Here is a 72,089-nt window from a genome sequence, read left to right as displayed (position 1 = left end):
CATCTAAAAAGCTACCTTTATAATCTGAAACTTGATACCCACATCGCTGGCGTTTTTTGTTTTAGCAATCACCACAGCAGAACTTCAATACCAAATATGCTAATCTTCCCTAAAAAGTAATTGTTTCTGACACTTAGGACACCGAACAGTCAAAGGTAACACAGAATGTTGACAGAAAAAATCATATGCATATTTTGCATGTTTGGGATATGCACCACCATGATATTTGCCTATTACCCAAAAATAATCGAGCTCACATGAGTCACACAACTAAACTTCACTATCCATACCTTTAAACTGATGAGGGAAAAGAAAATCCTTGGTCTGTTGGAACCGTATAGTTTTCTGATCGGTTAAAAATGAAAACATCATAAATTGACAGCCAGTTACATAAAGTGTGACAATTGACGTCATCATCTCTTTACCGAGGACCAACCAAACCATAGTATTTTGGAGAGAATCAGGTATGTTTGTAGATGGCAGTTGTAGAATGGCTAATTGTCGAAACAGTGTCCTGAAGCACCTGTCTTCGAATGGCAAAATGTCAAAAGTATTACGTAATTCCAAAAACGTTTGTTATTGGCTGAAATCAATAAGAGTTAAGCCACAAGAGATGAAACAGGTGATTTGAGTGGTTGTCGATAACAAATGAACAAACTCAGGATACTGTTGATTGGTGTAGAAGGCAAATATTAAGACGTCATAAAATTACTTTCAATAACAGAATTTGAAAGGTGGAGCCAACAACCAAAACAGATTGGTTCTATGCGTTCGCATGAATTTACCACCTACTAGAATGAGATTTACGAAGCTTCTACCTAGTAGAATGAGATTTACAGAGCTCCCCTTGTCCATGAAAAGAATAACATTGGACTTGAACTTTTTCAAGTGAACTCGCTAACGTTTTTCTTGATTTTTATAAGAAGTAGGCATTTGCGACCGATAATATTGTGCAGAAATACTACAAAACACTTCCTTAACATAGTGAACTAAGTTAAAATACGCTACATTATTAATGTCCATAAATGAAATAATACCAATATTAGTTGTAATCGGCTATAGAACTTTAAAACAATTTAGAGGCCTCTAGTTTAGATGATTCGTCAATTTCTTTTTCTATTACTGTATATGTGAAATTATATTTATATTTCGAAATATAAAACTAAATTGTTACTGCTGGGTCTAGAGGACCTACAGAAGTATTTTGACTAAATTTGAATTAAGGTACCTTACCTATAACCGAAAAAAAATGACAGGCCATCTCAACATTATTTTTTATGGGTTGATATATAATTCAATTTATAGCGGAACTGGAATTTGTTATAAGTGGCCGAGTGCTGGCCATTTTCGCATTTTTCTTTATGACTAATGGGACCTGGGGCCCAATAACTTCCACATCGATCAACTAAATTATGAGCACCAATTAGTTTTTCAAGTGCATTGTTTACTTTTGATAGAGTGATTGTTGTTTACAGCGTTGCTTATATTTGGTTTTGACAGCTTTTCCGTTATTTTATTTTTTTTTTTTTGTCTGACGTAATCATTAGTTGGCCTTTTTAACCAATTAAGATCGTCCAAATATTTATGCATAAGTTCCCGGATGTTGTTTTACAAAAGCAATTTTTTCCCATCTGGATTCAGTTAAACCATGATTACCGTCGAAAGACGTATTTGACGGAATTCAATATATTTCATTTATTTTGGTCATTGTTATAAGTGGGATTTACTCGGTCGAACGGTTCATCGAGCCCGGTTGTCAAACCTGCTTGTCAAATGGCTCGAAGATGGTGGAGTCAGTCACAAATGCATAAGATTTGTGGACAACGAAGCACCTCCCACAAAAGTCTAGCGAGAACAGACTTTCTTCGAACTGTTCGACAAGCGTGTTCGAAAACCAAATACCTCGTCCACACGTTGGAACATCACTGGACTTGTCTGTCACATCGCATTTGACGAACCGTTAGACAGTGTAAACCCGCCTTAAAACAGTCTCCGTTCAGTAAATTACTACTGTTGCTCATGTGAATGTACAAATTATCACCGTAGTAATAGTCCACATGATAGCTGTGCACAGCTCATCTATGTACGCTTGGCAGGATAGAGGAGCAGTGAGATAATGTTTATTTGCAAGTCTCCGTTCAGTATATTACTATTGTTGCTCATGTGAATGTATAAATTATCCCCGTAATAGTAGCCCACATAATAGCTGTGCACAGCTCATCCATGTACACAAGGCAGGATAGAGGAGCGGTGAGATAGTTTATTTGGGAGCAAAGTTAGCCATGGATGAGCTAAACCATCTGAGAGACGTATAAATCATAGGCAATTGTGATACATTAATAGTGACTCACAGACGCATGCACAGCATATCCATGCACCTCTTGCAAGAACAGAGAAGCAGTGAGATAATGTTTATTTGCGAGTGAAGTGAGCCACATCAGAGTAAAAACCATTAGTGGGACATGATGTGAATCTTAAATAATTATACTTTAATTTCACTCCACAAATACGAGCCGTATATTTTCCCTTCTGGTTTTGTTCATTATTCATTTCTGATCATTATTAATGTTGAAAATCACTCGTTCAAGGGGTTTCCCAACCCAAAACCCCAGTTTTCCCACCCAAAACAAGTTTCCCTCCTAAACTCTGGTTCCTTCCTAAACTCTGGTTCCTTCCTAAACCCTGGTTCCTTCCTAAACCCTGGTTCCTTCCTAAACCCTGGTTCCTTCCTAAACCCTGGTTCCTCCCTAAACCCTGGTTCCTCCCTAAAACCTGGCTCCTCCCTAAACCCCAGTTACTCACTAAACCCCAGTTACTCACTAAACCCCAGTTTGTTCCGTAACCGAAATACAAACCACGCTATTTAATTAGGGTTTGTTCCGTAACGGAAATAAAAACCACGCTATTTTATTAGGGTATTACTTTCAGCGTAGCTGAAATGACGAGCCATTAGATTTTTAACGAGGGTTTACTACCCCCTTGCTAGTTAGCAAGGGGGTAGGAGAGGGGTAGCTAGCTACCCCTCCCCCCTCACACACCGATGAGTAGCTCTTTGCTATTGGCTCGAGTGATGAACAGACGTGTCTGCTCCCACCCTCACTTACTGACAGCCTTAATCTTTTTTGCTTTTTCTTTACAGTGTGTGTTTGGAAGTTGGCCTCTACCATTATGCGGAAATGCCCCGGATTACCTGACCGCCCTTGTGGTACATATATGTCGGCGGTCGAAACGGACCCTCACTTCTTATGTCCGTTCTGCAGGGGCCAACGGTGTGATAGAGACAAAGTATGCAGTGTGTGTATGGATTGGTCTACCTCCCAGTGGGAGAGGTTTTCCCGGCGCCGGAAGAAGTACTGTAGTCCAAAAGGGATCTTTCTCCTTCAAGGGTTTCCTTGAAGAAAGAAAAGTCCAAGGACTCTTCTTCTGTAGTCCGAAGCTCCCGCTCGAGCGGACTCTTCCGAGAGTCCGTCGAGTGGTAGCATAGGCCGTTCTTTTGTTGACCGACCTCGGGCTTCGGGAGAGGGAGTTGCCTCCCATAGCGAGGCAGCTCCTCCTCCTCTCTCGGGGGAGGATTTTGATTCTCATTACGATGATGACCATGCTGTGTCTAATGATCTCTTTCAGCTTTGGGCTTCCTTGTTGCTTAAGGGCTTGCCCTCCAAGGAAGCCCTGTTTGACCTGATCCAGTTGGGGGCTGCTGTCAAGCAATCGCCGGTGATAGCAGAGGTAGACCCTCTGTCTATTGTTGACGTGGTTGTGGCAGAGGCTTCCGACGGGTCTGGTCAAACCTCTGCTGCTGCTGCTGTTGCGGACGTTGCTGAAGGCTCAGCCTTACCTTCCGAACATCCTTCGAGGGGGAAGTTGAGTCCCACGGTCTCTCCTGCGGGTGCGTCTCCTCCTCGGGGGAGCTCACTGATAGAGACTCCTCTTCGGAGGACCGACGATGTGGATGCCCTTTCTTGAGGCCGCCTTCACCTAAGGCTCGTCCTCCTCTTCGCCATAGGGGCCTTCCTTCTCCCTACAAGGGAGTTAAGAGGCGCCTCTTCGAGTCGTCTTCATCGCCGCCTTCCCCTGCAGAGGATTCTTCTCGTCGGGAGCAGACCGTAGCAGCCACGTCCTTGGATCTCTCCGCAGATCGCTCGCGATCTCCTACGCCTGCCAGACCTTCCAGTCCTTCCGGCCTACCTTCGCCCCTGGATGCAGATGCGCAGCAGGCGCCTTCTCGCCCCGTCACCCGACGGGCACCGGTCCCTTCGGGGCAAAGGGATGTCTCCCACGGTGTGGGTAATTCCCTTGCGCGTCAGGGCTCCCCTGCACGCTCAGCAGCGCAGTAGCGCACATGCGCTCTCCTGAGCTGCAGCCTTCAGACTCGCCTCGCCAGCACTCTCCTGCTAGCCGTCAGCGCCCTTCTGTTCCTGCTGCGCGCCATCGGTCTCCTGAGCGCACACGATCTCCTGTTCGCCAGCACGCACCTGCGCGCCTTGTTCCTGATGCGCGCCAACGCTCTCCCACGCGCCCTAGATCTTTGGATCTGGACGCAGGCAAGGACCTTACTCCTTCGCCTCGCGCTCCTGTGCGCCCATCTTCGCCTGCGCAACAGCGCGCACGCTCCCCGGTGCGCACTTCAAAAGTTCCTGCGCGCCCATGAGTTTTTCTCCTGAGCCCGTCCGCGAGCGTTTGCCCTTGCACATTTCCTCGCCTCCCGATCCTGCGCCATCGTTCTCCGGCGCGCCAGCGTTCGCCAACGCGCCATTGCCCGCCCACGCGCCATCGATCTCCTGCGCTTCATCGTTCTCCTGACCGACAGCAATCTCCTCTACCCTCGCGCGCTCATTCACCTGCGCGCCAACGTGCCCCCTCGCCAGCTCGCCCGCGCGCCCACTCGCCTGCGCGCGTTTATTTCCGTGCGCCCACTCGCCTGCGTGCGTTTATTTCCGCGTTACTGCGCGCCCGCACTGCAGCAGCCGCCCGCTCACGACCCTTTTGATTGCTCCATCGCGCAAGCGCCAGCGCGACCCCCGTTCTCGCCGGGTCCTGCAGCTCGTGCCAACGACAGGGACGCGTACTTCCAGATCGCCATCAGGATCGCCACTGCGCAAGCGTAGGGCTCTCACCCAGGACCAGGAAGAGTCTCCGGAGAGGTCCAGGCAACATTCTTCCCTTTCTTCTTTTCAGGTACGCCCTGTTGCGTCCACTCCGAAGGATCAGGAGATCCCCTTCCCTCTAACGGGGATTACTGACACTGCGTCCGTCACCCGTCAGTCTTGGTTTGGTCACCTGATGAAAGCGGTGGTGCAGGCTATGAAGCCAGCCCTCGCTGATCTGGGACTCTGACCAAAGACAGACTGGCCCCCGTTGAAGAGAAGGAGAGGAGTGGACTTCGTGGTGACTTCTCCCAGGGAGAAGTTGGTTCCTAAGAGGTCCGTCAGCAAGACTCCATCCCCTTCGTGGTCATTTTCTCCTTCTCCTATGGACGAAGTCTTTCCGTCCTCAGGAGAGTCCAGCGAGGTGAGGGCCTCTCCCACGGCACCAATGGGGGGAACCCCACCTCCAGGAAGAGAAACGTCTCGCTTGCAAGGTACCTTCCAGACCTCTTTGCTGGAGTCTTGTATCCCGCCCAGGAGGGGACCCAAGAACTCAAAGACGATTCCTAAGTCGTCTTCACGGATCCGTCCAGAGCCAACCAGACCCTGGGAGAACGTCCACGTGTCTCCCCAAGAAGAGCCTCTGGGGACGGGAGACTTAGCTGCCAGTCCACAGGGAGGAGAGCAGCATGAGTCTGAGCATGCCTTCTTGCAGGTCTTGAATCTGATGAGGCAACTCAACAGGTTCAAGGACCAGGAGATCGCCCCTCGCGAAGGCAAGGATACGGTCCTAGACCAAGTCTATGGTACCCAGAAACCCCCAAGGGCCAGGGCAGCTTTGCCTTGGTCCCAGGGGGTGAAGAGTGCCAGAGACAAGGTCGAATCTCAGCTCTCGGAACTCACCTCCTCCAGCCGTTCCTCTGCTGGGAACAAACTCCTCCCACCTCCTCGTTTACAGCAGAGGAGGTATTTTGAGATCATGGGGGAGTCCAGTGTAGCTCTTCCACTTCCACCACTCAGTGGAAGAGCTCACAAGGGGAACTCCTCTTGAGAAGATCTCCTCCCGGCAGGTGACATTCTCGCCTTCGGAGATCCTTAGCCAGGAGAAGGTCGCGAAATGTGCCATGCAGGCCACTTCGTGGCTGGACGTCAGGCTGGGCTCTCTGGGCATCCTATTGCGCTCAAGGACTTGTCTGAGGAGAGCAATAGGAAGGCCCTGGAAACCTTCCTCCTCTCGGGCACTCGCTCCATTGAGTTCCTGGCCCACTCGATCTTAAAGCGACGCGATGCGGTGACCGAGAAGTTCCATCCGAAGGTCCCCGCCGTGGATGTCTGCAGGCTCAAACTCCTCCATCCTTGGAGGAAGCTTGTTTGAGCCCAAGGATGTAGAACGCACAGCTGAGAGGTGGAGGAAGTAGAATCAGGATTCGCTCCTCCAAAGGGCCCTCACATCTTGGCCCTACAAGCCTCTAGCTCCACAACAGCATCAACAGCAGTCTCGCAGGACACCGAAGCAGGCTCCTGCAGCTAAGACGAAGGTGTCTAAGCCACAGCCCTTTCCTGTCAAGAACAAGAGGGGTGGTAAGTCCTCCAGGGGAGGCAGGAATCCTAGAGGGAGCGGCCGTGGCCGTAAACGCTAGGATTGGCAGTCCCCCTGCGTGTCCACCTGTGGGGGGATGCCTACAAAGTTGCGTGCTCAGGTGGCAGCAACATGGGGCCGATTCCTGGACGGTCTCTATGATCGGCCAAGGATATCGCGTCCCATTCACAACATCCCAACCTCCCCTGACAGAGAATCCAGTGTTGTTGAGCTCCTATGCCTTGGGATCGGCAAAGGGGCTAGCCCTTCGGGCAGAAGTCGAGACCATGCTCAAGAAGGATGCTCTCCAAGAGGTCGTCGACGGCTCCCCAGGCTTCTTCAGTCGACTCTTTCTTTTAAAGAAGGCGTCAGGAGGCTGGAGACCCGTCATCGATCTCTCTGCTCTTAACAAGTTTGTCAAACAAACTTCGTTCAGCATGGAGACAGCGGACACGGTCAGACTTGCAGTGAGACCACAAGACTTCATGTGCACACTGGATCTGAAGGACGCGTACTTCCAGATCCCAATCCATCCGTCTTCCAGGAAGTACTTGAGATTCAGCCTAGACAGCAAGACCTACCAGTTCAAGGTACTGTGCTTCGGTCTCTCCACAGCACCTCAGGTGTTCACCAGAGTGTTCACCCTGATTTCGTCGTGGGCGCACAGGAACGGCATCCGTCTCCTCCGATATCTGGACGACTGGCTGATCCTGGCAGACTCGGAGTCGACCCTTCTTCGACACCGTGACAGGCTTCTGGAACTTTGCCAAGATCTGGGGATCATGGTAAATCTCGAGGAGTCCTCTCTGCAGCCGTCCCAACGACTGTTATATCTACGCATGTTATTAGACACCAATCTCCACAAAGCCTTTCCATCAGACGACAGGATAGCAAGGCTGAGGAGGGTGGCAGAGCCCTTCCTCAGGCAGGAAGAGCTTCCAGCCCAATCATGGTTACGTCTTTTAGGTCACTTAGCCTCCCTGGCCCGTCTGGTCCCAAACGGCCGTCTCAGGATGAGATCCCTGCAATGGCGGCTCAAGTCCCAGTGGAATCAGGGCACCGATTCCCCGGACTCTCTGGTCCCTATAGGACCCACGGAAGAGGCGGACCTGTGGTGGTGGCTGATCGACGAAAACCTACGAAAGGGTGGGGGGCCCACATTCTGAACCAGAGGGTCTCAGGCCTTTGGTCAGAATCAGAAAAGTACCTACACATCAACCTGCTAGAGATGAAGGCTGTGTATCTGGCCCTTCAACAGTTCTAACGGACCCTGGCAGGCCGCTCCGTGGTGGTGATGAGCGACAACACCACGGTAGTGGCTTAAATCAACAAGCAGGGAGGTACCTTTTCACAACAGCTATCCCATCTGGCAGTAGAGATTCTGAGGTGGTCCGAAGTCCATTTGATAACACTATCAGCTCGCTTCATTCCAGGCAAGAGGAATGTGCTCGACGACAGTCTGAGCAGAGCTTCGCAGATAGTGAGTACCGAGTGGTCTTTGGATCCTCAGATAGTCAACAAAGTCCTGACTTTGTGGGGTTCCCCGGCAGGGGACCTGTTCGCAACGGCCTTGAATTTCAAGCTGCCTCTGTACTGCTCCCCACCTATATTTTCCACTCTGGTTAACCTGTCCACTCCCAAGTCCCAGACCCCAAGGCTCTCTGGCAAGATGCTTTCCAACAACGGGGGGACAACATCGACGTGTACGCCTTCCCACCATTTTGTCTGATGAGAAGGGTGCTCAACACGACCAGACTATCAGTCAACCTGTCTATGACCTTAATAGCTCCGCTATGGCATCACGCGGAATGGTTCCCGGACCTTCTGCAACTCCTAACGGAACCTCCGAGAGAACTTCCCCCACGACACAAGCTACTCAGACAACCACATCGCAACATCTTCCACAAAGCCGTAGCCTCGCTTCGGCTTCACGCCTGGAGAATATCCAGTGTCTCCTCACGGAGAGAAGCTTTTTGCAGTAGGTTGCGGAAAGTGTGTCTCGACACCTGCAGAAGTCCTCCGCGGGAGTCTACCAGGTGAAGTGGAGAGTCTTCTGTGGTTGGTGTCGTGGGAGGGGTATCTCTCCACTCGATGCCACTATTCCAGCAATAGCGGAGTTCCTTGTGTATTTGCGGGAGGAAATGCGCCTTTCGGTCTCGCCGGTAAAAGGCTATCGCTCAGCCTTAAGCCTGGCCTTTAGGCTGAAAGGAGTGGACATTTCTTCCTCGCTAGAACTCTTTACTCATACGTAGCTATGAGCTTACCTGCCCTCAGTCGGAAGTGAGACCACCTCCATGGAACGTGGTTCGGGTTCTAAGGGCTCTGAAGAGACCTCCCTTCGAACCATTATGCCAGGCCTCTGATCGCTACCTGACTTGGAAGACGACTTTCCTACTCGCGTTGGCCTCTGCCAAACGAGTTAGTGAACTTCATGGTCTCTCATACGACATCGCCCATTCAAGGGGATGGGGGGAGGTAATGTTCAGGTTCGTCCCTGAGTTTGTTGCCAAGACTCAGAACCCTGGATGCCGGACCCACGGTTCGACTCCTTCAGGGTCACGAGTCTCCGTTCCGTAACAAGTGACCCAGACCATCTGCTATTATGCCCAGTGAGGAGTCAGAGGCATTACTTGAAGAGAACAGCTGCAGTTCGTCCCCGCGTGCAGGCGTTCGTAAGCACGGGAAGGACTAAGAGGAGGGTCACCAAGAACACCATCTCGGCTTGGATTCGAAGGATTATCCATTACGCCTTGAATCCTGACACTCCTCCGTCATGTAGCCCTAGGGCAGACAATGTCAGGGTCATCGCTACGTCCCTGGCCTTTAAGAGAAACTTCTCTGTGACGCAGGTACTACAAGCTGGGGTCTGGAAGCGTCGAACAACCTTCACAGCCCACTACCTGCAGGACGTGACCCACAGGAGCCTCGATACTTTTTCTATCGGCCCCGTGGTGGCTGCACAACAGCTGGTCTAACCTCAGGCTCCTTATTGGACAGGTAGCAGAAGGTTGAGGGCATTGTTACCCGGTCTCAATCTGCGTGAATGAAAGAGTATGTCTGGCCCTTACTTCTTTCTTCATCCTCCCCTCTCTTGGGGAAAGCAGCATCCTGGTCTCTGCATAGCTGACCTCAACCTCTGCAGGTAAACCATGCTCCCTTGTGTTCCTAGCATTAAGTTAATACTGTCGCGTCCCCCTTACCCTGACGAGGTGGTATTGGGAACGTCCTAGCCTAGAATTCCATCTAAAGGACTCCAGGTCAACTTCCTAGGACGAGTCACACTCTATTCCTCCACACACAAGCTTATGTAGGCCGCACGTTCCTTGCAGAGCATGGAACTTGTGAGGTGCAGGGACACTTTTTTTCTCGAGTGCTACTCACTCGGATTCTGAGTCCCTGGGTAAAGCCAAAGCCAGTAAGGCTGGGGACTTTCCACCCTTCCTAAGGGGTAAGTCAACCTATGTAAATAGCGTGGTTTGTATTTCGGTTACGGAACAAATGACAAATTCTGAGATAATTTGTATTTTTCCTAACCATACAAACCTTAGCTATTTACACATATTTGCCCGCCAGCCATGTCCCCCAAGACAAGTCCTACCTCTAAGTGAAGTGAGACAATTCACTGGTGTGTGGGGGGGGGAGGGGTAGCAAGCTACCCCTTCCCCTACCCCCTTGCTAACTAGTGGGGGGGGTAGTTAACCCTCGTTAAAATCTAATGGCTTGTCATTTTCAGCTACGCCGAAAGTAAACCCTATGTAAATAGCTAAGGTTTGTATGGTTAGGAAAAATACAAATTATCTCTGAATTTGTCATATTAAATCAAATTATGGAGGTACTGTATATCTTAATTTAACCTATTGTACAACACATTCCTTTTTAAAACTCAATTCAAACAGTCATGAAACCTTTACTGTACCTTTATATTTCATTGTAATATAAAGAATTATTCAACTTGGCTTATCAAAACTTTATCTAAGGCACAACTAACAAAAATTCACAACAAAACACTTGGCAACTATGTAAAAGTTAGATATCTTGTCAGAACTGGATTTGCTTATAAGTAGTAGATTTCTTACCGTTTAGGCATATTTTATTCTAAACTTAGAGGCAAGAGAAAAATAACCTAAGTACAGTGATACCTCGGTACTCGACCATAATCCTTTCGGGATCAGTGTTCGACCTCCGATTTGTTTGAGTACCGAAACCTTTTTTCCATAAGAAATAATGGTATTTATTTTTATACGTTCCTACGCACTCCAAAATGCCCAAAATATTAATAAAACGTGTACCTAAACAACAATAATTATTTAAATGTGTATGAAATTGGTCGGAAAACTATATAAAACAATTTTAAACCATTTACTGTACATACCTTTGAGCAGCGGTTTGATGGCATACAGGAATGGAAGTGGAGAGGATGGAAGAGGGAGGTTACTGCTTGGAAGGAGAGTCCCCTTCCATGATGTGGCTGGGTAGTTCTCCTTCAGTGGTTTTTTCTCTCTGCAGTAAAAGGTTGGGCAAATCTCCTTCAGGGGTTTTTTCTCTTCTGTTTCTCTTCTTTGGAGGGGAATCAGGCTGGGATGTAGCAGCTCTCTTTTCTTTTATGAAAAACATGTCAATTGTCAGCTGCTTCTTTCTCTTCTGCACTATTCTTCTAAAGTGAGACATAACATTATCATTAATGTAGGTATTGGCCGGCATTTTCTTCCAAAATAACCCAGTCTCATCGCAGTTGAAGACTTGCTGCGGGATCAAATTTTGTTCCTTAATGTATCGGTCGAATTCAACAACGTATATTTCAGCTGCCGCCTGATCCGAACTGGCTGCCGCCCCATGCCTAGTCACACGGTGAATACCAGTTCTGTTCCGGAATTTCTCGAACCAGCCCCTGCTTGCTTTAAAAGTAAATTACGAATCACTTTCACTAGTACTGACACTTTTCTTCACCAATTCTTCATAAATATGAAGAGCTTTCTCGCAAATGAAAGCTTCACTTATACTTTCCCCGGCCAACTGCTTTTCTTTAATAAATATAAGGAGCAACTTTTCCATTTCCTCAATTACTTGTGGCCTTTGCTTACTAATTGCTGTCACTCCCTGTGCAACATTAGCTTTCTTTATCACTTCCTTATTTTTCAAAAAGGTCGAAATGGTCGACTTCGCCATGCCATACTTTAAGGCTAGATTAGACACTCGTACACCATTCTCGTATTTTGCAATAATTTCCTTCTTCAACTCGATCGTTGTTCTCACTGTTTTCCTCTTATCCTTCCCCTTATCACTAACTTTCTTGGGGCCCATTATTATCGGCAAAAAAAAGACAATAAAACGCACTAAATCACAATAAATTCTCAACACGAGTTGTCAGACTGACGCTCTCTCTTGAAATGATGCTACCCGACCAAGCGAGAGTAGCCGAGATGGCCGCTCATCTCACTCGGCCACGCGTTCGGCTGTTCGAGTTCCGATTTTTTGTTCGAACACCGCAGCAAAAATTACTCAAATTTTTTGGTCGGACTCCGATTTGTTGGAATTTAGAGTCGTTCGACTACCGAGGTATCACTGTATAAAGAGACAAATGTGTATGGAACTTGTTAATATATAGTACTCAATTTCTATAGAAACTGGAATTTGCTACAAGAAATGGCCGAGTATTAGCTATTTTACTTTGCTCACTTCAAGGGATGCTTTTTTGGTCCTATATAGCAGGGGAACCCTACTCTCTACAAGACCTCCACAGTCATTTTGTCATGTTCGTTCAAAAGTATTGACATTTTTCTCTGTATGACTAATGGGGGCAGGGGTCTGATAACTTAAATAATGCTCAATTAGAACGTGAACAACATTTTATTGCCAAAGTCCATTGTTTACTTTTAAGACACTGATTGGGGGTTACTGCATATATGTTGATTGCATTTAGTTTTAGCAGCTTTGGTTTTTGTTGACATAGTTATTAGCTGACTTTTAGAATGAATTTATACCTTCCAAATATTTATGCATAAGTTCCAGTTCTTGTTTTACAAGAGCCTTTTTTTTTCCAGCATGACTATCGTTGGAAGATTTCTCCCACTCTGGAATTTAATCTATTTCAAAATTGAATGTGACTCGATTGATTTTGGTCATTGATTGTTTAGATCAGTGGTTCCCAAACTATCTTACCTGACGCCCCCTTTTTGCTTCCAGTAGACCCCCACTCCTCTCTTTTTTTTATATGGAATTATTCTTGCATTTATTTCTTAGCATTGTACAGGAAAACAGATTTCTGTTTGTATTACATTTTAATAATGAAAGCCACTCAAACAAATAATAGTACATTCCAGTAACTAAAAACGAAACATTTGGTTCAAAGTGAGCAAAAAAAAAGTTTGAACATTAGCAAATTGGCAAAAATGAGTTGCAATTTTAAGAATAGATAATTTGAAAACATGGCATATAATATTTGGAAATACCTATGAGACTAAGGCACAATTTCTGGTCAAATTTAGTGAGATGGATGCTGCTGCTTCTTCCTCACAAGATCAGAAATTCTAGGATTGAAGGATCACAACGCAAGTTTTGTTTTCAGAACAACAAGAGCTGAAAATCCTGCTTCACAAAGATAAGAAGAAAAGGGAAGAATCACACTAAATGCTTCTTCACCTACTTTTGGGTACATGGGGAGATATTTCACCCAAAACTCTTCTGACTTCATTGTTTCAAAGTCCCTTTTCGTGCTCGAGTCACATTTCAAATCGATGGCATCCTCTTGCAGTGATTTCAGTAGCAACTCCACATCAGTATGAAATGGATTCTGCACCAATGTCCAAAGAGAATTCTCCATTGAGACATCTGGAAAATAGGGTATAAATTCCTCAGCAAGGGAATCCAGATGTGATAAAACTTCTTTTGTCTTGTCATACTGCTCAATTTTTCTCTTCTCAGACAAGAGCTCATTCAGATGTGAGAACGATGAAAAGTTCCCAACTTGTACTTTTCTTTTCCAAAGATGAATTTGTTCGGTGAAACCACTGATTACATCAGTGTGTGCAATGATGTTTTTTTTTTTTCCTTGTAACTTAAAATTGAGGTTGTTGATAGCCTCAAAGAAGCCCACAAGGTATGCTAGTGAGAGCTGAAAGTCTTCCTCTCTGAATGCTTCATACAGTTTGTCTTGTTTCTGCTTCTGCAAGAAAATTTCCACTTCAACAAGTAATTTCGAGCAGATGACTTCACGCCCCCCCTTGTATCGTCCTCACGCCCCCCCTAGTGGGGCGCGTCCCCCAGTTTGGGAACCACTGGTTTAGATTATTCGGTTCAGTTTTAGCTATTGTTGCTCATGTGATAGTAAAAATGTATGATATTTCTAGCAAAACTGGTATTCGCTATAAAACATGGATTGGTGCTAGCTACTTTGGCATTTTTCTCTATGATTAATGGGGGCTGGGACATATAATCGATAAAAATGTTAACACTATTTCTGAGTCCATCTATTATTTACCTTTGGGAAGCTTTGTGTTTTTGGAATGAGGTATTTATCAGCTGATTATTTTTTTTAATAATTAACAGCTTGCAAGTATTTATGTACAAGTTCTCTGTTGTACTTTCACAACAAGTAACGCAGAGATTATTTTGCCCGTGATAAAACGTTTTATCAATGTAGGGAGCGCAATCCACAGTGATTCCGTGGGAAAGCCATAAACATTTTGCCGCTGAGTGGTATGTGCAACTCAATGTTAATCATTCGGAACACTTAGTGGATCCACAGACAGGTGTACATACAGGCGAGATGTTATAAGTTACATTCTCCATGGTGAAATGCAAAAGGAATATTTGAATCAATATTTATCTGGTTATATCTTTATCCACCAAGTAAATTCATTATAATACATATTCTTAAACCTTTGGTTTCATTTTTTCATGAACTCTCATACTAATATGTGTTTATTTCCCTAGCACAAGAGGTTCGAACATTTACATCAATTCGTACTCCAAGCTGTCAGATTGTACCTACACCCATCTATGAGAGGGGACCCCCAGTGCTCTCACCATCTATAGAGGACCCTAATGCTTCGACCTGCAAAACGTAAGGTAAGGAATGTTGTAAATAAGACCTACTTATAATACTTTAATAGTGGCTCATGCGGATAGTGTTCGAAACACATCCATGTAACAGTTGCCAAGACAGAGGAGCAATGAGATTGCTAATTTATGAGCAAAGTAAGCCATGACAGAGCAGAGACCATTTGAGGGGTGTGATATATGTTATAGATAATCATGATGCAATAATAACCCACATGAATGGTGTGCACAGCACTTCCATATACCGCTTGCTAGAACAGAGAAGCAGTTAGATAATGTTTATCTGTGAGCTAAGCTAGTTACGGCTAAAACCATTTGAGGGATGTGATGTGAATCATAGGTAATTATAATAACTTAGTTTGTTCCGTAACTGGAATACAAACCACGCTATTTATTAGGGGTTATACTTTCGGCGGAGCTGAAATGACGAGCCATTAAAATTTAGCGAGGGTTAACTACCCACACCGCTAGTTAACGGGGGTAGGGGGTGTGGGTAGCTTGCTACCACTCCCGTTAAAACACCTGTGATTCAGTCTCTTTACTTTTGGCGCGGATCGAAAGCGGTTGTATCCTCTCTCCCTCCTCGCCTATTTTGGACTGCCATTAATTTTTGTTTGTTCCGTAACTGAAATACAAACCACGCTATTTAATATGGGTAATTACTTTCAGCGTAGCTGAAATGACGAGCCATTAGATTTTTAATAAGGGTTTACTACCAAACCGCTAGTTAGCGGGGGGTAGGGAGGGTTAGCTTGCTACCCCCCCCCCCCCCTCACACACACACACACCTGTGATTTAGCTCACTTTGCTATCGGCTCGGGTGACGGTCGGACGTGTCCGCTCTCACCCTCGCTTTTGTTGATCAGCCATTATTAATCTTTCTTTGCTTTTTCTTTTTACAGAGTGTATGTGAAGTTGGCCTCTCCTATGCGCAAGTGCCCAGGCTTACCTGACCGCCCTTGTGGCACATTTATGTCGGCGGTCGACACGGATCCCCACACCTTGTGTCCTTATTGTAGGGGCCAACGGTGTGATAAGAGTTAATGTATGTGGTGAGTGTAGGGAGTGGTCTACTTCCCAGTGGGAGAGGTTTTCTCGGCGCCAGAAGAAGTCTAAATGGGCTATTTCTCCTTCAGAGGTTTCTTTGAAGAGAGAAAATCCCAAGGACTCTTCTTCCGTGGCCCAAATCTCCTCCGAAGCTCCCACTCCACCGGTTTCTCCCGAGAAGCCGTCGAGTGGTAGCGTAGACCGTAGTTCTGCTGACCAATCCTGGGGTGCGGAAGAGGGAGTTGCCTCCCATAGCGAGGCAGCTCCTCCTCCTCCCCCAGAGGAGGATATTTCTATGCCTGTTACTAATAGTGATTTATTACAGCTTTGGGCTTCCTTGGGGCTTCAGGGTTCGCCCTCCAAGAAAGCCCTGTTTGACACGATCAAGTTGGGAACAGCTATCAAACAGTCGCCGACGGTAGCAGAGATCGATCCTCTGTCTATCGTTGACGTTGTTGTGGCAGAGGCTTCCGATGAGTTGTCTCAAACCTCTGCTCCTGATGTTGCTGTGGTAGCTGAAGGCTTAGTTCCTCCCTCCAGACATCCTTCGAGGGAGGAACTAAGTCCTACGGTCTCTCCTGCCGGTGATTCTACCCGTCGGGGGAGTTCACTCACAGAGACTCCTCTTCGGAGGACTGCTGATGGTCACCCTACGGCCCCCAGAGGGCATATAAGGCAAAGCTCGCCTTCCTCTTTCCCGTAGAGGTCTTCCTTCACCTCACAAGGGTGTTAGGAGGGGCTTCTTCGGCTCGTCATCCTCGCAGTCCTCCGCAGAAGAACCTCGCCGTCGTTCGCCGACACTGCCGGCTACCTCCTTGGACCTCTCCGGGGATCTTTCGCGATCTCCTTCGGTGGAAGGTTGTCCTTACACAGGACACACCGACCTTCCACCCTCCAGACCTGCCGTCACCATTCCTGGCTGCCAATGCGCTGTGGGCGCCTTCTCACCCTGTTATTAAACAGGCAACGGTCCCTTCGGGGCATAAAGGGCACGAGCACAAATTTGTGTCTCAGTCCCTTAAGCGCCAGGTAAACCCTGCGCGCCATCGACCTGCAGCAGATGTTCCTGTCTTAGCGCGCAAGCGCTCACCTGCGCGCGTGCGCGCACCTGCAGTTGCTCCTGTCATTGCGTGCCCACGACCACCTGTGCACCTGCAATAGCGCGCCAGCGCTCACCCACGTGTAAGCGCTCGCCTTTGGTCCCTGTTATGGCGTGCCAGCGCTCACCTACGCGTCAGCGCTCACCTGCGCGTCAGCGCACTTCAAGGGAGGTTCCTGAGATAGCACACAGGCGCTCATCGGACCTCCAGCACTCTCCAGTGCCTCAAAGCGTCACTGCGCACAAGCGCGCTTCTGCGGTTGCTCCTGACATAGCGCCCCAGCGCACAGCCCTGGAGTCTCCTGAGATAGCGCACAGGCGCTTACTGGGACTCCAGCACTCGCCAGACCGACAGCGCACTCCTGTGCGTCTGCATCCTGATGCGCGCCCACGATCTCCTGCGCTCCAAGCACGCCCACGATCTTCGGATCTGGGTGTAGTAACAACATCTGCTCGGCAGCGCTCACCTGTGCGCCATCGCGCGCCCACGAGGTTGCCCTGCTCGCCCACTGCTTCAGCCAGATATGCGCGCCCGCTCGCAAGAGATATTTCCCCTGCGCGCGCCCAACGTTATCGCCCTCACTGGCTTTTCGACAGGATCCTGTGCGCCCGCGAACAATTTCTCGCGCGCGTGAGCGCTTATCCAGCCTTCTACGCGCCACCTGTCATCGCCTGTCCATGCCGCCACGCGCCATCGCTCGCCCGCGCGCCCGTGTGAACATTCTCCCGCGCGTGACCCAGGGCAGGGCCCATCGCGTGATCTCCAGCACGATTCCCAGAGCGATCACAGGCGTGATCCCACGCGTAAGGCCGCAGGACATCGCACGGCCAGTTCATCGTCGTCTCGTTCCACACCCCGCAAGGGCAGAACAGAGCGCTCGTCTGAGGGGTGGAGGTTTCCAGATAGGTCCAAGGACTCTTCTCCTGTTTCAGCTTCTTTTCAGGCGAACCCTCGTTTGGTAACTACTCCTAGGGATCAAGCGATCCCCTTCCCTCCAGAGGGAGTGTCTGACAGCACGACTGTCAGTCAGCAACCCTGGTTTGGTACCATCGTCAGAGCTCTCGTGCAGGCTTTTAAGCCTGTATTCTTTGAAATTGGTCACAAATCAGTGGCGGCTTCGTTTCCTCTGAAGAGGAAGAGAGGAGTTTCTACCATGGTAACTTCTCCAAGGGCAAAACTGACTCCTCGGAAGTCCTTGAGGTAGGCTCCCTCTCCCCCCCAGACTTTCTCTCCCTCCCCTGCGGACGAGGATTTCCCGTCCTCAGGGGAGGAGGGTCGTTCCTCCATCGCACCAATGGGGGAAACCCCACCTCACCCCGAGAAGTCTTCTCGGGTATGGATTGAAAAGAGCCTTCCACCATCACTGCTAGAGTCCTGTATCCCTCCCAGGAGGGAGTCGAAGGACTCGAAGACTTTGCCTAAGTCTTCATCAAGGATTAGACAGGAGCTAGCCAAACCCTCAGAGAACGTCCTCGAGTCCCCCCAGGCAGAGCCTCTGGGGACAGGAGACTTTGCTGCCAGCCCTTTAGGAGGAGAGCTGCAGGAGTCAGAACATGCATTCCGGCAAGTTCTGACCCTCATGAGGAATCTCAATGGGTTTCCGGATCCAGAGATTCCCCCTCGTGAGGGCAAGAACACGGTCTTGGACCGAATCTATGGTACTCAAAAACCCCCGAGGGCCAGTGCGGCGTTGCCCTGGTCACAGAGGATTAAGAGTGCCAGAGACAAGGTCGAAGGCCAGCCCTCCGAGCTTGCTTCCTCCAGCCGATCCAGCACCGGTAACAAGCTCCTCCCGCCTCCTCGTGTCCATCAGAGGAGGTACTTTGAGATCTTGGAGGAGACATGTTTAGCTCTTCCTTTGCACCACTCTCTGGAAGAGCTTACCGTGGGAGTCCCTCTAGAGAGAGACTCCAACCAGCATGTCTCGTATTCGGCAACGGAGATCCTGAGCCAGGAGAAGGTAGCGAAGTGTGCCATGCAGGCAACTTCGTGGCTGTACATCTGGCTAGGGTCTCTGGGCATCCTGGTGCGGTCTGAGGACTTGTCCAAAGAAAGCACCAGGAAGGCCTTGGAGACCTTTTTGCTCTCAGGCACGCGTACCATTGAGTTTCTAGCCCACCAAGTCTCAAGCTTGTGGGCTAACACTACAGTGATGCCTCAGGATACGAAATTAATCCGTTCGGGATGCGGTTTCGTATCCTGATATTTTCGTATCCTGAGTCGCGTTTTACATGTAAATAGCCTAATCCGTTCCAAGCCTTATAAAAAGTCACCTTTTCTTTCATAAACACGCTAAACTGTAGTAATAAACATGCATTGCAGCCATTTATATCATTCAATAATTAACACAACCGTTAAAAACAGCCTAAACCATTCCAGAAACCACTATGAGATTATTCAATAATGTAGTTATAGCCAAGTTATCTCCCCCAAGCCCAAAGAAAACGGTCCGTTTTCTTTACTACTGTATAAAAGTTACGGTACTGTATGTACGTAAAGCATTTAGATCAGTGAAGGTGTATTGTTACCTGTACGTACACCTAAATTAAGGATTGATACCTGTACACTCGGAAAAAAAGGTTACAGTTAATTAGTGTAACAAAAAGTTGAAACTTACCTTTTGATTGAGACGATGTCCGATAGCGAAGTCGCGGCAGAGGAGGATGGCATAAGGCTGAAAACGTAGCAAGTGACAGACTACGTACAGTAATTTACACACTGAACACATTAACACTTAAACTTTACGAAATAAAAAAATGGCAGAAATAATTAACACTTAACATTACGTATGGAAAACTATAAAATGAAAGAAAAAATTACTTTAACACTTAACGGTAACATAAAACTTAAAATTGAATTTTTTTTGCTTTTTTATAACTACGTTTTTCTTATTTTCTAAATCTCTTCTACTTCTTCATCACTTTCTTTTTTCTGTTTCTTTTCTTTACTTTCACCTTCTACTTCTTCATCACTTTCTTTTTTGTTTCTTTTCTTTACTTTCACCTTCTAATTCTTCATCCCTTCCTCTTTTCTGTTTCTTTTCTTCACTTTCACCTTCGTCTTGGCCTACTAATACCGCTGGCCTCTTTAATAAGAAACTATCCATTGAAGCTTGTTTCTGCCTACTTTTCAACACATTTCTAAAATGCGTTAGGCAAACGTCATTGCAGTGTTGAAGCGCACGGTTGGTATAAACTTTTTCTGAATGTTCCTTTTCGACGTAGTCTGCCATTTTATGGAAACATGCAAGAATTTCCTTGATGTCTGCCGTTTTCAAAGGTGCAACATCCTCCTCATCACCGCTAGAGAACTGCTCTTGAACATCACTCCCTTGCATCGTCTCCAACTCCTTCAAGTCGTCCGTCGTCAACTCCTCGTGGTGCTCCTCGATAAGTTCATCTATATCTTCCGCGCTAACTTCCAGCCCCATGGACGTACCAAGATGTACGATGTCAGCCACCTCAGACTGCTGAATTGGTTCAGGATCGTCAACGATCTCGGCTTCACCTCCAGGCTTCCCAAACCCCTCGAAGTCTCGTGCAGAGACAGCATCAGGCCACAGCTTCCTCCAAGATGAGTTTAGGGTACGCCTCGAAACTTCCTGCCAAGCGAGATCGATGAGTTTGAGGCATATCACGATGTTGAAGTGATCTTTCCAAAATTCACGCAGAGTGAGGTTTGTACTCCCTGTGACTTGGAAACATCTCTTGCAGAGATGCTTCGTGTACAATTTTTTAAAATTAGAAATAACTTGCTGGTTCATGGGCTGGAGGAGAGGGGTGGTGTTAGGCGGTAGATACAGGACCTTTATGAAGGAATACTCGGCCAGAAGATATTCCTCGAGGCCAGAAGGGTGAGCTGGAGCATTGTCCAACACCAGCAGACATTTCATAGGGAGGCGCTTTTCTTCCAAATATTTTCGGACAGTCGGACCTAAGCAGACATTCACCCAATCAATGAACAGTTGCCTCGTTACCCAGGCTTTTGCATTCGCCTTCCACATCACGGGAAGGTTCTCCTTAATGACTTTGTGGGCTTTGAAGGCTCGGGGATTTTCTGAATGGTACACCAGCAGGGGCTTTATCTATCTTGCAGTCCCCACTGGCGTTTGCACAAAAAGCAAGGGTAAGCCTGTCCTTCATAGGCTTATGTCCGGGTAGCCTCTTCTCCTCCGCCGTGATGAACGTCCGACGAGGCATTTTCTTCCAGAAAAGCCCAGTTTCGTCGCAATTGAAAACTTGCTGCGAACTGTAGCCATCCTGCAGAGTCAACTCGTCGAACGTTTTAACAAAGGCTTCGGCGGCCTTCGTGTTCGAGCTGGCTGCCTCCCCATGCCGTACCACTGAATGGATGCCAGTCCTTTTCTTGAACTTCTCGAACCACCCACGAGAAGCCTTGAACTCTGGGGGTTCCTGCTGGGATGTTCCTTCTCCTGCTCCTTCTTCGGCCTGAGCACGCACGAGATCACCGAAAATGGCGGAGGCCTTCTGGCAAATTGTAGTCTCAGTGATGGTGTCTCCTGAGATCTCTTTGTCCTTGATCCACACAAGAAGCAGCCTCTCCATCTCGTCATGCACGTGCGTTCTCTTGTTGGAGAAAATAGTGACGCCCTTAGAAGGTGTCGCTGCTTTTATGGCCGCCTTCTGCTTCAGGATGGTGCCTATCGTAGATGGATTCCGGCCATACTCCTTGGCGATCGCACTTAAACGCATGCCAGACTCGTACTTCTTAACGATTTCAAGTTTCGTCTCCATCGAGAGCATCGTCTTCTTCTTTCCTTCGGCAACATTCTTGGGACCCATGGCTACAGTAATACGTAATATAATACACTACGTAACGTTATATACAGTCTATGTATAGTAAACACTTATACAGTACAGTGCACAGTAACGAATGTTTATTAACGATAACACGTGGCGTACGAATGTACTGTATATTAACACTAAGTCAAACAAGCGAAAGCACACAATGTCTGTTAACGATACCGCGGTCGGAACGAAAAGAGAGAGAGAGAGATGAACGCCCGTGCGTAGGCAAGCTGGGATAGTTGCCGACCAATAGGAAAGCAGGATCTTATGGCGTCAGCTAGCGTCTGAGTAGGGAGATAACCAATGGGTGAGCGGGAGGCTGTAAGTGAGTCTACCCAAGTTCAAAGTCAGGTGGCGCGCGCTTTTTAGAATTACTCTCGGCGAAGAGTTGGGATCTCGTAAGGTTTTCGTATCCTGAAATTTTATCCGTATCCTGGGGCATAAAAATCTTCGAATCACTTTTCGCATCCTGAATTTTTCGTAAGCAGAAACTTTCGTATCCAGAGGTATCACTGTATCTTGAAACGTCGGGACGCAGTGTCGAGAGATTCTACCAGAAGGTCCCCAGTACCGACGTTAGCAGGCTCAGACATTCTTCCGTCCTCGGTAAGAACTTGTTTGAGCCTAAGGACGTAGAGCAGGCTGCTGAGAGGTGGAGGAAGTTCAACCAGGACTCCTTTCTCCATAGGGCTCTAACATCGAGGCCCTACAAACTTCCAGCGACCCAGCAACCACGTCCTGTCAAGAGTACGAAGAAGGCAGCTGCAGCAAAGACAAAGGTGTCTAAGCCCTTTCCTGTCAAGGACAAGAAAGGCAAAAAGTCCTCTAGGGGAGGAAAGAATCCCAGAGGGAGCGGCCGTGGCCGCAAACGCTAGTATTGGCAGGCAGCCCCCCCCCCACCACCACCACCACCACCACCACCACCACCACCACCACCACCACCACCACCACCACCACCACCACCACCACCAGAGGGGGGATGCCTACAAAGTTGCGCAAGAGGGCGGCAGCAACTCTGGGCCGATTCCTGGACGATTTCCGTAATCAGTCAAGGATATCGCGTCCCGTTCACGACATCTCTACCTCCCCTGACAGCGGATCCAGTGTCGTTGAGCTCCCTTGCCATGGGATCGGCAAGACTTCGTGTGCACCATGGACCTGAAGGACGCGTACTTCCAGATCCCAGTCCATCCGTCTTCAAGGAAGTACTTAAGATTCTGCCTAGACAACAAGATCTACCAGTTCAAGGTGCTGTGTTTCGGTCTCTCCACAGCACCGCAGGTGTTCATCAGAGTGTTCACCCTAATATCTTTGTGGGCTCACAGGATCGGCATCCGTCTCCTCCGTTACCTGGACGACTGGCTGATCCTAGCAGACTCGGAGGCATCCCTTCTTCGTCACCAAGACAGACTTCTGGGACTTTGCCAAGATCTAGGGATCATGGTAAATCTCGAGAAGTCCTCTCTGCTGCCCACTCAAAGACTGGTTTACCTAGGCATGATCATAGACACCAATCTCCACAAAGCCTTCCTATCAGACGACAGGATAGCAAGGCTGAGGAGGGTCGCGAGGCCTTTCCTCAGACGAGAACTTCCAGCCCAATTGTGGTTACGTCTCCTCGGTCACCTCTCATCCCTGGCCCGTCTAGTTCCCAATGGTCGCCTCAGAATGAGATCTCTCCAGTGGCGACTCAAGTCCCGGTGGAATCAAGGTCACGATTCCCCGGACATTTTGATCCCTATTGGTTCTGCGGAATAGACGGACCTTCAGTGGTGGGTGGCAGACGAGAACCTACGAAAGGGAGTGGATCTTCTCGTCCTCCCCCCGGATTTGATGTTTTCTGACGCCTCAAAGGAAGGGTGGGGGCCGCATGTTCTGAACCACGGGACCTCAGGCCTGTGGTCAGAATCATGAGAGTACCTCCACATAAACCTGCTAGAGATGAAGGCCGTATTCCTGGCCCTTCAACAGTTCCAACAATACCTGGCGGGCCACTCTGTGGTGGTGATGAGCGACAACACCACAGTAGTGGCTTATATCAACAAGCAGGGAGGTACCTTTTCAGAACAGCTATCTCATCTCGCAGTAGAGATACTGAGATGGACCGAAGTCCACTCGATCGCACTTTCGGCTCGCTTCATTCCAGGCAAGAGGAATGTGTTCGCCGACAGTCTGAGCAGAGTGACGCAGATAGTGAGTACCGAGTGGTCTTTGGATCGTCAAGTAGCCAACAAAGTCCTGACTTTATGGGGTTCCCCGACTGTGGATCTGTTCGTTACAGCGCTGAACTTCAAACTTCCACTGTACTGCTCCCCAGTCCCGGATCCCAAGGCATCTCTGGCAAGATGCCTTCCAACAACGGTGGGACAACATCGATGTCTACGCCTTTCCCCCGTTCTCTCTGATGAGGAGAGTGCTCAACAAGACCAGAATATCGGTCAATCTCTCGATGACCTTAATAGCTCCAATGTGGCATCACGCAGAATAGTTTCCAGACCTTCTGCAACTCCTAACGAAGCTTCCGAGGGAACTCCCTCCACGATATGAGCTACTCAAACAACCACGCGCCAACATCTTTCACAAAGCCGTAGCTTCGCTTCGACTTCACGCCTGGAGACTATCCAGCATCTCCTCTCTGAGAGAGGATTTTCGCAGCAAGTTGCGAACAGGATGTCTGGACACCTGCGAAGGTCATCCGCAGGGGTCTACCAGGCGAAGTGGCGAGTCTTCTGTGTTTGGTGTCGTGGAAGGGGTATCTCTCCACTCGATGCCACTATTCCAGCAATAGCGGAGTTCTTCGTGTGTTTGCGGGAAGAAATACGCCTTTCAGTCTCGGCGGTGAAAGGCTATCGCTAGCCTTCAGGCTTATAGGAGTGGACATTTCTTCCTCGCTGGAACTTTCCCTACTCATACGTAGTTATGAACTTACCTGCCCTCAGTCGGAAGTGAGACCTCCTCCATGGAACGTGGTTCGAGTTCTCAGGTCTCTTAACCCTCTTACCCCCAAAGGACGTACTGGTACGTTTCACAAAAGCCATCCCTTTACCCCCATGGACGTACCGGTACGTCCTCGCAAAAAAATGCTATAAAAAATTTTTTTTTCATATTTTTGATAATTTTTTGAGAAAATTCAGGCATTTTCCAAAAGAATGAGACCAACCTGACCTCTCTATGACAAAAATTAAGGCTGTTAGAGCAATTTAAAAAAAAATATACTACAAAATGTGCTGGGAAAAAAATAACCCCTTGGGGGTTAAGGGTTGGAAATTTCCAAATAGCCTGGGGGTAAAAGGGTTAAGAGATCTCCCTTCAAACCATTACGCCAGGCTTCAGATCGCCACCTTACTTGGAAGACGGTGTTCCTGCTAGCTTTGCCCTTGGCCAAGCGAGTCAGCGAACTTCATGGTGTCTCATACGACATTGCTCATTCAAGGGGATGGGGTGAGGTAACGTTCAGGTTCGTCCCTGAGTTTTTGGCCAAAACTCAGAATCCGGGAGTGCCGGACCCTCGGTTCGACACTTTCCAGGTTTCGAGTCTTCGTTCTGAAGCAGATGACCCAGAGCATATCCTACTGTGCCCAGTAAGGAGTCCGAGGCTATATCTTAAGAGAACGGCTGCAGTTTGTCCCCAAGTGCAAGCTAGGTTTGTGAGCACTGGGAAAACGAAGAGAAGGGTCACCAAGAATACCATCTCGGCCTAGATTCGTAAGGTGATCCACCTATCCTTGAATCCTGATCCTCCTCTGTCACGTCGCCCTAGAGCACATGATGTCGGGCGTAGCTACGTCCCTGGCCTTCCAGAAGAACTATTCAGTGACGCAGGGGTGTGGAAGCGTCAGACGACCTTCACAGCACACTACCTGCAAGAAGTGACACACAGGAGACTCGATATGTTCTCTATCGGCCCTGTGGTGGCTGCACAACAGCTGGTCTAAACCTCAGGCTCCTTAATGGACAAGTAGCAGAAGGTTGAGGGCATTGTTACCCGGTCTTAGTCTGCATGAATGAAAAGGTTTGTCTGGCCCTTATTCTTTTCTTCATCCTCCCCTCTCTTGGGGGAAGCAGCATCCTGGGTTCTCTGCATAGCTGACCTCAAACCACTGCAGGTAAACCATGCTTCCTTGTGTTCCTAGTATCAAGTTAATACTGTCACGTACCCATACCCTGATGAGGTGGTACTGGGAGAGTCCTAGCCTTGAGTTCCATCTAAAGAACTCCAGGTCAACTTCCTAGGACGTGTCACACTGCATACCTTCACACACAGCATATGTAGGCCGCAGCACTTGCACAGCAAGATGCTAGCGAGGTGCAGGGACTCCTTATTATTGAGTACTGACACACTCAAGTACTGAGTCCCCAGGCAAAAGCCCCCAGTAATGGCCGGGACTTACCACCCTTCCTGAGGGTTGAATCACCCATATTAAATAGCGTGGTTTGTATTTCAGTTACGGAACAAATGACAAATTCGTAGATAATTTGTATTTTTCCTAACTATACGAACCTTACCTATTTAATCAAATTTGCCCGCCAGCCCTATCCCCCGTGAAGTCCTAACTTTAAGCAAAGTGAGCTAAATCACAGGTGTGTGTGTGTGTGTGTGTGTGTGTGTGAGTGGGGGGGGGGGGGGGTAGGAAGCTACCCCTCCCTACCCCGCTAACTAGCGGTGGGCTAGTAAACCGTCGTTAGAAATCTAATGGCTCGTCATTTCATCTACGCTGAAAGTAATTACCCATATTAAATAGCTAAGGTTTGTATAGTTAGGAAAAATACAAATTATCTACAAATTTGTCATCTTTTAACTTCTTATATGTATATATATAAAAACATTCTTAATGTTTATTGTATGTATACATATGTGTATAGAAATGTGGTAAGTTTCCTTTTCAGTGTTTGTGCTGTGTGTGTGATACATATACGACAACGACACTTGTGTAGTAGCAAGGCCAGCACAGTTCCACTTCGTGAGGAACGACCTCTCCCTCTCTGGTCCATCGGTCTTCCCGTCGGCATATATCCGTTAACTCAGCCGCCGCAGGGGAATCGTCATCGTCTGGACCCTCTTCATTCAACTATTGTCTTTGCCTTTTCCTCTTTTCTTATGGGAAACTTGGATTCTGAGCGAAGGGAATTTGGCTTTTCAAAGATTGACTACGGTCTCTCTCTTCTCGAGGTCGTTCACCTTTACTACAACAGCCTACTATTGGGGAAGCTCCTTTCCCGTGCGCGGGTTAGGTTGCTCTTCCGATGGTTTGTCTCAATTATTTTTAGTGAAAATCTAATTGTATTTTAACTTTTCAGCTTTCTCCGTGGGGAACACTTCCCTTCGGAGGGTCAGTAGTTCTCACTATTAGTGAATATTCTTAGTTGATTTGAATAATCATAATTCTGGTTTTATTACAGTTACTCCGCTCCCCCCCCCCCCCCCTTCTCCCGTGGATGTCGACTGGGGAAGGAAGGGCGCAATACTTGATTCTTATTTTATGTTGTTCCCTCGGGGTTCTTCTTCGGAGTTCCTCCCTAGGGAATTTCTGTTGAATAATTATTTAATTTTATTTTCCCATTTAACTATGCAGTTTTTCTTCGTTCGACTAAGAGTGCCGACGAAACAGAGCTGTTCTGTTCATGCTTGGGGAATCTGCTGTCACTGCCGTCCCTCAGAGGACGTCGTCATGGGCATCATCCCTTCTCTTAGAAGTACTCCCGTGACAACATGGCCAACACTTCAGATCATCTTAGAACACTAAAGGAGGTTTGCCTCCAGGCGTTGGACAACTTCCCTTCCGAGGGAAGTTTCCTCCCCAGGTGTGAGGTGGTTTCTCCCTTCAGAGGGAGAACTTCCCATATCTTAATAAATTCATCGTCTCCAACTGCTGTTGCTGCCCTTCGGCCAGACTTCTCTCCCCCCTTGCTGAGTTTCTCTTCCTTCAGTGGCGGAGTATGGTCTTGGTAAGTCTCTGCTACGAAGTGTTCACCCCTCTCGTTCGCGAGAGAGGCCACTCATAGAGACTCCTCTTCGAAGGATCGCTACTGCTATGGTCAGCCTGCTGATCCACCGGCCATTAGGGGCATCATCATGGGTGTATGTATTCTAGTCTCTTCTACGAAGTGTTCATATCTCTCGTTTGCGAGAGAGGCTACTCATAGAGACTTCTCTTCGAAGGATCGCTACTGCTAAGGTCAGCTTGCTAATCCTCCGGCCCTTAGGGGCATCATCATGGGCGTCTTCAAGTCTCTTCTACGAAGCACTCGCCTCTCTCGTTCGCGGGAGAGGCCTCTCATAGAGAAACCTCTTCGGAGGATCAAGCAGACCTTCCAGCGTAGCAGACCTACCAGGACCTCTTCGCATCTCAGTTCCTGATCGTCCTGCCAGCTGACGTACCGATCTACCAGTGCAACCTTGTGCTGCAACGTAGTCCTTTGGACTCCGGTCCTGGACTCTAACACAGACCTTATACGGTCCCCATCGGTGGATGCGCGCCCTTCCAAAGGGCACATCCCAGTTCTTGATCGTCCTGCCAGCTGACCTACCGATCTACCAGTGCAACCTTGCGCAGGACTTCGGTCCTGGAATCTAACGCAGACCTGCTTACGGTCCCCATCGGTGAATGCTCGCTCTTTTTTAAAGGTCACATCCCACTTCCTGATTGTCCTGCCACTGGTCATCCTACCAGCTGACCTGCGAACCTACTAGCGCTACCTTCGCGAGCGCGCCGACATTCTTACGCGCGCGCGCTCGCCGACGATCATCCGCGTGCGGGTACCAATGGTCTCCCGCGCGCGCTCGCCGACATTCTTACGCGCGCGAGCGCCGATAGTCTTCCGCGCGCACGTGCGCCCCGACATTCTTACGCGCGAGAGCGCCGATAGTCTTCCGCGCGCACGTGCGCGCCGATGGTCTTCCGCACGCACGTGCGCACCGATGGTCTTCCGCACGCACGTGCGCGCGGATGGTCTTCCGCGCGCACGTGCGTGCCGATGGTCTTATGCGTGCACGTGCGCGCCGATGGTCATCCGCGCGCACGTGCGCGCCGATGGTCCTCCGTGCGCACGTGCGCGCCGATAGTCCTCCGCACTCACGTGCGCGCCGATAGTCCTCCGGGCGCAGGTGCGTGCCGATAGTTCTCCGCGCGCACGTGCGCTCCGATAGTCTCACACGCACGCCAATGGTCTCCCCCGTGCGCGCGCAAACAGTCTTGTACGCGTGCGAGCGCCGACGATCTTCCACACGCAGCCGGCGATGGTCTCCCGTGCGCGCCGACGATTTTCTGCGTGCGACTGCAATGCTCTTGCACACGCGCGCCAACAGTCTTCTGCTTGTGCACGCCAACGATCTTCCGCGCGCAAGCACCGATGATTTACATCGCACGGTAGCGCTAATGCTCTTGCTCACGCGTTAGCTCTAATGCTCTTGCTCACGCGTTAGCTCTAATGCTCTTGCGCGCGCAGGCGCCGATGATTTTCCAAGCGCCAATGCTCTTGCGCGCACCAATAGTCTTGCACACGCACGTGGCAACAGTTCCGCGCGCATGGGCCGACGGTCTTCTACGAGCGGACACCGATGGTCTTGCGCACGCCAACAGTCTCCACGTAGTACTCTCACGCACGCACCAATGCTCTTGCGCAACCAGTCACACGCTTCTGTGCATTCTAGGGAGAATGCACAACACTACACAGTGCCTTACTGCGCGCCAGCGCTCTTCCTCACTTTCCTGCGCAGTTAGGGTCCCGGATCCATGCGCCAACTCTTGCCAAAGAGTCAAGGCTCGCAGATCCAATGCACCAGCTCTTGCCTAAGAACCAGCGCTTGCCTGCTCTCCAGGCAGATATTAAGCACCAGCATCATCCTGTGTGCCATCGCTCCAGACTCACCTACACACTTGCGCAATTGTTGGTAAAAAAAGGAATAAAAGTTTTTGGACAGGTTACTATTGCCCCATTCCTCCCCGCAAACACATAAACATGGCCACCGGGAAAAAGAGGAATAAGGCTCCACTGATGGATTCAAGATCCCGAAGATTCCATCCTACAAGGGAATCGAAACGGGGAATCCTTGGTCCCTGTCTCTTCTGAAGTTTCTTTTTTTCCTTGACAGACCACCGTCAGCAAACAGGAAAGCATCAACAGACTGATCTCTAGATCACTGTTTGCTGATGGCTAGTTCACAGTTTACTGATCGCAAGGTCGCTGATCACCAGATCGCCAATTGCTAGCTCAATGCTGATCTTTGGCCTTTAGTCCCTCCAATGACTAACGATCTCCAATTGGTAGCATTTCCAATCACCGATTGCTAGTCAATAACCAGTCATCAGCATGCTGATCACTAGATCACCGATGGGCAGCTCATCTTTCTTCGATCATTGAACTCAGCTCGCTGATCTCTGACCAGCCCATCTTCAGCTTGCTCATCTCTGACCAAACAGGGGGGACCATAATCAGCTTGCTGATCTCGAAATCACCATCGGCTCACAGACCACCGATTCATCGGTCATCGCCCTCTTAATGAGAGAATGCCTTGATGAAGTCATTAAGCTTCAGCACGACATTTCATTCCCGTGCTGAAACTTGGTGACGGGCAAGAGGGCTCTCGAACTTGGGGAAATTGCTCCCCCAGTTTGAATCTAAATTTCTCTCTTTTACCTTTTTCTTTTTCTCAATATTACTTCGACCTTATCCTAATTTCACAAACTTTCTTTAGTCTTGCCTTCCAAACTCTATGAGAAAAATTTCCCTCATATGTGTGTATATATTATGTACATATATATTTATTTATTTTTTTTTTTTTCTCCTATGGCTTGGATGTTTTTACATCCATTGTAGCCCCGGCGGGGATGTTCATACATCCTTTATTGCTGCCTGCTTTGATGAGTGGGAGGAGGTATCACGGTTGGGAGGTGTTTGCATTCAAAGCTATATGTGAGAGAATTGGATGATTTCAGCCATCCCGAAGATGGTTTGGACCTTTTTGGCGGAACTATTCTCAAGTGTTGGGTCTTCGGAATCCAGGGGGATCCAATGCTTGGGGTAGGACTCTCGGCTTTTGGCCGGAAGCTCGTCATTATAGATATGGGGAGGATGATTCCATAATTTCTTGGTCTCAGTCCTAACAGGCGGGTTCAGCTTACACCTGTGCCTCTATATCTGTTTTGATGCTATCCTTCGGGTAGGGTATGGAGTGGACCATCTGGGAAGTATACTCTCATTGTGCCAATAGTGGAGAGTGCAAATTTCCTTTCCGACGCGTGATGGCCTAACATTCTCGAGCAGGTACATCAAACTAACTCTTTTCCCTCTCTTTAGTATAATGGATTCTTTAAGGAACGAACCCCCATCCCCTGGATACGCTGACTCTCCCCCGGCACTGTTGATGACCTCTGCTAATGTGATAAGGGATAGCTCTGTTGATGACCTCGGAACGGGAAAGGACCATTCTACTGATATTTCTAAATCGAGTAATTTGGGTAACACGAGGAAACTTCAAATCCTCCATGTTACACAAATTTCAATAGAAACAAATTATGATGATCTATGTAAAGCATTTGAATGCTATGGATGCATAAAAGAAATAAGGATGAAACTTGAAGCTGAAACTTGGGATTCATGGATATCTTATAGTAGTTATGACGAAGCATTTAGTGCAATAAATAATTTGAATAATATTAAAATTAATAACTTGAATGTCGCGGCTGCTCTCTGCGATAAGGTACCAAAAGATTTAGATGTGTACAGGCCTGCCGATTGGTTGGAAAAAGGCGCAGATTTAGTCATGCCCTCCCAGAGAAATCCAAAACCACCGATGTGGCTTATAGCTGAATCAAAGGGGGTTACAGGGAATTATTTTAAAATATGCAAATTGATTCAGAAAAAAGTAGGAACTATTGCACCAGGCGATATATCTCGTTTCGGAAAAAATAGTTTCCTTATCCATGCCAAATCCAGTACACAGTCGGTAATATTGTCCAATATGAAAATAAATAATGATGACATTAAGTTAGATGTCAAACCCCACCTAAATTTTAGCTACGGAAGGGGCGTAGTTTTTAACAGAGATCTATATGATTTTACAGAGGAGGAGATACTGGCCATGTGTCCATTAAATGTTTGGAAAGTTCATAAAGTCCCAGGTACATCAATGATAATCCTTACGTTCCAGGATGCTGATGTACCTTTTCATATTATTATCGAGAACAAAAGGATTAAAGTAAGACCCTTCAAGCAGAAGCTATTGCAATGCTTTCATTGTTTTAAATTTGGGCACCCGTCCAAAGTTTGCAAAAATGAGAAGATGTGTGGTATTTGCTCCAAATCTTACCATGGAGTGTGTGCACTTGGAGCCAGGTGTTTAAATTGCAGCTCGAATCACAAATCCACAGACAAGATCTGCGAGCTATATAAGTTGGAGGAAGCTGCCCTCAACAAATCAAACTTAGAACACATAAGTGTGACCCATGCCAAAAGACTATTAAATAAATCAGATACATATGCTAAGGCATTAAAATCAAACCAACCTAGCACTGCCAATAGCTCAAAAAAAAGTATACTATCTGACAAAATGTCAAATAACGAGGTAACCATATCACCTCCTGAGGCTTTACCACGGTGTATTAACACTAGGTCATTGCCCATTGCTGTACAGCCTTCAGCCGCCATTACAAAAAGTAATACAAACCTCTCTCAGGCCATGTCCTTGCCTGATCTGATGGAGGTTCCACTTAAGACTAACTTACCTGATGCACCTGTTGTGGGAAAGGTGCAAAAACCTCGAATCCCACCATCTATTAATCGCAAAAGAGAGAGACCTCCATCTCTCTCTCCACCCTCCATTAGAAACGTTAAGGTTATGACATCAAATAAATTTGATGTTTTGTCTGTTGATGTTTCTAATGAACCAGAAGATGGACTGAATAAATCAGAAATTCAAGTTGAGGTCCACCATCCACCTCAACAAATAGATAAAAAGAATACAAAGAAAATCACCAACGTTAAACCCAACATAACAAGACCACCTCTGAAGAAACCTACTGGTAATAATGTTACATTAAAAACTTCTAATGGGAAGACCTCATCCAAGATGTCTTCCAGAAATAATCCATAGTTTTCTCCTCCATTTTGCAATGGAACTGTCAGGGTTTGAGGGCGAAATATGAAGAACTTAAGCTCCTAATTCATGAGCATTCCCCCATAATTGTATGTCTACAGGAAAGTATGCTTGATTCTAACACTCCTAGTCCTCGAGAGTATGTTAGCTATAGAACACCATATAATCAACAAGCAGGGAGCCATGGCGGAAGTCTCATGTACATTCGTCGAGATGTTCCCCAAATACCCATGTCTATACGTACAACCCTGCAGGCAGTTGTTGTACAAATTGATATAGGGAGAAAATATACAATATGCTCTCTGTACTTACCTCCAAATGATAAAATATTTTATATGATGATTTAGCAGAGGTCATTCAACAACTCCCTCAACCTTTTCTCTTACTGGGAGATATGAATGGTAGACATCCTTTATGGGGTGATGTTTTGGCCAACACAAGGGGCAATATTATCTCATCAATTGTGGAGAATGAGGATGTGGGACTCCTTAATACAGGAGAGCCCACACACTTCCATGTTCAGACAGGTACTTTGTCATGCATTGACCTTTCAATTGCAAGCTCTAACTGCCTTCTTGATTTTGATTGGAGGACATTAGATGATTGGCATACTAGTGATCATGCACCAATCATTATAAACACCAACAAGGGTCCGCCTTTGCAAAGATCGCCACGTTGGAATCTAGACAAGGCAGACTGGGTTAAATTTTCTGAGCTAAGTGAAATTGAAGGGAGAGCAGAACAGTTTGAAAGTGTTGATGATGCCATAGACCTACTGAATGGAACTCTTCATACAGCAGGAGTCAATTCAATTCCCAAAACAACAGGGTTATTCAAACGACGACCAGTCCCGTGGTGGTCTTCAGAACTAACTGCACTCCACAGAGCCACAAGAAGATCTCTAACACGATTGCGTAGACGCAGAACTGATGAAAATTTAACTATGTACAAGAAATGTAGAGCACAGTTCCGTCGTGCCATGAAAGAAGCAAGGCGCCAGTCATGGATGTCTTTTGTTTCCTCTATTAACAGTAGAACACCACCATCTTCTGTGTGGAGGAAAGTAAAAAAGATAGCTGGCAAATTCACCCCCAACCCACCACTAGTGTTGAAGGTGAATGACCAGTATGTAACTGAAGCAAATGAAGTTAGCAATGCCCTGGCTAATCATTTTTCAAATGTATCCAGCAAGTGTGAAGGAGCCCCTGGTCACCAGTATAGGAGCACTGAAAAAAAGAAAATTTTAAATTTTGCAACAAGAAGGGAAGAGTCGTATAATTCTCCTTTCACTGAAAGAGAATTTGATTCTGCACTTGCTCATTGCAACGACACAGCCCCTGGACCCGATGGAATTCCATATGCAATGATTAAACATGTACATTTTAATATAAAGCTATTTATTTTAAGCATTATTAATAGAATATGGCATGATCATAGTTACCCAAGTGTTTGGGAACTAGCCATTATTTTAGCCTTTTTAAAACCCGGTAAAGACTAGTTTTTAGCAGCAAACTATCGTCCTATTGCATTGACATCTTGTTTGTGTAAAATCATGGAGAAGATGGTCAATGCAAGGCTGATATGGTACCTTGAAAAGAAAGGTATTTTATCACCGATTCAATGTGGATTCCGAAAAATGCACTCAACGACTGATGTGTTGATACGACTAGAGTCTTCTATTTGTGAAGCCTTTGCTTCTAAACAGCACCATGTTACAGTATTTTTTGACCTTGAAAAGGCATATGATACCACATGGAGATATGGTATTCTTAAAACCATTCATGAATTGGGATTGAGAGGAGAGCTGCCACTATTTATTCAGGCATTTCTTTCACGTAGAGTTTTTCAAGCGAGAGTGGGGGAAACTCTATCAGAGAGTAAGTGCCAGGAAGAAGGAGTTCCTCAGGGTAGTGTGCTGAGTGTAACCCTTTTTGCACTAGCAATTAATGGGATATCCTCAGCCATTCCCCAGGATGTTCTCTCAACATTATTTGTGGATGCTCTCTCAATATCATTTGCTGGCACTAGAATGGCAATGGTTGAGAGAAAAATCCAACTCTCTATTGATGAAATTATCCAGTGGGCTGACATGAATGGATTTAAGTTCTCAACAAGTAAAACTACCATTGTCCATTTTTGTCGTATCCGGGGAGTACATCCAGACCCGGATATGTACATTAAAGGTCAACGGATACCATGTGTATCGGAAACCAAATTTTTAGGTTTGATATTTGACTGTAGACTTACATGGGTTTCTCACCTAAAAGCGCTAAAAGCTAAATGTGTTGAAGCTCTGAATATCTTAAAAGTATTGTCCCATACATCATGGGGGGCAGACCGCAATACTATTTTAAAATTATACAAGGCCTTGATTCTTTCCAAAATTAGTTATGGTTGTGAGGTATATTCTTCAGCCACCCCAAGCCGGTTAAAAATATTAGACTCGATACATCATGCAGGTATTAGATTATCTACTGGAGCTTTTAAAACCTCGCCCATCCCAAGTCTCCTTGTTGATGCTGGAGAGTTACCTCTAGACCTTTACCGAATGTCTTCCATTCTTCGGTATTGGTTTAGATTGCAAAGACTCCCTAGCTCTCTAGCCTTTCAGACTGCAAGCCTTGTAAGACACGCATCATACTTTGAGTTGCACCCAAAATCTCCTCAACCTTATGGCTTTCGGGTGAAACGATTATTAGATAGTCTGGATATAATTAGAAATAAGGTACTTCCATTCAAGGTATCATCAACGCCTCCATGGAAGTTACCAGAGATATCTTTTTGTAAATATTTTATTGGAGATAAGAAGAATATGTCAGACATAGAAGCCAGGTCTCTTTTTAATGAACATGTTAAAGAACATAGAGGATCAACTTTTATCTATACTGATGGCTCCAAATCTGATGCTGGCGTTGGATTTGGAGTACATAGTAATGGTTTTAATTGTAGAGGTGTACTTCCTCTGACCTCTTCCATATTTACTGCCGAACTGTATGGCATATTAACCGCTATTGAGAAAATAGCGTTGGAGAAGGAGGATAATTTTACAATTTTCAATATTAATCTTACCCGATAATCATGTAGCTGTCAACTCTGTTGCCCGACAGAAATCTACGGTCGGGATACGCCAGCGATCGCTATACAGGTGGGGGTGTACACAACAGCGCCATCTGTGGTCAGGTACTCCAGTACTTCTTGTCAACACCACCTCAATTTTTCCTCTGTCGTGCCACCGGCTAGACCTACATGGATACGCTGTTGATTCTGGAGTTATTGTTCACGATTTGGTGATGTATTTGCTCTAGAGTTTAGCCTTCGCTATTCAGGAAGCTTTATCATTAGCTTAGCAAGTTTTTGGAATTAATTTGATTTAATTTTGGTGACGAAGAGAGTATGAACTCTCTTTCACTTTTAAATGGCCGACCCTTCCCTTAGACGGAAGTGTTGGTGTCGAAGAGAGTATAGACTCTCTTTCTTAATTTTGCTTAACAAAGTTATAGATTTATTTTATATCTCTCTGCCTTTTATAGGCCTCTTCGATTAACTTCCTTTTATTATAAACTTATTAAAATTAATTTTTATGTTTGTTTATATGCGACCTTTCCTAATAGTAGGCGGTCTTTTCTTGGAACCGAAGTTAATTAACATTGAGCCCGTCATTTCGTTTTCTCCTGTTAACATTTTATGCTATTTTAATGTTTTTGAAAGAATTTCTTTGATAGTCTCGTACTGTTTTCAAAGTTGAACTAACGTTTTGTTTTGTCTCTGCAGTTGTTGACGTTCAGAACGTTCAACTTGCGCTCTATCGTTACGATAGAGAGAGAGTATTCACGGTTTCACGTTGCAGTAAGAGTAAACCGATTCTAGCGTTTTGTTCATTCTTTCTTAGCTTAAATGGTTTTAATTCTAATAAAGGAACTTTTTATTTGGGAAATCTTTCAGTTTTTTTCCTTTAACAATATGTTTTAACGATATATATAATTGGGCTCATCTCTCAGGTTCTAAGTCAAGAGAGAGAGAGAGAGAGATAGAGACGGAGGGAGAGAGAGGAGGATAAACGTTTCGTTCAAGCGGGTAACGTTATCGTTTTTGCTCTTCTCCCTAGTCTCTTTAGGGGAAGAAGGTAAACGTTTCTAGAGTTTTATTCTTGTTCCCAGGCTTTATGCGGTGAGAGATTTTAAACGTAGTTTATTTGATCTAGTGTTTAGTCTCTTTTCCAGCCACTGAATTATTTATCTTTCATTATGTTTTTCTGTTACATTGTAATACTGTTTTCGCAATTACTAACTTTTAATGAAGGATAGAATTGCGTGTTTCAGGTACAAACCACTTAAAGTTTCGAGTTCAGTGAAATAAGTGCAAACAGAAAATCAAAAGTGATAAAGTGATAAGCGCAAAGTGTTACAGTGTTGCGTTCGAGGGTTCGTCTGTTCGTGCCAGTTGTTCGCCTAGTCTGGGACCTCTTACAAGCTCCCAAGCCCAGGGGAGAAGTAACGTCGAAGGACTTATGGGTTCATCAGGCCTTGATCGACGAACAGACGTTTCCCTCCGTGGTTTCGGGTGTAACCAACTCACGTAGCCGACGTGATCACCCCACCCACACAAAGACGAGAGAGCCCATTTATTCCTCGTCTGCGGAAGAGGTTTCTCGCAGAAACCATGGACCAAATCTTGCAGCTTTTAAGTGCAAGTCGGTCCCTTCCGCGCAAGTCCAACTCCTAGGTGTAGCCAATAGCACTGGGTCAGTTCGGACTTGCTGCAGTACGACAACTGCACACCTCCCAGAGAGGCAAGGTGGTACCGCAACAGGCAGTAACTCCGTCTGTTGCCGCACCAGCTGTTTTAGACCCTCAGTCTCAACGGACAGTAGCTCCGTTTGTTGTTGTCTTTCATAGACCCTAGTGGTCCATGCTGCAGACTATACAGTCTCAGCTTGCTCCTTCATTCAGGAGTATCATGCTGGAAGGTTGACAATGTAGCCTGTTAACCTACAACCCGCCGAGGTTGTGCGCTCAGCAGATACTGCGGCTGCCTGCTCCCACCCTCCACCTGTGAGAGCTCCACCTCCGATGCGCAGTCCACCCTGCCAGACGCATGTTCTTGCTGCGCCTCCTGCTTTCATGCGTGAGTTGCCGCATCGGGAGTTGCCGGGTTCCAGCACTATGAGGCAACCTCCTCAACCCATGAGGCAGGAGCCTCATGCTATGCGGCAACCTCCTCTACCCATGAGGCAGGAACCTCATGCTATGAGGAGCCTCATGCTATGCGGCATCCTCCTCAACCCATGAGGCAGGAGCCTCATGCTATGCGGCAACCTCCTCTACCCATGAGGCAGGAGCCTCATGCTATGCGGCATCCTCCTCAAACCATGAGGCAGGAGCCTCATGCTATGCGGCATCCTCCTCAACCCATGAGGCAGGAGCCTCATGCTATGAGGAGCCTCATGCTATGCGGCATCCTCCTCAACCCATGAGGCAGGGGCCTCATGCTATGAGGAGCCTCATGCTATGCGGCATCCTCCTCAACCCATGAGGCAGGAGCCTCATGCTATGCGGCAACCTCCTCTACCCATGAGGCAGGAGCCTCATGCTATGCGGCATCCTCCTCAACCCATGAGGCAGGAGCCTCATGCTATGCGGCATCCTCCTCAACCCATGAGGCAGGAGCCTCATGCTATGAGGAGCCTCATGCTATGCGGCATCCTCCTCAAACCATGAGGCAGGAGCCTCATGCTATGCGGCAACCTCCTCAACCCATGAGGCAGGAGCCTCATACTATGCGGCATCCTCCTCAACACATGCGGCATGAGCCTCATCCCTTGCAGCATGAGCCTCATCCCATGCAGCATGAGCCTCATACCATGCAGCATGAGCCTCATCCCATGCAGCATGAGCCTCATCCCATGCAGCATAAGCCGCACGCCATGCAACATGCTCTGCTTACCTTACAGCATGCTCTACTTACAGCATGCTCTGCATACCTTACCGCATGCTCCTCAGTCACACATCTTTGGTTGTTGCCAACTCACAAGACTGTCAAGCAGTTTCATAACGTTGCCTTCTGCTCTGCTGCTTTTGCACCAGTGAAACCCTCACTGAGAGAACTTAGCTTTTCTCGGATATGGTTCTTGTAGATGAGAAAGTGCTATTCTCCCTCCTTCTGATATTCCCTTGAGGACTCTGTCATTTGGAGAGGAGCCTTTAGCTGCTTAGCCTCCTATGGACTTTTATTTAAGCATAACATGCTTCCAGGGAGGGTAATGGTTCCGCTTCAGTCGCTAACCCCGTCTGTTACCACACCTGCTCCCATAGACCTTGAGCTTTGTTGCAAGACATGCAGTCCAAGCTTAGTCCTTGTTAGAGGATTTTTTGTTTACGGAGTCAGTGTGTCACTGGGAAGACGTTCAACAACCAGCAGAAGTGACTTGTTGTGACGCAGTGCGGCAACCTCAGCAACCCGATAAGGAGTTGTCTGTACGACCCAGACAGTCTAGACAGTTGTATTTCCTCGCTTCCCCATGGTTGACAGTTCACAGACTGTGCAGCAGTACCATGATCTTGTGTCCGGCTCCGTCAGACGACTGGCTTTTAAGAGCGCCCACAAGTCGTCGCTGTCTGGAGATTCTCAGATGGACTATGGATCTGACCAAGGAACTGGGCCTCCTAGTCAATTTTGAGGAGTCCCAGCTCGTCCCATCCCAGACCATTGTCTACCTGGGTATGGAGCTTCAGAGTCGAGCTTTTCGGGCTTTTCCGTCGGCCCCAAGGATCTACCAAGCCCTAGAATGCATCCAGAGCATGCTGAGAAGGAACCGATGCTCAGTCAGGTAGTGGATGAGTCTAACAGGGACACTTTCATCGCTGGCCCTGTTCATCGAGTTAGGGAGACGCCACCTCCGCCCCCTTCAGTATCATCTAGCTGCTCACTGGATAAAGGACATGACGCTAGAGACGGTCTCAGTTCCTGTTTCCGAAGAGAGGAGGTCTACTCTCACGTGGTGAAAGAACAGCTTTCTTCTCAAGGAAGTGTACCTTTGGCTGTTCAGAAACCCGACCGCCGTCTCTTCTCGGACGCATCAGACACGGGCTGGGGTGCGACTTTGGACGGACAGGAATGCTCGGGAACATGGAATCAGGAGCAAAGGACACTTCACATCAATTGCAAGGAGCTGTTGGCGGTTCATCTGGCCTTGATAAACTTCAAGTCCCTCCACTTAACAAGGTGGTGGAGGTGGACTCTGACAACACCACAGCCTTGGCTTACATCTCCAAGCAGGGAGGGACTCATTCGTGGAAGTTGTTCTAGATCGCAAGGGACCTCCTCATCTGGTCAAAAGATCGAAAGCTCACGCTGGTAACGAGGTTCATTCAGGGCGATATGAATGTCATGGCAGATCGCCTCAGCCGGAAGGGTCAGGTCATCCCCACAGAGTGGACCCTTCACAAGAATGTTTGCAGCAGACTTTGGGCCCTGTGGGGTCAGCCAACCATAGATTTGTTCGCTACCTCGATAACCTAGAGGCTCCCGTTGTATTGTTCTCCGATTCCAGACCCAGCAGCAGTTCACGTGGATGCTTTTCTGCTGGATTGGTCCCATCTCGACCTGTATGCATTCCCGCCGTTCAAGATTGTCAACAGGGTACTTCAGAAGTTCGCCTCTCGCAAAGGGACACGGCTGACGTTGGTTGGCTCCGCTCTGGCCCGCGAGAGAATGGTTCATAGAGGTACTGCAATGGCTGGTCGACATTCCCAGGACTCTTCCTCTAGGAGTGGACCTTCTACGTCTACCTCACGTAAAGAAGGTACACCCAAACCTCCACGCTCTTCGTCTGACTGCCTTCAGACTTTCGAAAGACTCTCAAGAGCTAGGGGCTTTTCGAAGGAGGCAGCCAGAGCGATTGCCAGAGCAAGGAGGACATCCACTCTCAGAGTCTATCAGTCTAAAGGGGAAGTCTTCCGAAGCTGGTACAAGGCCAATGCAGTTTCCTCAACCAGTACCACTGTAACCCAGATTGCTGACTTCCTGTTACATCTAAGGAACGTAAGATCCCTTTCAGCTCCTACGATCAAGGGTTACAGAAGTATGTTGGCAGCGGTTTTCCGCCACAGAGGCTTGGATCTTTCCACCAACAAAGATCTACAGGACCTCCTTAGGTCTTTTGAGACCTCAAAGGAACGTCGGTTGTCCACTCCAGGCTGGAATCTAGACGTGGTCCTAAGGTTCCTTATGTCATCAAGATTTGAACCTCTCCAATCAGCCTCTTTTAAGGACCTCACATTAAAAACTCTTTTCCTCGTGTGCTTGACAACAGCTAAAAGAGTAAGTGAGATCCACGCCTTCAGCAGGAACATAGTTTTCACATCTGAAACGGCTACATGTTCCTTGCAGCTCGGTTTTTTTGCTAAACGAGCTTCCTTCACGTCCTTGGCCTAAGTCGTTCGAGATCCCAAGCCTGTCCAACTTGGTGGGGAACGAACTGGAGAGAGTACTTTGCCCAGTTAGAGCTCTTAGGTACTATCTAAAAAGGTCATAACCTTTACGAGGACAATCAGAAGCCTTATGGTGTGCTATCAAGAAGCCTTCTCTTCCAAGGTCTAAGAACTCAGTTTCTTACTAATTCAGGCTCCTGATTAGGGAAGCACATTCTCATCTGAAGGAAGAAGACCTTGCTTTGATGAAGGTAAGGACACATGAAGTGAGAGCTGTGGCTACTTCAGTGGCCTTCAAACAGAACCGTTCTCTGCAGAGTGTTATGGATGCAACCTATTGGAGAAGCAAGTCAGTGTTCGCATCATTCTATCTCAAAGATGTCCAGTCTCTTTACGAGAACTGCTACACCCTGGGACCATTCGTAGCAACGAATGCAGTAGTAGGCGGGGGCTCAGCCACTACATTCCCATAATCCCATAACCTTTTTAACCTTTCTCTTGAATACTTTTTATGGGTTGTACGGTCGGCTAAGAAGCCTTCCACATCCTTGTTGATTTGGCGGGTGGTCAATTCTTTCTTGAGAAGCGCCGAGGTTAAAGGTTGTGATGAGGTCCTTTAGTATGGGTTGCAGCCCTTTATACTTCAGCACCTAAGAGTCGTTCAGCATCCTAAGAGGACCGCTACGCTCAGTAAGGAAGACGTACTTAATAAAGGCAGAGTAATGGTTCAAGTCGTCTTCCTTACCAGGTACTTATTTATTTTATGTTATTTTTGAATAACTAATAAAATAAAATACGGGATACTTAGCTTCTTTGTTAACATGTATGCTGGTCTCCACCCACCACCCTGGGTGTGAATCAGCTACATGATTATCAGGTAAGATTAATATTGAAAAATGTTATTTTCATTAGTAAAATAAATTTTTGAATATACTTACCCGATAATCATGATTTAATTGACCCACCCTTCCTCCCCATAGAGAACCAGTGGACCGAGGAAAAAATTGAGGTGGTGTTGACAAGAAGTACTGGAGTACCTGACCACAGATGGCGCTGTTGTGTACACCCCCACCTGTATAGCGATCGCTGGCGTATCCCGACCGTAGATTTCTGTCGGGCAACAGAGTTGACAGCTACATGATTATCGGGTAAGTATATTCAAAAATTTATTTTACTAATGAAAATAACATTTTTTAGTGATGCAAGGAGTGTCCTTCAAGCTATGGAAGTTTTTAATTCTAATAACCCTCTAGTTTTAAAGATTTTAGAATGGCTTTTCCTTATTGGACGGAGAGGTATAACAGTTCAATTTTGTTGGGTTCCAGCACATGTAGGTATGTCTGGGAATGAGAAGGCAGATTCACTGGCTAAGGAGGCTGCATCTGAGTTGCTGCCAAGAAGGTATCCCATTCCCTGTAATGATTTCTTACCTGACATCAAGAAATTGGTTTGCAATAAATGGCAACAGCAATGGGATAGTCAAAATGGCAATAAAATGAGGGAAGTAACAAATGACATATCTCCTTGGAGGTATAATATGATGCCCCGAAAATGGGAGACGTCTTTTTGTCGTCTCCGTATTGGTCACACTCGGTTGACACACGAGTTTCTGCTGAAGGGCCAACACCAACCGTATTGTGACAACTGTTTGGTATCTCTAACAGTAAGGCATTTTTTGACCGAATGCCCCAATTATAACAACTTGCGGAATAGATATTTGTTTGAGGCTCGAGGTGAGGGTGGCAGGTTCATCCTTGCCAAGATTCTTGGAAATAATGTGTCCTACCATGCAAGTGGCATTTTTAGATTTCTTTCAGAAGCAGGTCTTCTGAAAAATATTTAACTTTTATGACATTCAATTTTTATGATTTTAATTGAATACTCTTTAATTTTTTATTTTGTTTCATTTTTTATTTTTGTATACATAAATTAAATGTTATCGGCGTCAATGACCTTAGATGTCAGGATGCCTGAAAACTTTAAATCATTCATTCATTCATTCATCGGTCATCGGTTATTTGCCAGCAGTTCGTGACTCGAACTTACTAGTCAACCGCTTCCTGTAGTTCCTAGATCAGAAGTTATACAACATACTTCTTGCTACTGGCCGTTTGCCATCACACTAAAGTGATTGGCAAACGTTCGACAAACCTCATCAACGGCTTTCCAACAGGGAACTACTTGCGAGCACTCTCCAACTTCACAGTAACCACAATACCCAACGGTTAACCATTGATTAACATTCGCCAGATTGATTCTATTCTAAGGAATAGCATTAATCCCATCAGGGCGCGTGGTAAGACTAAGCGTGGCCTTCCTTTTAAAGAAATTCTCTCAGAGAAGAATTCTTACACTGGTTATCATGCCTGATCCTTTATGACACGAGTCAAGACTCCAGCGTCGATGATCTTCCATGCGAAAGGATCACTAAGGCGCTGTCCCTTTGGGTCGATGTCCACACCATGTTGGAGTTCGATCAAGGGCTAAGACCTCAGGTCTTCATTTGCACATTGGACCTAAAGGACACTTACTCCCAGGTCCAAACCATCCATCTAGGAAGGTTGGAAGATTCAGTCTAGACAAACAAGAAACACCAGTTCAAGGCACTGTGCTTCGGTCTTTTCACTACACCCATCCTGGTCTCACAGGATCGGCTTCTGTCTCCGCTCTCTTGGGATGACTGACTGACCTTAGCAGACTCGGTGGCAACCTTGCATTAACACTGGAACTTCTGAAGTTTTTTTTTTTACCATGATCCAGTGATCAGGGTAAACCTACGGAAATCTTCCCTACTTCCCGCCCTGGAGATTGGTGTATCTGGGAATGATTCTAAACACCAATCTCCACAAAAACCTTCTCGAAACGAGAACGACTTCCATTCCAGGAGACTTGAGTCGGAAGAAGAAGAAAGGAGGGACCATAGTGCTGCACCACACAACCTCAGCCCTCTGGACAGAGCCCGAAGGTACCTTCGCTTAAATCTCTTAAGAGATGAAGGCCAACTTTCCGGTCCTTCAGCAGCCTCATCGGTCCCTAACAGACCACTCAGTGATGTGATGGACGACACACCATACACCACATAGAGACTCACATCGACAAGCAAGTAGGAACTGGCTTGTAGCCTCTTCCCATCTAATAGTATAAACACTAAGATGGGCCAAAGTCCGTTCGGTACCACTATCAGCCCGCTTCATTCCAGACTGGAAGAACGTGCTCGACGACAATCTGTGCACAGCATCTCGGATAAGGTATACCGAATGGACTTTGGATCGCCATGTAGCCAACAAAGTCCCGACTTTACGAGGTCTTCCAACTAGGGGGTCTGTTCGCAACGCTCCTGAATCTCAGGCTACCGTTGCTCACTAGCCCTAAACCCCAAGGCTCTCTGGCAACCACGGTGGGTACAACAATGACGTTTACATCTCGTCCTTGTATCCCTGTTTTATCTGGAGAAGGGCACTCAACAAGGATAGAACATCGGTCAACCTCTCAAGGACTCTCCTAGCTCCGCTATGGTATTATGCAGAAAGTCCTCCAAACCTTTTGCAGCTCCTGATAGAGCCTCCAAGAGAACCCTCTCCACATAAGACAACCCACTTCGACACCTACCACAAGCTATAGCTTTGCTATGATTGTACGCCTGAAGACTACCCAATACCTCTTTGCAAAAAGGTGTTCTAGATATCTGAGGAATTCCTCAGCATCAGTCTACCAGGCAGTATCACGTTTTGTGTGGTTGGCGTCATGTGAAAGTCTCTCTCCACTCGATACCTCTAGTCCAGCAATAGCGGAATCCTCGAGTATATGCAAGAGGAAAAGACCCCGTATTCAGTTTCGACAGGTAAAGATGATCACTCAACCTTGATCCTTCACCTTCAAACTGAAGGAAAGGGACACCCTCTCATCGATAGACTTTTCCTAACTCATATGGACTTACAACATGCCTTTCCCCAGTCGGAATTGAGACCTTCCTCTCAAAACATGGTTCAAATCTCCGATCCCCAAAGGGACCTCCTTGTGTTCCACTTCACCAGGCAACAAATTTTCTACAGATTTAAGAACACAATGTTCCTACACACTCGGACAGCAATCATACGAGTCAAGGAACTTCGTGGTCTCTCTTTCGACATCACCCATTATTGAGAAGAGCGAAAGACGATGTTCAGTTTCGTCCCTGAGTATGTCACCAGACACAGTCTCCAGAGGTGACAGATCCTACATAAGTCTCAACTAGGTAACGGATGATCCAGATCATCCGTTACTGTACCCAGGGTAAGGTATGAGACTTTACCTAAAGAAAACGGCAACAGCCTGCCCGGGTCCCTCTTGTCAGCACTGGGAGAGACTAGAGGAGGATCACCGAAACATCATCTCGACATGACGACTCACAGTGTTATGCCCCTGGTCCTTCTTAGCAGATTACTCTGTGACGCAGGTTTTACAAGAAAGGATGAGAATGCTCTAGGTGACTTTCACAACCTTTCTCCAGCAAGACGTGACCTACAGGAAGTCGATACGATCTCTATCGGTCCGGTGGTGGCTGCACAACAGCTGGTTGTATACCTCAAGCTCCTTATTGGACAAGTAGCAGAGGGTTGAAGGGACAAGTAGCAGAGGGTTGAGGGCACTGTTACCCAGTTTTAGTCTGCGTGAATGAAAAGATTTGACTGGCTCTTATCTTCATCCTAACCTCTCGTGGGGAAAGCAGCATCCTGGGTTCTCTGCATAAGCTGACCTCAAACCACTGCAGGTAAGCTAATACTGTTGCGTCCCCATACCCTGGCGAGGTGGTATTGGGAAGTCTTTGTTACATCAGGTGTTTCCTACATAGACTCGGAATAACTTTACCTAGACAGTCACACTTCTACACGTCTTAACACACAGCTTGCGTAGGTCACCGAGTTTGCATAGCAAGGTTTAGCGAGGGCAGAGACTCCTTAATTTTGAGTACTAACATACCCAAATAAGGAGTCCCTGGGCAAAGCCAAAAGCGAGATTGGCAGGGACGTCCACCCCTCCTAATGGGTAAATCACCCCTAATAAATAGCGTGGTTTGTATTCCAGTTACGGAACAAATGACAAATTCGGAGATCATTTGTATTTTTCCTAACTATACAAACCTTAGCTATTTATACAAACTTGCCCGCCATCCCTATCCCCCTTGAAGTCCTAGTTCCAAGCAAAGTGACTAAATCACAGATGTGTGAACGGGAGTGGTAGCAAGCTACCCCCCCCCTACCCCCGCTAACTAGCTGTGTGGGTAGTTAACGCTCGCTAAATTTTAATGGCTTGTCATTTCAGCTCCGCCGAAAGTAAATTATAACCCCTAATAAATAGCTAAGGTTTGTATAGTTAGGAAAAATACAAATTATCTACGAACTTTTCATTTGACACCACTTATACTAACCATATATATTTCTGATTATCTTGTGTTTAATATACATTTTTCACCATTAGTATTGCTGCAAATCACTTTTTTTTTTTTTTTTTTTTTTTTTTTTTTTTTTTTTTTTTTTTTTTTTAGCGTTTCACTACTCAGTGTCACGGTTTCTCAATGGGGTCCCACAAAATTGTTGTTATATGGGGGTAGGGGTAGGAAAATTCATGAACAGGTGTCTTGCCCCAATATTCATGGTTGGATAAATGGATGGCTTTAGATTGCCCAGGACTTCTCTCCGAGTAGAGGCTCTTAGACTAGATGTCATAGTCCCCAAGACTGTAAAGGAGGTCCCTGGCAAGGCTGAAGACCTATGTGATTGATATTTTGTACTTGTACTGTGCCCTATTTATTTTTTTAAATGAGAATAAGGGATAGACAAGCTTTTCATGTATTTTTAGCTTAATGAAGGTACAGTATTAAGGATAAGTGTTGTAGGCACTGACCAGAAATAGAAAAAAAAAAAAACACCAACTGGAGCCAAAAGGAAGCAGCAGTTTAGGACTGAGCCTGTGTACCAACTGATACCTGCAGGAGGAGGTAAAAGTTTATAGTTGCAAGACCTAATTAGTAGTAGAGACTGGGTGAATAGGAAGGTTTTTGAGTATGAGGATAGAGTTTAAGGGTGATCAAGTTTTGACCAAGTAAGAAGGGCCCAAAGAGGTTTGAAAGGATACTGATAAAATGAGGAGATGGCAGGAAGTCTGGCCTACCTGAGAGGGAGGTAGGTAGGAGCATATAGGAGTTTATATCAGTGAGACCCAGTGAGTGGGAGGGACTTGGTGAGGAGTTACTCATATGAAAGTAAAAAATATCTACCAGTATATAGCAATAGGTGCTCATGTGAAAGTAAAAATATCCCGCCGTATATACCTATTGTAGCTCAGTTGAATGTAAAAAGTATCCCACAGTATATAGCTATTTGTTGCTCATGAGAGTAAAAAATGTCCCCCAGTATATAGCTATTTGCCCAGTATATAGCTATTTGTGCTCATGTGAAAGTAAAAAATATCTACCAGTATATAACTATAGTTGTTCATGTGAAAGTAAAAATTTATCCGCCAGTATATAGCTATTGTTACTTATGTGAAAGTAAAAAATTCCCCCAAGATATAGCTATTGTTTCCCATGTGAAAGTAAAAAATATCCCCCAGTTTTTGGCTATTTGTTGCTCATGTGAATGTAGAAATATCCCCTACTATATAGCTATTGTTGCTCATGTGAAAGTAAAAAACATCTAGTATATAGTTATATGTTACTCATGTGAAAGTAAAAATATCCCCCAGTATATAGATATTGTTGCTCATGTGAATGTAAAAAATATCCCCCAGTATGTAGCTATTTGTTGCTCATGTGAAAGTAAAAAGTATCCCTCAGTATATAGCTATTTGTTGCTCATGTGCATGTGAAAGTAAAAAAAAATATACCCTTGTTTATAGCTATTTATTGCTCAAGTGAAAGTAAGAATTATCTCCCAATATATAGCTATTGGTGCTCATGGGAAAGTAAAAAATATCCCCGAGTATATAACTCTCCTAATTCTTGTATGTAGATTTGTGTTGTACGTCAAGGTAAATGAACTCTATAATCATGAGAATTCCACAAATACCTATAACTCAACTTGTAGAAAGATTGCATTTTGATAGCAAGGGGAGTTTAGTTGCCTTTGTGCGCTCAAGTAGACAAGGCTCTCGTACCTGAGAGAGTGATAGCTTACTTACTTTACTTTACTTTGATGGCTGCTTTTCTGGTCCTATACAGCAGGGGAACCCCACTCTCTACAGGACCTCCACTGTCGTTTTACCTTGTTCGTTCAGAGTATTTAACGTTTCATATTGCGTATTGTTCATTTACTGTTAAATCGTCACTGTTGTATGTCTTGAAATAAGAAAGTTTTCAGTTTCCTCTTAAAAGCCTTAATGTCTTCAATCATTCGAATGTTTCATGGGAGCTTATTATATAGTCTCGGGGCCGCATATTTAAAGGCTTTGGAGCCTAAAGTAGACATAAATCTAGGTTCCAACAGTTTGAAGCCATCTGTAACTATTCTCGTGTCGACACGATTTGTTGGCCTCACAATATGTAGCAGTTCTCTTAAGTATTTTGGAAACCCGGTTCTGATAACTTGGTGGGTTATTATACATATTTTAAATTCAATTTCTTGGCTTAATTGGCAGCCAGTGTAAATTGATAAGTATAGGGGTGATTCTTTCTCTAGGTGGGACACCTTTTATCAGTCTTGCTCCTCTGTTTATTGTTTTATAATTTCTTAAGTTGCAGTTTTGGTAAATTGTAATAGATAGTTGCAGTAGTTAATCCTGGTAATAACAGTTTATCACAAGTTTCTTCACAGAATTTTCGTCCAGGCACTTTTATAAACGCAATATTTCTTAGATGATTACCAGCAGTTTGTTCCTAAACTTGATAAAAACCCTCATTCTTTACTATAGGAGATATTCTAGCGCGAGGTGGAAAATATGGCAGAAAAACCTTAACAAGGTCGTTAACGACCGGGTAGGTAGTTACCCACCTGTTAGCGGTAGCTGCTGTTTACCTTCAATCGAATTCTGTCCGTCGCAGTGGTAACACTGCTGCTCCTGTCTTGTTTGATTGGCAGACTAGCCTTTCTTTTTGATGTTTTTGATTAATCCTTTTTTCTTTTTTCTTTGTTAGATGTGATGTCCTCTATTGTGAGGAAGTGTTCCTGGCACCTTTATGTCACTGCTGGAGGTGGATCCTCTTTCCCTATGCCCTGGGTACAGAGGTCATAGGTGTTCTGAAGGTTCCCCTGCCAAGTATGTAGAGTGGTCGCCCTCTCAGTGGGAGAAGTTCGAGAGGGGTAGAAGAGGAAGTCCTAGAAGGACTCATTACCTCAAGGTTCGTTGTTGTAAGGTAAGGAGTCTCGGGCCTCCTCTTCGGCCTCTCATTCTCTCCCTTCAGACTATTCCTTTCCTCCCTCCTCCGGGGGGAAGTCAAGGAAAAGTGTCACCATTGATTTAACCCCCATTCTTCTTGGTCAGGCAGATCCCATTACCTCTCCTAATGGGGCAATGTTTTACGCCACCAGGAATGTCTCTGTTACTGCTTCCATTCCAGATCATGTACGAGCGGCATGGCCTTCCCTTGGACTGCCTGGGTCTCCTTCAGAGGAAGTTTGGAACCAGTTCCTCGCGGGTAAGGTTATGCTTCGGGTCCCTTATGTTCTGGAACCCTTGGGAGTTCCGGATATCGCCTATCTCCTGTCAACTCAGGCGGCGCCCACTGAAGTTTCAGTGGATGTAATAATTTCAGCTCCTACTGCACCTACTTCTCACACCGTTTGCGCTTCTACAATACACAGCGTCGCAAGCACAAACATCGCAGTACCTCCTCCTCCTCCTCGTCATCGCCCTCTTTGGAGGTCAGGAGAGAGAGAGAGAGAAGAAGAAAAGGAGAGCTCGCGCTCCTTCACCTAGACGTTCTCGCCCAAGAGACAGGCGATATAGGAAGAGACATCATCGCTCTCGCTCTTCCTCGTCTTCTGTCTCTCCACGAGATGTCTTACCTTGAGACTATAAGCACTCTTGAAACAAACCTAAGAAGAGCGCTCCCTCTCGTCATCGTTCTGCCTCGCTGTCATCTTCCTCTCGCGAGGGATCATCTAAGAAGTTTTGGTTTCTGGTTGCGCTATCCCTTTGTTGTCTCGCAACACAAGTTGCTGAACCCTCGGGCTGTCGTGCATTTAGTCACGCTGACACTTCGGTGTCTCGTGACAGGGAAACTTCGGTTTTTAAACATTTAAACTTACCCGCTGTTTATATAACAATAGCTTTATTCTTTTTTCCGGCAGAAATTCAAAACTCGCAGCAATCGCATAGATATGCCAGGTAAACACCAGCGCCACCACGGAGCTAGGTCGAACTATTCCTTCTAGTATCAGATTTTCTTCTGCCGCCATACTGGCAACAGAGAAAGAAATTTGCTCATGTTTAACCTGGATTTTAGCAGTATTTTGGTGATGTACTCTTGTCATGGGTTTTAGCATTCGCTTATTAGCTTTTTGTTTGATATTTTATCGCTATCTTATAGCTTAAAAGGTAGGATTAAAAATTTTCCAAACTATTTTTAACTAACGAAAGCATTATGGCGATAGGTAAACATCTCGCCTCATCAATAACGTCACAGTCTTATGACATAAGCTTGAGTATAACTTGCATTTTCTTTTTTGGGCTCAAGCCATGGCGTCCTGATGGAAGGTTCCTTTTTGGTAGCTTCCTTGGGTAAATAACTACTAAGATATTCCCAGAGAATTTAACCACAGGTTATCACAGAATTCTAACTTCTGGAGCGAGTATCCTAAAGGTTTCCCTTTTAAGACATCGTATATCAACAGGGGACGCATGTATTAACGCGCCACATAGCTATCTACACCCCGAACAGAGTTAATGCTTCGGTGTGTAAGGGCTGAGAATAGCTGGGAGCCGTTCCATAGCTAATCTCATTCGTGGCTACTACTGATACTCGAGACGTAAACAAACGGGCGCCATTGCTTAAATGACGTCACGTCCGTCTTTATCCTTTGTTCAGTAGCTCGCCCTACTTAGACGGATTTTCCCTGTGCTTTACTTATCGCTTTGCATCTACGTAATGTCGGTACCTTCAGCCTCGCCTTCTTCTGGAAAGTTGAATACAAGGTTCCAGTATTGTTTAGTTAAGCTCTGACCGTAAAGTAAATATTACTTTCCGAGATAATTGCTGTTTTGTGGCAGAGCTGTGCCTCTACCGGACCCGCCATTTTATGGCGTCGTTGTTGTTTTGCATGCCTTATTTAGTTAGCCACAACAACGCTTCCGGCCTTATTTACTAATCGATTACATTAGTTTATTTAGTCTTCATAGCTAGGAACTTTTATATCGTGTTTCGACGCTTTTTATCGGTCATCGATTGACCTCATACCAGTCGGCTACTATAGCCCCCAGGCCAGAGCGCCTGTATATAAGTGTTCATGCATGATTTTATTAGTGATCCTAGGCTAAGTTATGAAAATAGTGGCATTATTTTACAATACTTTCGACCGTGATGCAAGTGTTTTTTCGCCTTCAGGGACCATATAGGGGATAGGTTAGTTAGTGTCCCTAACTAACCTAACCTCCTTGTAGGACCCCTATATGCTTCCTTCATCCCCTGCCTTGGCACTCCCTCTGTTTAGCCTTGATTTCCTTTCTGAGTAAGGGGATCAAGTGTCTAATGGAGTATTCATCGCCTCTCAGTCCTCCCTAAGGGAATGACCCCCCCTTAGGGTTGCGTCCGAGAGTGAGGTTAGGCTAGCCCTTCCTCTATGGCTAGGAATAGTCTATGACCGTCCTGCCATAGCGATATGTCTTCTATCCTTCCTAGTTCAGGGCTCTTAGCCCTGTTCTAGGTTAGGTTTTGGAAGGTTACTCTGTCCCCTGCTGAAACTGTACCCATGCACCGTTTCAGCCTGGCGGCCTTATCTTAGGTTAGGGAGTGTCCTCCCTTTCCCTAGTGGCCGCTCTGGTACAGAACCCCTTCCTTGGAAGACTCTTCTCTTCTCCCCTCCCCACCTATCTCTTGTATAGCCTAGCCTACACTTAGGTTAGTCTATACCCATCTGTCCCCTGTCCTACAACTCCTCCTTAGGGTGGAGTGATAGGGCTACCTTGAGCTTCCTTGTGCAGTCCGCTCTGGTACATATACCCTTCATAGTGTCCTATGGGGTTAGCCACTGGATGCGTTCTGCATGTGGAGGTCTCTCCCCTCTTGGGTGTCCCCTAGCCCTCCCTGGGCTACCCTGCCCCCGGTCCCCTGCGACCCCAGCTCCTGGGTGATAGAGCCTGCCTCTTATCATGGGTACACCCTCTCAGGGGGGGATGTTTGGATTCCATGACTGGACTTCTTACATCCCTCCCCCTGTCTCTCTCTCTATCCGGGTGCCGGCCCCTTGCCGCCTCCACTGTCGGCAATACCTGCCTCCTACCTTGGTGACTCTCCCCTACCCTCATGCCGCCAGCCCCTCCGCTTGCCGGGGGACTGTCGACCGCCGCCGGCTCCCGCCGACGGCCTTCCTCCTTCCTCCTAGCTTCACCGTCCGCCTGCCGGTCGGCCACCGGAGTGCCGGCATTCACTGCCGGAAACCTGGTTCAGCTATAACCATCCTTATCCCAGTCACCAATCCGGCATCCTCCGACCGCCGGAGCCGCCGCTCCTCTGCCGGCGTGCCGCCGTTGTGCCGGCGGCCGCCACCCTGGCTTTACTCTTGACTTACATTTTGTCTGTCCTAATGCCAGAAACTCTGCTGGAGCGGCCTCCGGCGTGCCGGAGGTCTGCCGGAACCTCCCGGAGGCGTCAAGGATACTTGCACCCCCTTCTCCTAGCTATCACTTGTATACTGATAGCCCTACACTGCAAACAGATAGCCTGTTTACACTCTCTAGATCAGTGCCTTGGTACTGTTCTATTAGTAATCATGCTGTCTCTTTGCATTCTTCAATATTCCAGCATGCTGCGTGCATCTTAGCGCGGCTGGTTGCCGGAAGTAGTTACCCTAAGGGACCTGTTAGTTCCCCAGATTAGGGACTGAGTAATCTCAGTCCCAAACTTATCCTTGGTTTTCCATGGAATTCCATTGCCCTGTGGAATTTCAGGGAATACTATCCTGTGCCTTCGGCCATCTTGGATTACCCGAGGATAATGCTTGCGGTAGCCAGACGGGCGAGATGCATGGAGTATGTTCTCTTTACTACTTCAATCTCTATGCATCACACCCTTTCTTTAAGTTAATATTAATGATTAATCTTAACTTAGCTTAAGAACCATTCTTATGACTCCCCCATACTCATTTTCTCTTTCTTCCACAGGAGGAGCAGTTGAAGTGTGACTTCGACTTCTGCGCTGTGAAACGCCCGCACTTCTACGGGCATACGGCTTGCAGGACTCACGCCCCTTGTGCTAACAAGAAAGGGGATCTGAAATTCTGGGACCCACTGAATTGTACGGTCTGCCAGGCTCAACTAGTTGATGCCTTCCATAACCCTCCCTCAGCGGAGGTCAGGGACACTTCTCGGGAGAAGCTACGCAAGTGGGTGCGTGGCTTCCAGAAGAATGCCACCGGACCGTACTTGGCCACTGAAGAAATGAGGTCACTCTTGTTCCCTAAGGCCTCCCCTGATTCAGTGGTACCCAAGGATGTGATTCCCACTGTCCAAATTACAGTGGAACCTGATGTTGTCATGGCTCAGTCCATGCACGAGTGCCGCCTGGATTCTGAAGATGACGAACATATGTCGGACGTCTCGGAAGACACAGAGAAGACTCTTATGGCTCAAGGAGCTGAAGATGATGAAGACCAGGTGGAATACGCCGAGTCGGAGCAAGAGGTCGCTCCTCCTTCCATCTCCGCTCCTACTCCTACACCAACGGAAGTATCTATCCCGTCTACCTCCACGACCCCGGATCCCTCTTCTTCCACTCAAGAAATGATCCGGTTGATTAGAGCCGTCATGGACGACAGGTTAAAGGAGAATCAGGAGTTCATCAGGTCCATGATGGGATCCAGAGAACCGAAGAGGATTTCGGTTAAGGATCTCCCCGCTTGCTCACATGCCAACCCGTGGAGGTATGCTGAGCATATGGTTATCGCGACCGGCAGGATCTTCGTCAGCGACAAGATCGGCACGGTCCCTTTGGAAGACGTGGAGTTCTTCCCAAACTTTGAGGCCTACCCGGACTGTTACGTCCGACTTCGTTCTGAACCTGCCTCTAAGGAAGAGACCGAACCCAAGGAAGAGATAGTGTTCGATCTCGCGAAGGCCCAGGCTATGCTAGCCAACACATTCAAGAGTAGGGGTTTTACCTGCTCTAAGCTTCCGGCTCTGAGCAAGAAAATGCGGTTCTTCCATTCTTGGAAAAGGCCTTCACTGCGTGCCTTAAAGCTGTGGAAGAGGGGAAAGCCTGCCCTGCACTGGAGGAGTGCAGACCCTTCTCCATAGTCACTCCCTCTGACGCTCGACACTGGAAGGATATCCAGCACACTTTCGTCGTGGGAAAGCTAGATCCTGACGTCGCCGGACGTCAGTTTAACGAAGACCTCCCTAAGCTCAACGATCACCTCCTTCGTCGGGAACAAGATACGAAGGAGAGGCTCGCAGCATCTATGTCTCACCAAGTCCAACTTGAAATTATGGCCTGTGACACCAGAGTACCAGACCACTACATGGTACTCTCCAAATCCCACATGACAACCGTGATGAAGGACTTGTACCACTTCATGAAGGCTCGGAGAGCCTGTCGTGAATTCGTGTTCGCAGGTGCCACTGTGAAACACGAACCCCGGAGGCTGATTTCCTTCAACATCTGGGGCAAACACCTCTTTCCTTCTGACCTTGTGAAGGAAATCACCGACAAAGCCGCCACGGAGAATAGGAACCTTCTCCACAAGTGGGGCATGTCAAGAAAAAGGAAACCCTCTCAGGACGACGGACCTCAACCTAAGAGGAAATCCCAAAAACAGAAACCCCAGCAACGTCAACCAAGACGTCAGTTTCCGGGACCCGCTACCTCCCAAGTGGCAGCTCAGCCACAACAGACCTTTCAATTGGTCACCCAACCGGTGTTGTCACAGTCACCGGTCTTCACCCCTGCTTTCGAGCAACAGACAACTACCTTTCGTCCCAAAGGTAGAGGCTCAAACAGAGGTGCAAGCAGAGACGCATCTCGCCGTCCCTCCAGAGGCAGAGGAGGAAAGGGAGCTAGCGGCCGAGGCAGCAAGCCCTCGGGACACCAGAAGCAATGAAGTGCTTCCGGTGGGAGGAAGACTCCGCCAATTCCAGGATCGTTGGACCTTCGATCCCTGGGCACACAGCATCGTCAAGAAGGGTCTAGGCTGGAGTTGGACTCAACCACCCCCAACCTTCCAGCAATTCTTCCAACAATCAACCCCCCTTCTGGAAGAATATGTCCTAGATCTCTTGAACAAGAAGGTGATAAGGAAGGTAAAGTCCACCAGGTTCCAAGGGAGACTGTTTTGTGTCCCCAAGAAAGACTCCGACAAACTCAGAGTCATTCTGGACTTATCCCCCCTCAACAAGTTCATAGCGAACGACAAGTTCAAGATGCTGACTCTTCAACAGATAAGGACCCTTCTGCCTCGAGGTTCCTACACGGTCTCCATAGACCTGGCGGAGGCCTACTGGCACGTTCCAATGAACCATCACGCTTCCTCCTACCTAGGATTTCGACTCCAAAGGAAAAGCTACGCCTTCCGGGCCATGCCCTTCGGCCTCAACGTGGCCCCTCGGATCTTCACAAAGCTGGCGGACGCCATAGTACAACAGCTCCGCCTCCGAAACGTCCAGGTGATGGCCTACCTCGACGACTGGCTAGTCTGGGCTCCATCGCCCGAAGATTGTGTAAAATCTTGCAACAAAGTCACCCAGTACCTAGAACACCTGGGATTCAAGATCAACGAGAAGAAATCTCGCCTCTCTCCAGCTCAGAAGTTCCAATGGTTGGGAATCCAATGGAACCTTCAGTCACACCGCCTTTCCATCCCCCAGAAGAAAAGGAAGGAAATAGCAGGGTCTGTCAAGCGACTGCTGAAATCCAAACGAATTTCAAGACGCCAGCAGGAACGAGTTCTAGGCTCTCTACAGTTCGCCTCAGTAACAAACCCAGTGCTTCGTGCACAGCTAAAGGATGCCGCGGGAGTCTGGAGACGTTCTGCATCCATCGCTCGAAGAGACCTCAAGAGACGGCTTCCAAACAGACTTCGACTTCTCCTAAAGCCGTGGTCAGAAGCAAAGGCCCTGAAAAGGTCCATTCCTCTCCAACACCCTCCTCCATCACTCAACATCCACACGGACGCTTCGCTGGAGGGTTGGGGAGGTCACTCCCACCAAAAACAGGCTCAAGGCACCTGGTCTCCCCTGTTCAAGACGTTCCATATAAACATCTTGGAGGCCATGGTGGTCCTTCTAACTCTGAAGAAATTATCCCCGCCGCCCTCGATCCACATTCGTCTAACCCTAGACAACTCGGTGGTAGTTCGTTGTCTCAATCGCCAAGGCTCAAGATCGCCCCAGATAAATCAGGTGCTTCTCCCAATCTTCCGTCTGGCGGAGAAGAAGAAGTGGCACCTGTCTGCAGTTCACCTACAAGGATTCCGCAACGTGACAGCGGATGCTCTATCGCGGACAAACCCGATAGAGTCGGAATGGTCTCTAGACGCAAGATCATTCTCCTTCATCTCTCACCAAGTCCCAGAACTTCAGATAGATCTCTTTGCAACGAGCGACAACAATCAACTTCCTCGGTATGTGGCCCCGTACGAGGATCCCAAGGCAGAAGCAGTGGATGCCATGTCACTGGACTGGAACAGATGGTCCAAGATCTACCTGTTCCCTCCCACCAACCTTCTGTTGAAAGTCCTCTCCAAACTGAGAACCTTCAAAGGGACAGCGGCCCTAGTGGCTCCCAAGTGGCCCCGGAGCAACTGGTACCCCCTGGTCCTGGAGCTGCAGCCCAAGCTGATCCCTCTCCCGGGCCCAGTTCTCTCCCAACAAGTACAGAAGTCGACTGTCTTCGCTTCATCATCGAAAATCAAGGACCTTCATCTCATGATTTTCTCTCCCTAGCCGCAAAGAAGAGGTTTGGGATCTCGAAGAAAAGTCTGGACTTCCTAGAGGAATACAAGACCGAATCCACAAGACGGCAATACGAATCATCCTGGAGGAAATGGGTCTCCTTCGTCAAGACAAAAAATCCTAAAGAAATCACGATTGATTTCTGCATGTCCTTCTTTATTCACCTTCATGGACAGGGATTAGCAGCCAATACGATTTCAACCTGCAAATCAGCCTTGACCAGACCAATTCTATATGCTTTCCAAATTGACCTGTCCAGCGACATCTTCAACAAACTACCGAAAGCATGTGCTCGCCTACGCCCAGCACCCCCACCGAAACCGATCTCCTGGTCACTAGACAAGGTGCTCCATTTCGCCTCCAACTTGGATAATGATTCATGCCCTCTCAAGGATCTGACTCAGAAAGTTATATTTCTCTTTGCTCTTGCTTCGGGAGCTCGAGTCAGCGAAATAGTGGCATTATCAAGAGAAGACGGACACATCCTGTTTACCGATACAGGAGACGTTACCCTCTCCCCTGATCCGACGTTTCTCGCCAAAAATGAATTACCCACCAAAAGATGGGGCCCCTGGAGAATATGCCCCCTGAAGGAAGATGCCTCTCTATGCCCAGTAGAGAGCCTCAAGGTCTATCTTCGCAGAACTTCGAACTTTGGTGGAGGCCAACTCTTCAAAGGAGAAACATCGGGCAGCGACCTGTCACTGAAACAATTAAGAGCGAAAATCACCTACTTCATTCGCAGAGCAGATCCTGACAGTACACCCGCTGGTCATGATCCTAGGAAAGTTGCATCATCTCTGAATTTCTTTCAGAGTATGGACTTTGAAAGCCTTAAAAACTTCACAGGCTGGAAGTCCTCGCGCGTGTTCTTTAAACATTATGCGAAACAAGTGCACGAAGTCAAACATTTTGTGGTAGCCGCAGGTAGTGTTATGAAACCTGCACCTAACTCTGCGTAGAACAGTGAGTTATTTGGGACTCTAACTCTTCGGGTGCCTATGTTGACCCTCGAGCGATACACCTAGTGCTTTTATAACTGTTCTTATCCCAGGTGAAATGTCATAGTTGTTACACAAGTGCCACATGCCCTGAGCATGATGTGTTTTATTCAAAGACTTGCGTTCCTCGAGAACGAGTGCCTACTAATAAACTTGAAATTCCTTTTCAGATTCAAGAGCAAGTCTTTATTACTATGTACATTTTAATTACTGTAAATGAACTTTACTTATTGCTGTAATTTATTTAATTTCTGCATTTGTGAAATAAAATTTCTATTTTATTATCTGTGCGTCTCAATCAGCTCCTACTTACTATGAAATACATGCCTGTCATAGTTTTATTATCCCCCTTTTCCTTATGGTTATGGAGAAATTAAGATACTAACTCTTAATTTATATTCACTCTGATTATGTAATGTTCCAATACGAATACTTACTCTTCATACCCTGGTGATGAATCATCTTTCTCAACATACAGTGCCCAACCACCACTGGTCTGCTTTTCAGAATGTTCCTATACAAATACCAAACATTCAGCTTCATCTCCAAGTTCTTCAAGTTCTTCTATCAGGATGAATAGCCCTTCAATACCACTTTGACGTCGGCATGGCCCATGGGAACTTCACTGCCAAGGGGGGCAGGATGCTTCTTCCCTACGGTTCTTTACCAAGATTACTATGCTAATTTGTCAATGCCTTGGCACTTACTATTAGGGGAAAATCTACCACGATACATTGATTCTCTGGTATTCTTCCATCAGGACGCCATGGCTTGAGCCCAAAAAACGGATTTTGAGCGAAGCGAAAAATCTATTTTTGGGTGAGATAGCCATGGCGTCCTGATGGACCCTCCCTGCTACTTCGTCCAGTTTTAGGTCCCACCCTGCTCTGCTGTATCATGGTGATGGGCAAGCAACTGGCTTCAGGATAAAGATGGACATGACGTCATTTAAGCAATGGCGCCCGTTTGTTTACGTCTCGAGTATCAGTAGTAGCCACGAATGAGATTAGCTATGGAACGGCTCCCAGTTATTCTCAGCCCTTACACACCGAAGCATTAACTCTGTTCGGGGTGTAGATAGCTATGTGGCGCGTTAATACATGCGTCCCCTGTTGATATACGATGTCTTAAAAGGGAAACCTTTAGGATACTCGCTCCAGAAGTTAGAATTCTGTGATAACCTGTGGTTAAATTCTCTGGGAATATCTTAGTAGTTATTTACCCAAGGAAGCTACCAAAAAGGAACCTTCCATCAGGACGCCATGGCTATCTCACCCAAAAATAGATTTTTCGCTTCGCTCAAAATCCGTTTCTTTTTCTACAAAGAATGATAAGTTAATACTATCTTACAAAGTATTTAGTTATATAAAATAAAAGGATTATGTTATTTTGAGAAAATTTTTGTCCTTTTTGGTATGCTTTCTTTGCATAATCTTCAATCTGTTTAAAAGATTATCTAGCGTTCATTTTTATTTATGCTACGCGGTCCTCAGTCTATCGTTACAGTACAGTGAACCCTCGTTTATCGCGGTAGATAGGTTCCATACCCGGCCGCGATAGGTGAAAATCCACGAAGTAGTGACATCATATTTACCTATTTATTTTAACATGTATATTCGGACTTTTAAAACCTTCCCTTGTACGTAGTACTGTTAACAAACTACCCTTTAATGGACAGAACACTTAATGCATGTACTACAGTACCCTAAACTAAAACAGGCACAAATATTAAAGGCGATTTTATATCTTGCGTTTCCTAAACACGCTAAAAAGCACGATAAAAAATGGCAACCAATGTTTTGTTTACGTTCATCTCTAATGAAGAAACAAACTCATTTAGTGTACACATATATGTATAGGTTAGTTTTTGCATCGATTATATTGATTATACAGTACAGTATGTTGATTTTGTTATTACCAATGTTTTACTTAATTTTTCTTAGGACTTCCAAATGAAATGTTTTTCTTTATGACGCCGCCTGAAACGACGGCGTCATAAAGTACTGTACGCTCAGTAAACAACCACGCTCAGAACAAAGAAGGCATTTAACGCGCATGATGAAAGTGATAAATAATCATATTTACAGTAAAAGCATTTACAAAATATGTTATTACAAATATAATTTACCGTATCTATGTAAAATCATACAGTACTGTACAGTACATATTGTACGTAGCAAAGCAGGAAAACAATTTACGAGAGAGAGAGAGAGAGAGAGAGAGAGAGAGAGAGAGAGAGAGAGAGAGAGAGAGAGAGAGAGAGAGAGAGAGAGAGAGAGGAGGGATTGTTTTACGTACGTAAATGTAAATTTTAAACAAAAAAAATTTGATAGGTTACAACATGTAGACTTTTAAAACCTTCCCTTTAACTTAATGCATACAGTACTAATCTATAAAACAGGCACAAATATTAAAATGTTAGAATATTAAAGTAAAAAATAAAGATTGTTACTGTACTCACCACGAAAGAAGTTCAAGAAAAACTTGAATGATGATGGCGATGAATTTGCTGCACAGTAGAAATGATGATGATGAAGCTGATGATGTCTTCTACTGTGCAGCCAATGATAGTATTTTACGTCTCTTCAGACGGAGGTGTCTTTTCCTGGGACACCTCCTCAACTTCTTCAATTTCTTCCGAAGGCGTACTAGCAGGAGGAACTGGCTCTTTTTTGCGAGGCTGGAAGAACATTGTGATCGGAAGTTGCTGCCGCTGCTTCTTTTTTCGATCTAAGAGCATCCTGTAGGGAGTCATGATGTCATCGACCTTGTTGGAGAATTGCATAGACCGAACCATATCCTAGTCCCACTCTTGCAACATTTCTTTCACCTCCTTTGTATGGTTGCAGACCTTGGCAAGCCGTTCTAGTGTTAAGCCCGTTTCTTTGACATTTTCTTGGGTCTCTTCCTGGGTTTCACTCTCTTCTTCGCTTGCCGATTTCGTCAGGTCTTCTAGGTCTGCGTCAGTTAGCGGCTGGGAATGGCAGTCCAACAACTCGTCGACGTCTTCAGTCGTCATGTCGCCAAACCCGTCACCTCCAATTATGGCAGCCAACTGCACAGATTTGCGTATTGCAGAGTGTTGGATTTCCGACGGAGTAAATCCCTCGTCGTCGTAAACAATCTCGGGCCACAACTTCTTCCAGCTCGCATTCACGGTTGCAGGTTTCATCTCTTGCAGTGCCTTCTGAATATTCTTCAGGCACATGGCTATGGTGTACTGCCGCCAGTACGCCTTCAAGTTAAAATCATCATCCTCATCATCTTGGGCAGCATCCACACACGCAACGAGGTCCGCCAAGGTATTCTTCGTGTAGAGGGCCTTGAACGCCCTGATAACCCCCTGGTCCATCGGTTGAATTAATGACGTGGTGTTGGGTGGCAGGAACTCAACCTGAACGCCCTCACGCGACAGGTCAGTTGAGTGTCCACCAGCGTTATCCATAAGGAGAAGGATCTTGAATGGCAAGCCCTTCTCTACGAGATATTCATTGACTTGCAGGATGAAACACTGGTGGAACCAGTTGGAGGTCAGCATCTTTGTAATCCATGCTTTTGGATTATGCATCCAGTACACGGGAAGGAGATTCTTATTCTTATTTTTCAAAGCGCGAGGATTTTTCGACTTACTGTATAAATAAGCCCCGGCTTTAGCAAAAATCCAGCAGCATTGCCACACATCACGAGGGTAACGCGATCCTTGAATGCTTTAAAGCCAGAGGCTTTGGCTTCCTTTTTGAACAGGAAAGTTCGCGACGGCATTCTCTTCCAAAACAAGCCGGTCTCATCCATATTAAACACTTGTTCCGGCTTGTATCCACCTATGGCGATAATATTCTTGAACGTCTGGTTCACGTAAGTTTCAGCAGCGGCAGTGTCAGCCGAAGCAGCTTCGCCATGCAGGGAAACGCTTTTCAGGGCGAAGCGTTTCTGAAACTTCGCGAACCATCCTTTGCTGGCGGAAAAAACGTTTCTGAGGCTGGGAATCAGTGGATGTCCCTGGTTGAGGTTCATCTGCATCATCATCATCTTCAGCATGGTTGCCGTCGTCGTCTTGAGGTTCCTTTGCAGCAAAATTCTCATACAAGCTCAAAGCCTTTGTTCGGATGGTGTTCGTATCCAAGGCTATGTTCTTCTTCCGGCAGTCGGCAATCCACACAGCTAAAGCACCTTCCATGCGTACGATCGTTTTATTACGCGTTGTAACGACTCGCTTCGCTGATCTGCTAAAGGTGATTGCAGCCGTCTTTCTAATGTTCACCTCGTCCTTCTTGATATAGCGAACAGTGGATTCGTTGATTCCAAAATGGCGCGCTGCGGCCGCGTAGCTTCTACCGTCTTTCAACATATCGAGAAGCGTCGCCTTCTCAGCAATCGTCATCATCCTTCGGTGGCGTTTAGGCTCACTACCAGCCTTAGTAGAAGCAGAATGCTTGGGAGGCATTGTACAATAGGATTTACACAAAGTTCAACAAAAAGTTCAACTTAAAACAGTTGCACACAGCACAGATTAAAGTTCACAAACTTAAGAACGTCTACTCAGCGATACGGCGTAAGAGAAAGTGGCAGCGAACAGAGGCTGGAAGCTGGAGATGCGGGCAAAACACCAATCACAGGCTAGATAACAAAACTTGAGTTCTGATTCGTCATCTATCAGCGCTTGAACCCATCACAACCCGTCTTATATGATGCGTAGGTTACCAACTCAAAGTACAAGATACCCCGCGTATACTGTACGTACAGTATTAATAATAATAATAATAAATAATGATAATAATACAGTATTAATAATAATAATAATGATAATAATAACAATAACAATAATAATTTTATTAACAACAATAATAATAATAACAATAATAATAATAGCTTTACGTATGCTATTTTATTCTTTTGTAGGATGTGTGTGTCTCTCTCTCTCTCTCTCTCTCTCTCTCTCTCTCTCTCTCTCTCTCTCTCTCTCTCTCTCTCTCTCTCTCTCTCTCTCTCTCTCTCGTACGCTTATTCGAAATGTGATTTTTGCAACAAAGAATATTATTGGATGCAGTACTACATACGTATACATACAAAAGATTCATGGAAAAGAAGCACATCCATTACATTTGTAGTACAGTAGTAGCCATCAGCAGCCTTACACCATTCTAATATGGTATGACTGCATCTGATTTGCGTTTCATGTTCGATTTAATTTTACTACGTACTGTACTGTATACAGTACTGAATTATCGTATGATCACATTCACTTTTCGTGTTTTATTTCTTTCTGTGCTGAATTATATATCATATGTAATGCAATGAACAATCAGTAAGAGCAGATATTACCAATTACAGTATTAATGGAATTACAGGTAACGAAATATCGTATTTGGGGTCTTCAGATTTCGCGGTATTTTCGAAATTTCCGGAAAATCCGCGATATGTATATATACAGTGGAACCTCTACATACGAATTTAATCCGTTCCAGAACCAACTTCGGATGTAGAAAATGTTCGGTTGTCGAAACGAATTTTCCCATAAGAATACATTGAAATAGGATTAATCCGTGGTTGAGCCCAAAAACCTATGATAACTTCTTAATAAACTACTACACATAATTTTCCCATGAGAATAATGAACACTAAATTAGATAATAGACATGTAAATAAGAAGAATAGACATGTAAATAAGAAGAATTAGCAAAAAATGATAAATAAGAAACGGGTTTTTAGCGTCACTTTACCTTAGAAACTCCAGCGCAGGTGTTGTTAGTCTTGCTACGCAGAGAGGAGACGGACGGGCGGCGAGGAGGTAGAGAGGTTAACTACGATAAACGTACACTACCGTAACTTATTCTAACTTACACTAAGTGAACTTTAACATAACTTAGCTTTTTTTTTTTTATAATTTATATTTTTTTTTTACATTTTCTTTTTTTCTTTTTGATGATTAATTTTAATCACTTTCACTCTCTACACTTAAAATTGATTGAATTTTTTTCTCTTCACTCTTTGCTGTTTTCTTTGAACCACTTCCTTCCTCTTCATCACGAGTTCGCTTCGTAGTTTTTTTAAAGAAGCTATCGATAGAAAGTTGCTTGGTACAGCTTTTCAGAATGTTTCGAAAATGAGTTAAGGAAACATCATCAAACTGCGCAGCTACACGACAAACCTGCAATTTCTTTGGATGGTATTTGTCGATGAAGTCGACCACGTCTTGATATTTTCCTAACACCTCTTTTATTTGCGCGGAACTTATTTCAAGTTCACTCATACGGACGCCACGCTCATGCTTTTCAATAATTCCTTGCTTTACTTCTAAAGAAAGCATTCCCTTATTCCTTTTCTCACCACTACCACTTGCGAAACTAAGCCTTTTAGGACCCATGATTTTCGTAAAATACCGTAAAAGGATGAATGTAAAAAATCACGATTAAAACACAATTAATAGCAGAACGCACAGGGCACAACCACATAAAGCCAACGAGAACAGAGGACTGACCCAAGCCACGCTAATTGAGGGTCCCTCCGAGGTTGAAGTGCTGCCTTCTATTGGCGGAAATAAAAAACACATCAGGCGCTATGAGCACCGACTACGCATACGAGTATTGTTTACTTCGGGTGTCGAAAAAAAAATTCGGGTGTAGAGTAGGAACGTGTTCGAATTGTACTTCGCGTGTCGAAAAATTCGGATACAACCGGTACGACGAAAAGTGCTACTTCGTGTGTCGAAATAAAATTCGGGTGTAGAGTCAAAAATTTGCTCGAATTTTACTTCGGATGTTGGAAAATTCGGATGTAGATACGTTCGTGTGTAGAGGTTCCACTGTATATGGGTTATGGAAAAACCCCACGAAGTGGTGAATCCGATATGGTCGAACCGCGAAGTATCGAGGGTTCACTGTATTACTCTTATATCGATATTTATGAAAAGTACATTTTTCTTTCAAAACTAAAGTTTTTAAGTTATATTAGATAAAAGGAATATGTCATTTTCCAATTATATAGGTCCTTCTAGTATTTTTTCTTTAGCTAATCTGTTTACAAAGATTAAAGAAAATTAGCGTTCAGTTAATTTTTATACGACGTAGTATTCATGATAATCGATATAGTCTCACGATTCTTTGCATCGTTGTTTACTTGTTCGTTTTTGGAATACTAAATTTTTTCGTATAATATTTATAAATGTTCCAACTGTTTATTCGTCTTTTATTGGAACCCCTTAACAATAAGGGTTGGATTAAATATATAGATATATTCTTTATTCCTATATATATTCATTTAATATGTTAATATTTTATATAAAATATTTTGTTACATTTTATATGGGATTCACTGACTATTGCATTCCCATTCAAGCCCTTGACAAAATAGTGAGATCTCCCTCTACGGGCGTGTATACTTTTGGTTTTATACCAAAGAGTTTAAAATGCAATTGTTCCGTAACCGAAATACAAACCACGCTATTTACATAGGGTTTACTTTCGGCGTAGCTGAAATTGACGAGCCATTAGATTTTAACGAGGGTTTACTACCCCCGCGCTAGTTAGCAGGGGTAGGGGAGGGGTAGCTTGCTACCCCTCCCCCCCCCTCACACACCGGTGAAATGTCTCGCTTCACTTTTGGCTCGGACGATGTACAGACGTGCCTGTCTTCGTACTCGCTTGGCAGCCATTATATGTTTTGTCTCTACTTAATCACTTACTTTTCTTATTCTCAATATATATATATGTAAACATATTTTTGTGTTTATGTATATATTTGAGTATAGAAATCAGTAAGTTTCCTTTTCAGAGTTCGTGCTTGTGTGTAGTGTACGATATCTCCGTGGAGCCCTCGGCAGTTAGGCCACCACGGTGTAATTTCATGGGTCGCGATCGAGTTTGACTACGGTCTCAATCTCTCTCTCTCTCTCTCTTAAGGTCGTTCACCCTTTACTACGTTTTACCTTTACTACGTCCTGGGTAGCTTCCTTCCCGTGTGGGTGGGGTTGCTACGCCGTACATTTTATCTCAATTAGTTTATGAATCTAATTATATTTGTTGACTGTTCAGCTTTTTTTTTAGAATGATTCCTTTCGGGGTTTTCGTTCTTTCTTTAGTGAACATTCATATTTGAATTACATAATTATAATTGTTATAATTATGTGTTTGTTACAGCTCTCCTTCCGTGAGTGTAAGTGGTTTTGAAGGCACGAGCGCTTTTGTGTAATTCTTGTGTTCTTTTCCCTCGGGATTCCTCTACGGAGTCTTCCCGGGGGAATGAATGTTAACTAATGACTTTTGTTTTTTATTATTTCACAGTTAACGATCTAGTTTAGTTTGTGTAATGTGAACGAAGCGAGCTGTCTTGTTGGGGCCTGGGGAGTCTGCTGTTGCTGCCTCCCCTATAAATCTTCGGCCCTGAGACTATATAATGAGCTCCCACGAAACATTTGAATTATTTAAGACATTAAGGCTTTCAAGAGGAAACTGAATACTTATTTCATGAGCCTTTTGACAGTGACGATTTAACAGTAAATGAACAATACACAATATGAAACGTTAAATACTCTGAATGAACTCGATAAAAAGACGGTGGAGGTCCTGTAGAGAGTGGGGTTCCCCTGCTGTATGGGACTGGGAAAGCAGCCATCAAATTAAATGAAATGAAAAATGACTAAGCTTGTCAGTGAACTTGTCGAGACAAGGTTAGTGAGTTAAAGAATGTGATAATGTTTTCCTTAGTGTAAGGCAAGGTAATTAAGATGGGGAGGGGAGAATAAGCTGTTTCATTGATTGAATGTTAACCAGTAAATCCACTTGGAAAATGAATAAGTAATGGTGTGATACCTGGAGTTAGTTTATGGAGGATCCATACAATATATGATTTAGTATGCCATTTCATTTATGAGAACAGTACATTTCCTTAATAAATTTAGCACGCTGCATGTCGTTTTTTAATGGTTTTAAGAGTGAAAACAACACAATCGTTAATTTTCACAGGACAATACTCTTGTACTCCAAGTAATATTCTACTCCTGGAACTGTTACCGTGTCAGTAAACTCTATTTTTGCCCAGAAATTATACACATCTATTTTATATAAATTTTGTTTATGATTATTGTGTATTTTTGACCAGGTATCCTCTGTGGTGTAAGGTAAAATGTTTTATTCAGGGAATTGTGGTTTATTGAGTATCTCTGGAAGAAAACAGTGGAATACCAGCGGTCAATCATTCGATTATTGTAGTGATGTAAGGGATTTTGACGAAGGAAAAATCTATTTCTGGGGAGAGACCTGTGTCTGCCAAAACAAACTATGGTACTTAACATTGGTAAGGGTGAAGTAGCAACGTCAGTCATGTTGAAATAACGAGAAACTCTTCGAAAAACACTGTGCAAAAACAATCTCAACTTGCGAGTAAGTCCTGTGAATAGTGGCTTTCACACGCCCTTTCTTCATACACGACGTCCTTAGGGGTGATCGCGCGAGGGTAGTAACCTCTGCATTCCATACTTTAACTTTCTCTGGTATATTTGGAAGTTATTTATATCAGAAAAGTGACAAGAAGGACTTTTCACTTTACAACATATACTTTTGGTTATTTGCTATTGTAAATGTAATGGATATGCCTGGTTTGTCATATTTTATATTTATTCATCATCATCATCATCATCAACACCTATTGACGCAAAGGGCCTCAGTTAGATTTCACCAGTTTTCTATTTCGAGCGTTTAAATCAATACTTCTCCCTTCATCATCCCCGACTTCACGATTCATAGTCCTCAGCCATGTAGGCCTGGATCTTCCAACGCCTCTACATTACAGAAGAATGTTTTATGTTCGTTATAGTTTATCATCCAAAATGTTTTACTAAAAGTATGATTTTGATATTGAAGTGCACAGTAAAATATTTGACCATTTGAATAAGACAGATCTGTACAATTAACTTATTTTATTTACTTTTCAGACTAGAATCATCAAAAGAAAAAGAAATTATGGCCTCCAGCTCAAACCAGATAATTAAACTGTTGTATGTGAGACATTCCTAATGACATCAAGATGATGATCATCAGCAAATAATTTGGAAATTAATACTGAAAAAAAAACCCAGGAAGTTTCCAAAAAAGACAAAATTTTAATTTCAGGAAGGAGTACCAAATCGCCTCATCTGAAGTGGCCACACTATCTTCAAACCTCTCTGGAGTATTGAAAACCCTTATGATTATAATACTTCAAATATCTTGAAATGTTTAATTGAAAAGTTAATGAGATTTTAGGCGGTTGTGTATGACAATGGTTATTTATATCCTATAGATTTAATAGAAATTAGTAACAGAATATAAAGAAAGTCATTCAAGTTACTGTACAGCAAATAAGTAATTTACAATAACGATATTACCAGATTGATTGATTGATTTGGAGTTCTCTGGCATCATCGTTTATTAAATAAAGATTAAAAGAATATTCAATTAAAACCAGAAAAGTAAATATGTTATAAAAGTTAAATAGCATTTTTGGGCTCAAGCCATGTCGTCCTGATGGAAGGTTCCTATAAAAGTTAAATAGCATTTTTGGGCTCAAGCCATGTCGTCCTGATGGAAGGTTCCTATAAAAGTTAAATAGCATTTTTGGGCTCAAGCCATGTCGTCCTGATGGAAGGTTCCTATAAAAGTTAAATAGCATTTTTGGGCTCAAGCCATGTCGTCCTGATGGAAGGTTCCTATAAAAGTTAAATAGCATTTTTGGGCTCAAGCCATGTCGTTCTGATGGAAGGTTCCTATAAAAGTTAAATAGCATTTTTGGGCTCAAGCCATGTCGTCCTGATGGAAGGTTCCTATAAAAGTTAAATAGCATTTTTGGGCTCAAGCCATGTCGTCCTGATGGAAGGTTCCTATAAAAGCTAAATAGCATTTTTGGGCTCAAGCCATGTCGTCCTGATGGAAGGTTCCTATAAAAGTTAAATAGCATTTTTGGGCTCAAGCCATGTCGTCCTGATGGAAGGTTCCTATAGGTAGCTTTCTAAGGGAAATTTGGCTACAGTGATATTCCCAGAGAATTAACCTTTAGGTCTCCAGAATTCTAACTCCTGGCGCAAATATCCTTAAAATTTCTCTTAAGGATATCGCATAACATTAGGGAACGTATATCTTGATAAGACACACAGCAATCTTCACCCCGAATAGCGTTTTCGTCTCGAGGGGGAAGAGCGGCAAAATTAGAAGGGGAGCCGTTATCAAGGTTACCCTTCCTCCCTTACTACTATTGAGTATCTAGATGGCGCTCATTCCTATTTTTGTAGTGATTTCTCATGGTGGTGTTCCCTGTTGATCTAACGTTTTGATCGCTTTTGAGAGGATTTAATATGCACTGGAAAGTTGAGTATTTATTCTTTATAGTGTATAATTTTTAGCTCCTGCTTCATAGTGAAATTAGAGTAATTTATTGTGTTAAGGAGCTAGGCCTGTCACCTGAGGCGCCATGGGCGCTGTTGTTCGTTATGCATGTGTTTAGTTAGTAGAACGACTTTCCCGGTTGTAATAGCATTAATAAATTATGAAAGCTATTTAGGCACAATTATACTAGTAAAGATATATATTTTATGCATAATTTCCTCTTCCTTCTGTCGATCGTATACGTTAGTTTTGGCGATTTAGGTAACCGAGATCTCGTCTCTCGCTAGGCTACCTACCCTTGGAGCTGTATTATACTTTCAGACATTATCCCCGTTTACCCTCGTGTTTCGTTTTATTGATTCAACGGGAGATAGTACATCTCCTAGAATTATATAACTCGATACTTGTCTCCTGTGGAGATTTAAGGGTATTTCCTCCTTCCCTCTGAGTGCCGCCGCAGGCGGCAACCCTATCTGGTCTTACCATAGAGTAGTTCACTCCGGCTTGACTAGGCTAGGCTTTTCTGTCTCCCACCTTAGCCAGCGAGATCCCGGCTTTGGTTTTCGACAGAACCTCAGAGTATTCAGTCTTTATGCCGGCGGCAGAGCAGCAGGGTGAGTAGTCACTCCCCTGCCGGCTTACAGCTTCCGGCATAGGAGGCTAAACCTCCCTAGGCCGCACCTGAAGTGGTAGTATGATGCCGCCACCTTCTCCCCTGCAGTCTAGAAGACTAGTCCTGCTGTGTCGGTAGACCCTAGGCTGAAGAATAATAATCTTCTGCCGCCTAGGATGTCACCGATACTGAAACATTGTTTCTCTCTTGTGTGGAGGCGCCGGCAATCCTGCCGCCGCCTTCTACACCTGATAGATTCGGCAGATCCCTAGGCTGAAGAATAGTTATTCTTCTGCCACCTAGGATGGCGCCGATACTGAAACATTGTTTCACTCTTGTGTGGAAGTGGCGGAAATCCTGCCGCCTTCTACACTTAATACAGGACCCTTTTCCCTTCCCCTCTCTGTCCTTTAGTAATGACTTAGCCATCGCAATCCTGTGGCCGTTGCCCTGCAATCTCACCACTTGCCGGGTGGGTTGCCGTGCCGGCCGGGCTCCTACATAAGCAGCTGTTTAGTCACTCAGTCTTTCCGTTATGGACACAAGGCTCCGGGAAGGTTGTGCTGGCTATGACGGCTGCCGGTGGGAGACCCTTCTGCTGCTGAAGGTTCTTCAGTCCTCCCTTGGACTGCCATCCACATTCCTGAAACTGGCAATGCCAGCAACGGATCTTGCGGCTGGATGTAAGCCTGAATGATGCATTCTCCCCTTCCATTTGAACCATCCTTCTGGAGGAAGGCAGTAAGGTTATATACTTACACCCTTATTTATTGTAAACATACATTTTAATAAGGCAGCCCTTTACTTCATGCATTTTCTCTCTCTGTCAGCTAGTGCCGCCAGGTATTAACCCAGCCGGCAGCATGTCGGCTGGGCCGGTGCCGCCAGGTACTAGCCCTGCCGGCAACATGCCGGCTGAACTACAGTATATGATTATACAGTAGCAAGTATATTTGCAGTATAGTATTTACTGCAGATAGAAAACTATTGTATATATTATACAGTAGTTATTTTCCAACATATTTTTGTATCCTTGCACAGTCTTTTGCTGAGACCAATTCTGTATTGAAAGAATAGAATTCCTTCAATACTCTGATTAGAAATCAGTTAATAACTTACCCTAATATATTAAATAGTTTAGAGGGGTCAGTGGTAGTACACTTTTCTATCCCTAGAGGTTAGAACCCTTCTCTTTTGAGTTTTCCCAGATCAGGAAACTCTATAGTCCTAATATTGGAAGGGGAGGTCACAGCAATTGGCTGGGAGGGATACACAAGTATGTGTCTTTTCTAATTTCTACTCCAGCCGGCGACATGCCGGCCGGACTGAAGTATATGATTATACAGTTGCCAGTATATTTTCAGTATAGTATATACTGCAAACAGAAAACTATAGTATTTATTATACAGTAGTTATTTTCCAACATACCTTGTGTACCCTTGTATAGTCTTTTGCTGAGACCAATCCTATATTGAAAGAATAGAACTCCTTCAATACTCTGATTGGAAATCAGTTAATACTTACCCCACAATATTAAATAATTAAGAAGGGTCAGTGGCAGTGTACACTTTTTATATCCCTAGGGGTTAGAACCCTTCTCTTTTGAGTTGCCCTGATAAAGGAAACTCTATATCTTTAATATTTGGGGGAGGTCACAGCAATTGGCTGGAAGGGATACACAAGTATGTGTCTTTCCCCATTTCTTTCTAGCTTACTATCGTAAGCTATAATGATTAAAATATTAATATTTGCATATCTGTTTATCATGTGAGATAAACAATCGCATACTCATTTTATTTTCCTTTATTTACAACAGCAACCCCAGATGAAATGCGATGCGATCT

At 45.6% G+C, this 72,089-nt stretch overlaps 1 protein-coding gene and 1 long non-coding RNA gene across 2 annotated transcripts; one reads left to right on the top strand and one right to left on the bottom strand.

Moving 5' to 3' along the window:
* Window positions 1-13,204: 13,204 nt before the first annotated feature.
* LOC137651087 (zinc finger BED domain-containing protein 5-like) lies at window positions 13,205-14,451 on the bottom strand. Its single transcript, XM_068384224.1, has 2 exons — window positions 14,422-14,451; window positions 13,205-13,825 (listed from the first exon to the last, which is right to left on the bottom strand). Exons 1-2 carry the CDS (start codon window positions 14,449-14,451, stop codon window positions 13,205-13,207), a joined length of 651 nt encoding a protein of 216 aa, XP_068240325.1.
* Window positions 14,452-14,592: 141 nt separating this feature from the next.
* LOC137650673 (uncharacterized) lies at window positions 14,593-68,289 on the top strand. The gene is made up of 2 exons (XR_011046040.1): window positions 14,593-14,730; window positions 68,207-68,289. It is a non-coding gene; the product is annotated as an uncharacterized lncRNA (long non-coding RNA).
* Window positions 68,290-72,089: the final 3,800 nt, after the last annotated feature.

The sequence above is a fragment of the Palaemon carinicauda genome, chromosome 12 (genome assembly GCF_036898095.1).
Source record: "Palaemon carinicauda isolate YSFRI2023 chromosome 12, ASM3689809v2, whole genome shotgun sequence".
NCBI classification, from domain to species: domain Eukaryota; kingdom Metazoa; phylum Arthropoda; class Malacostraca; order Decapoda; family Palaemonidae; genus Palaemon; species Palaemon carinicauda.
The sequence above is the reverse complement of the archived record's forward strand: the minus strand, read 5'-3'. Positions and strand labels throughout refer to the sequence as shown.

Excerpts from the sequence above, each read along its gene's own strand:
- LOC137651087 (XM_068384224.1), bottom strand. The coding sequence starts at position 14,451 with ATGGAGAATGTAACTTATAACATCTCGCCT. Across the intron at positions 13,826-14,421 it reads TAACTTATAACATCTCGCCT|AAGCAGAAACAAGACAAACT; the intron begins GTATGTACACCT and ends ATTTTCTTGCAG.